We start from the raw sequence: 72,089 nt of genomic DNA, 5'->3' as shown, positions 1-72,089 counted from the left end.
TCAAAATATACTGCTGACAGAGCTTTCTCACTCTATTTAACAGTGTGCATTCTCAGGAAAGAGTTGTGGATTAATTTCTAATTGAGCAGGACAGCGCGCTTTCGTTGAGCAGCAGCACCACCTCAGTTGCTTGGCCAATCTCTCTCGCCCTTAATCACCTTTCTACCTCAAAACACTGTATTTTTTTTCTCTTTTGGTCATTCATTTTGTGGGAGTTCACTCTCGCCCACTGGAGCAAAAAAATCAATACAGTCCAAGCGGAGCTCAGTGGGTGGACAGAAAATGGCTGTTTCTAGCGGTTTCTTTCTCACTGACCACAGAAGATGGAGAAAAGAAGCTGTTCTGCAGCAAAAAAAAAAAAAAATCTACTTTTTATGAATCTTTTCTCAAGATTTCAACCTTTCTGAGACTGAAATCCATCTAATTCCTGCCACAAAGCAACCAACCACATAACGAGAAAGAAGAGAAAGAAAGCTGTCATTAGTGACTGAGGCAGGGTGAAATGCACAACTCTCACATGGTGTGCAGCCAATTACCTGTAAAGTTGATGCTCTTTCTTTTGTAGCAGCCATCGCAAAGGTGTAACAGCAAATGTTCAGAAAATGGAAGGAGCATTGATACAGATGAAGATTAATTGCACCATTAAGTCTCTAAACATCATTTTAACAACTTACTGCCATATTTAGCTGCTAAATGTTCAGTGAAACATGCTCTCATTAAGTGTGACCTCTGTCAGAGTAAAGCCTAGTGGTGAGTGTGCTGTGTTGTAATGAGAGCTAGCTGTGGCCAGAGGATGAGGAGAAGGAAGATCAGGACACTGTGTCTCAGACACAAAGGGCAGAGGATTGATTCCGTCTCACCAAGTGTTTCTACATCAGAAGAGGAAAACACTCCAGGACCATAATGACAGAGAGCTTGGTGTAGTTGTTAGATTTCTTGAAAGAGCTCAAATCCTTCTACAGAACATATTTGGTCAATTATTACAATGCACAAAATGAATCAAATATGGCATTGATGGTTGGATAATGTTGCAAGCAAACATTCATTCATTCTTTGGGTTCTGCTAAAAAGACAACACAAGTATGTTTTTTAATATTTTTTTTGACATTTTGTACATTAAATGTTTACTAAAGGGAGACGAAAGTTACAGGTCAGTGTAAATCACCTGGGATAAGATTCAACACCTCCAAGCCTGGGGCCATGGTTCTTAGCCAAAGAAGATTGTTTGCTTCGGATTTGGGATGGGTTGTTGGCTGGAGTGGAGGAGTTTAAGAAGACCTCAGAGTCTTGTTCATAGACCAGGACGTCAGCAGATGGATCTGCAGTGATGTGGACGCTGTACATGTCTGTTTTGGTAAGGAGAGTTGATCAAAAAGGCGAAGAGGTAAGGGTGGTGATCAAAGACATTAGACTGTGGATACAAAAGCAGAAAATACCCGTTTAAAAAATTAGAGGTGAAATAGCTGCTTAACTAAAAACTAAGACAAACCTTAGTAACACAAAAAGTTCTGTAACACATTTTGACCAGCATTTATACATTTGACAACTCCAGTAAACTAGCTGAAATGCAGTGATTGTGACACACAGTAAAAAATACTAACCCAACTGTATTATTTAAAGAACATGTTCTTATATTTTAAAATCTGCCATCTCTCTCAAAAAGAAACATCATATCTTTCTTATAAAGACGATTTAGCAGCAGATGTTCAGACTAGTCTGACATCTGAGACAAGGATGTGAGGTGAGTCTGCAGCAGCTGAATGCTCTTCATGGTGGTTTCATCCAGCAGTGACAGGCCCATAGTGGCAGAAAGGAGCTTTCTTAAACAGGTGTTTGGGTTCAACCTTAGAGGTAGGATAAGGAGAGCAGTAATTCTGGAGGGGCTCAGAGTAGAGCCGCTGTTCCTTTTCATCAAAGGGAGCCATGTGAGGTTGTTCGGCCATCTGTTTAATGGGATGCCTCCCATGTGAGATGTTTTGGGCATTCCCAACCAGCAGGAGACCTTAGGGCAGATCCAGGACACACTGGAGAGATTATGTCTCTTAATTGGCTTGGAAATGCCTTGGTATCGATCTGGAAGACTTAGAGATGGTGGTGAGGGAGAGGGACCTTGAAACGCTAGAAAAGACTGGACGAACTGATGGATAACTGGCAGACTAAACCATAATAGCAAAAACTGCTAGTTATTAACATTTTATAAATACATTATTGTGGAATTATAGAAGTTAACTCACAAAGTCATGGCATGGTAAAACTATTATATAGTATGTACAAAACTGTGTGCAACATCGAGATCTCAGTTCAGTTAAGCAGTACTAGGCCAAGTAACAACAAAAGCAATATCCTTCGGAAACTCCTAAAGAGTTGTGTTTTTAAAGTATAGTCTACAATTATTGCATTAACAGACTAATAACACAGACAGTAAGGCTAAAAGAACACATGAACTTTTATTTAGCATAATTGTTTTTGTGTTTTCACTGAAAATAACTTACTTAGCATATCTGATCACACATCATGCTCCATTCCTTCCAGTTTCCTTATGAACCACAATAGCTGACATACAATAACCAGTCCTCTTCTGTGACTTCTGTTATTTTCCTTTGACTATCCTTTGGCACCCTGATTATCTCCCCCCTCACAAGACAACTGGGGGTCGTCTTTTTAGTTTGTTTTGACATGAAATGATGCCTTCCTCCTTTCCGCAATAGTTTACAGCAGGTAATAAGAAGTGTTGGAACTGGCTTCAGCAGGTGGTGGAGGATAGATCCAAGGTTGCCTCGGTGCAATGTCAGGGCCCTGATTGCAGCAGACAGACTATCTAGATGTGCCCCCCAACCCAACCTGATCTGTGATTGGTTAGGATTGGCCGGGTGGCTGTAGCAGATGGGGTCATCCTCGTCTGGTTGTCACCACGAGGACAATATCCTCCTGAGAGACTACAGACATCCTCAGTGAGAGAAACAGCAGAGAAATACACCACTCACAGATAGGAAGAGAGATCAGAAAAAAATGCCATTTAGTGAACAAGACTGGGGGGAAAACTATGATTTTATAACTAATATTAATAATCTGCATTTGCAACATAAATATTTTAAACATGTATCACTTCAAATAGAAGAACTTGCAAACACGAGCAAATTTAAAGTACTTTTTTTTTTTTCCATTTTATATAATGTAGGTAAAACCCAAAAAGAATAATGGCTAACATCACCTGCAAAAAAATTACACCGAATATTGTGATTTAGATTACTGTCCAGATGGATGATGTATGCTAAAAATTGAAGACACCAAAATGAATCCTTGAGGAACACCACATCCATCCAGAATTGTCTTCTTTTTTCCCCCCTAAAAGTTCATGTAATGTTTTCAGCAGGAGGTTTAGTGTTAGTTCCCAAAATTTTCTTCCTAAAGGCAGGATAAATTTCTCTAAAGACATTATGAAAATATTCTTAAATTGTTTGCCGAAGCTTGCACTGAGATTGTGTTTCTTTTGTTATCATGTAACATTGTGGGAATGTTTTACCGAATAATGATCCATAATGTATTTTGGCTGGAAAGTGAACCAGGACCGTCTAGTTGTGATGCAACAATGTTAACCACCTTTAGAAATATTTTTCTTTGCAGGAATGTTACACACATTGTATCTTCTGATGCCTCGATGACATCTTGAAAATGGTTTTTCAGTGTTGCTTTGAGAATTCTCTAAACATCCAACTTGAATGCTTATTCATGGTTTTGATCGATCCTAGCCATCCGATGCTGAACTTTAACCTTTTAGGAACATTATTTGAAATGATTAATATAAAACATTATTATTGTAGAAGTTGCAGATATTGTTAGCCAATGGAACCATCTTTGTTAGCATGGTAGCTAACATTTTAGTGTACGCAGGTATACTGCATGTATCTGCATAATTTTCTGACATTTTGTGAGGGTGGCAACGGTGCAGTACTCTGCTTCTGACTGGCTACTACTCATCACCTTTGTTGGTCAGGTTGGTTAGGTTTAGGCAAAAGGAGTGATGACTAATGAAGGTTACCTTAAGAATATCTAAATAAAGAATAGGGTTGATATTCCTAGAATCATAGGAAAAATAAATGAATCAGAAATGCATGTGGCTTACCGGTCCTGTGAATTTACTTCAAACAGTACCATAACAAAACATGTTTTTTTTGAATATTTAATGAATCGAATTAATATGAAAGATGAAACAAACTACCAGCACCTACATCTGTTCCATCTGCCACCTGGAGTGACAAATATGCTGTCTCCTTGACTACAACTCAATGAAGATCACTATTTAACAGAAGGACCTTATAAATTATGTTAATAATATAACACAGGACACTTCTCCATTGCTGGAGAAACTACTTTAAACAAATGTTTACCCACTACTCCAATCTATTGTGTGGTTTAATTTGAAGAACCTATAAGTCTGCATACATGCAAGAGTCTGAGAAAGAGCATTCGGGTTGGAAGTTCTGTTAATGTGGGTCAAGATTCAGAACTGAAACCCAGTAAATCTCTAACAATGGAAGGATTAAAGTTCCTCATAAGAAAAAAAGGAAGGTTTTCTTTATTAAGATATTTGTGTGACAGAAGCAAGAATAGAGGCAGCAAGAAATGCCCTTTCCTATTTTTAATGTAATGTATTTATCATTTTTGTAATTAACATTTCGAGTGTAGTCCATTCATCTTATTCTGCATATTTTGAAATAGTCGAAAGGTGCAGACGATTTTATTCTTACACAAATGTTTTTTTGGGATAATAGCCATGGGTGCAGCTTAAAAAATGAAGTCGTGGCAACACATTTAATTCCCTCTTTCTTTCTCTTTGTCACGACTGCTTTCTCCTAAGCTGAAGTCCAGCTTCTTTCTGTAAAATGTTTTGCTTTTTCTTCCACCTGGAAATGCATTTCTGTGCTTTTCTAGGCCAGAACTGGAAAACTATTTGTTATTAATTGGTGAAGTCAAATGAAGCGGAGTCACCATTATTTATACAGCACATTTAAAGCAACAGCCATTGAGCCAAAGTGGTTTCCAGTAGGGAAATTAAATTACTGTTACAAATTTACCCCATAAATTTTTCAAGGTTAAGACCCTAAAGTGCTATTTATGATGTAAATGTACATGAGTAATTTAAATATTACAATTCAGACCCTACATTGCTAGATATAATAATAAATTAACCTAACAAAACTTCAGTATGGAGGTGAAGAACTGACAAGATTATACCGTCCAACATGTCTGACTATTTTTAAAGATAAGGTTAATTTGCAATTAAAATTATGCGTATAAAACCCTACAAATCCAAACATTTCCTGCAAGCAGCACATTAATGATAGTGTAAAGGAAAGTCTCAGGGAGGGCGGGGATCTGTCCCGACTGGTTGGAGTCAGGGTAAATAAGAGACAAACTGATCAGATATATTGATTTGAATGATCAAAGAAATAATAAATAAATGTCAAATTAACACTTCTTCTGACATTGCAGATCCTTCTTTCTGTAATGTGAATATGTGTAGCCATTAACAGCAGGATACTGTAAAAACTGACAGTGTTAATTTAACAGAAGTGTTTTCCTGAACAGCTCGTGAAGCTCTGTTCAGACATGTGACTTGATATAGGTAGCTGAGAGAAACATTAGTATCTTCATACTGACCCCCTCAGATAGGCCATTTTTACAAGTTTTCGATTTTTGCCAAGTTAAATAATTTCCCCCTTTTTTGCTGTAATCAATTTACTACAATTTGTTTTACATCGCTGCTTTTGAATAAATGTTACCAAGCCATAAAAATGCAACTCACTACATTCTTTGTCAGTCAGTCCAGTAGGTATTTTAGTGTTACGTGTGTGTGTGTGTGTGTGTGTGTGTGTGTGTGTGTGTGTGTGTGTGTGTGTGTGTGTGTGTGTGTGTGTGTGTGTGTGTGTGTGTGTGTGTGTGTGTGTGTGTGTGTGTGTGTGTGTGTGTGTGTGTGTGTGTGTGTGTGTGTGTGTGTGTGTGTAGATTAATTACCTGTTGAAGTTAATTACAGTTACTAGCAACCACAACTGCCAGTTTTTTTTAAACCTCACTTTATACAGTAATTAACTGTTTCAATGAGGACAGGAAATACAGGGACATTTGTTACAGTGAGCAGTCAGCAGCTCTACATGCATAAACCACCTATGACAAGCGCACCTGGAAAGCTTAAGGTTATATGGAAATGACTGCATTATAAGGTCATCTCCATGGGAGAAATATGAGTCTCATGTGTTTTTAGTGCGGAGAATAAATCTTTTAAAGTCGGATCAGGAGTGTAATTATCACCTTTTGCTCTCATTTTCTGAAGACATTCGCATGTCCTGCACAGTGTTTAAACTCCCAGTGCAACATCTCCCCCAGTAAATCCTCTCAAAGTACAGAGTGCTCTTATTTGGAAACGCAGTCTGAAATTTGTGCCAAGTGCAGACAGTGAGTGTATATCATTTCAATAAATCTGAGTGACAAATTCACAGCTCTCTATCACAGCTCTGACAGATACAGAGGAGGGGGCAGAGAGCACCCAGAGGTCTGAGTGCAAGAGCTCTAACTCACCGGCTGTCTGTATTGTAGGTGTGCTGCCAGAACAGACACAGCACATGGATAAAGTGAATGCAGACATGAACACGCTTACCCACACTGGCGTTTACATTTATGCAGACAATGCATGCATATTGTACATAAATGCCTTGTTAAGCACATAAACACATATGCACACCTTTGCTTGTCAGTTTGGAGACATTTGGGACTATTTAGAGTCCTGTGCGTGATCCGAGGAGATGATCTGTGGGCTATTCTTCACCGCTCAGGACATCAGGATGGGAGTTGGGTAGATGGGTAGTATATTGTCTGGAGATTGTGCTGAGAAAGCTTGAAATGTACATATTACTCACTGGAACAGTAATTACATTGCTTTAGCGATGATGGTGATTATTATTATGAAAGATAGAGCAAATGGCACGCTGCCGTTTAACAAGCAACCAGCCTAAAATACCCAGGTATCGACCGGCCAGCTTCACTGACTGTAAGGATCGGCTACAATTAGTGCTACAGTGGTCTCTCCTTCTCTCACAGTGGGTTAATTTTCCTGCAGCCACGGCACAAGCTGGTGAGAAGTGAGGGAAGGAGGAGTATATGTTCTTAATGGAGGGGAAACCATTTTATATTGGGAGGAGACGTGACATTAAACAAAGCATGGATCTGTCGGTGCAATCGAAGTTTATTGTGCTAATAATCGTTGACGAGATAATGATGGAACAGAGGAAAAAATCATCCCAACAATAATAAACACTGGCTGCTCTGTTGTATGCTAAGTATATTTGTGGCATTCACTGATCTATTCATTAGTTTAACATTGCATCTTTGCTTGACAACAAGACCCACCATGCTGTGTTTGTATAAGCTTTGTGATTGAGGTAGATGTATGGCTGCTTTTGTTGCTTGCATTTAGTGTTTCTTTGGAGTCCTTAAAGGTCTCCAAGGTTTGGTTTGTCTAAACATGTTTCTGTAAATGAATGTCTTTCATCAGCTTTCAACAGCTAAATCTTTCTTCTTGTTTTAGTCCCATTCTTGCAGAGGTTTGCCTCTCCAGAGCCAGAGTAATCTTTGAAAGATGCTTGCACATCACCACTGGGCAGAGAATTTAGAGAATTTCTGAATACAAATATTTAGATTTCATATTGATAGTGTCCAAGCCACTACAGAAAATTGGATCTTTCTATAGAAACAGAGCCCCTTTCTATGTTAAGCAGAAAGCGAATAACTTAAGGTGCCTTTCTGTTCATCTTAGTTATGGTGTCGTCATCTACAGAAAGGCTCTTCCTCCACTCTGAAAGGTCTGGATTCAGTTTGCCACTCCTCAGAGTCATTACCTGTGACAGTTATCCCTCTCATCCCTGGTTGTTGTATGGAAAAAACTGTCTTGCCACCCCTAGCAGTAAGGCGAGACAGACAGTGGATTCTGTTTATTTATAAAGCACCGAATGGCGTAAATTACTTTTTGATTAAAGTGGTCCCAAAATCATTATTTAACCAGTTCCAGTGATTTGCTGCTCAAAGCTCGTGTGCTGACACAGAAATGTGTAAAGGTGCATTTAGATTTTTGCTGCACGCACTTGAAACATTTTGCAGCAAACATTGAAACTGTGCAGCTGTACCTGTAGCTAAATCCATGACCCCAGACTGTACGGCTTCTGAATGTGGGCTTTCCCTGAAGTTTGAAAGAAAGAATGAACTGAATTAATATGATAAATATGATATGATAAAGTTGTAACACCCATCTAACTCTCTCAGCTCCACACACCTGACCACTGCAAAAAGTGAGTCTGAACTTCAGATTTTCTGTTTTGGAAACCGTCAGATACAGTTTCTCCTATTCCATCTTTAGGAGGGATGTTTTCTAAGCAACCTCACTATCGAATAAGCACTTTTGACTGGCATATACTATACATTGTAGTATACATGCCACCTCATTCTCTCTTTGGAACACACTGACTGTTTTGAACCCACCTATCACCAAGGTGGTGCACCAGATTGTCAAAGTGAAAAGTGATTGGTATTGTGATTAGCAGACTTACTGTAATATATTTCATGTTCAATTATGATCTCTATGCTGCTCATTGCTGAAAAAGTAATTACATTGCTGCTGCTACTGCCCGACACCACAGGAGGAAGGTTTAATTTGATTGTTTAGCTCAAGCCCCTACTTAACTTCTTCTCGTTATGTGGGATCCCTTTGCTGCTTTGCTGAGTGTTTGTGGTAATAATCAAAGGAACATTAGATTTATGTGAAAAATTTCTATACGCTTGTGTAAGAGCATGAATGCAGAGCAAAGGTTGAGGTGATGGAGACCGTGCAGAGGAAACTCAGGACAGGTGAAAAGTCTTTGTTTCCTATTTGCTTTCTAATACATTATGACATAATATTATATCTCCCATTGCCTAGCAACGCAAACATCTTCAGAGGTAATCACATCAGTCCAACTCATGGACTCCAACAATGATTCACCAATAAGTGGCACGTTACGCCGCAGCTTTAGGGGGAAATGGATACGACGAAAATTAATCCAGGTCCCAGAGGTATTCAGGCCTGTGATAAACGAACGGAAATCAATCAGGGCTTTCTCATTAAAGCGATAATCAAGTACGTCTGCTGAAGTAGCATTGATTGGAAAACAGTTTGAGTGACAGCCATGCTAACCTCGGGGGCAGACTGGGATGAGTCATGGTGAGTGGGACTTTTGAAGCATCCTCCGTGTCACTTGTCATATTCTGCCTCCTCGCTTTGATCCGGAGGGACACTGAGGGTCACATGTCATGACACTGTCGAAATGATCCACAAGGTGATGACGGGATTCACACACTTAGTTACTGGGCTGTATTTTTGCCGTAGGGCAATTGATAGAACACGTACGATCAGTGGAAATGGCGTGACGTTTATTTCCTACATTAGGCAGCTTGTTTTGAAAAGATACTGTATGTTTATGCTCTTCAGTGTGATCAGTGCTCCTTCCCCTCATGCTGACATTTCTCTTTATGTATATTACCACATTGACCCCAGACTTTCTTGCATTTCTGTTCCCACCATCTGCATTGAAGCTTCAGGCCACCGATCTTTCCACCCACGGTTTGCAGAGAAAGTTGCTTCCGCCCACCTATGGAAACACTTTCTCTCAGTAAGTTATTAAACACAGCTCCCCGAAGTCACAGCAATATTGTGTCATCATCTGTGTGCACGGTTTCCGCCTCACTTTCATAAAACTGAAGAGGATGGGAAGGAAAATATTTGTTCACCTTTTGTCTGTTTGGAGGATGGTGTGTGTGTTTTCTGTGCACGTGTGTGTGTTTGTTTAGCGTCAGTGCCCACCGGTCATCCATACTGTCCTGTGGGTGTAAATAAAAAGTAATGTAAATGCCCAGTGGTGAGTCAGTTTAGATGGAAGCGTCACGCTGATGTCAAGCATAGACATAAACTTTTGCGAAAAAGCAGCAAACAAGAAGTCATAAATATCTGTTTGTTTTCTGTTGCTGCCAAACATCTCCCAGCAAAAAGTTGCTTTAAAATGCAGTTGGCAAAAGTTCAAGATGCAAGACAAACAACTTCCTATTTTAAGCAGAAGTACATTAACAAGCCGTGAGCTGTGTCAGTATCTGAGCCTCAGCAGTGAACAATAGCACTTGTCGAAGCGAACCTAAATGTTGTCCTCTCAGCCAAGCGAAGCCAGACTGCAGCCTGCCATTGATTTCTCATCCTAGATAGTGACTAACTACCTAAAGGGCTGATGTTATTGCTGAGTGAGGGTGTAAAGTTTGCACTAAACTGTTGCTGTTTGAATTGAGGAGCTTACAATTTACAGTCTTGGCAGGGTGTTTGTTCAGTAGGAGCTGATTTGACAATGTTTCTGTTGGGTTGTGCAGAGAAATATGTTCACAAGATCTGAAGAAAAAAACGTGGTTAGACGATGCAATAAGGTAAATAAAATTCTGAGTCATTAGCAAGGAACAAATCAGGTACTGACTGCTAATTAATAATTAGCTAATTGGTACAGTAATTACATTGTATGTACTCTTTAGGGATAGAATGATGAGTGATGCTACTTCATGCTTTTGCTGATTTTACACCACAGTGTAATTCCAGTCATTTAGTTTTTCCGGATGAAACTTCATGTTTACAGTGACTAACAATGAGTCTGCTACTTGTAGACCACCTCCATGCCAGCTGGGTGTTATAGAGGTCTATTTGACTGTGTGAAACTGAGATGGGAAGCAAAAGCCACAAAGAACTCATGAAGTTATAGAAAACACAAATACCAAGAAGCTTTATGGTTATCAGTGATGAAAAAGTACACTGGAAACATGTTAACCACTGAAAAGAAACAATGTGAAAATCAGTTGTTTCAGATGCTGATGATAAAGGTGCACTCCGCAGGTTGTAATGATTTCTCCAAATATCACCTTTTGTGTTGAAGCCTGGAGAAATTCATACAAAACTCATACAAAAAAATATTTTAAATGCGTTTAGAGTGTGATGTTATTATTATTGCCATTATTATTAGTAGTAGTATTTAATAAATTTGTGCCAACATTACCTGTGTTATTTCCCATTTTTGTCATAGACAATTTGCTGGGCTATAAAAGCAATTGATATTTGAAGTAGAAGGCATATAGAACCACTGTGCACCTTATTTACTCTCTACCAATTATTAAATTCCATGACATCAATATTATGCCTGTCTAAAATTCTAAGATACAACAATTATTTCAAGTAGTCTGGTCAGAATCTATGTTATGACAGCAACAACTTCAAAAAAGTCTCTATCTTGCTGTTCTTCAATATGGTTTGAAGATCTGTCTGTCTTGATATATAAATGTGTGTGTACATATACAGAAATATTAACGCAGCATGTAATATTTTAAACGTTGCAAGCAATACAGATAAATGAACAATGTACAAGAGAGCATGCAATTGGTGTGCAAATTGTGCTGATGAAAGAAAAAGAAATAAGGTGCTGAAAATGCAGGTATTTACTGAAATGTGAAATGTTAGTACTTATAATAACATGCAAATCCTTTGCGACAAACGGTGGAATTGTTGCTTACTGACATGCCATCATCCAGCATAACAGTAGGCTATCCACACTATCTGACATGATCCTTTGAAGCGACACCTGACCTGGGTGTGGATTAACTCAGTGGTGTCGCCAGTTAAACAGTTCAAAAACCTTTGTTGCATAACTGACTAAATATAACCCCTTTATGAGACTAACAATAGAAATGTATGTTTTTACAATCTTTCCTGTAATTCTGAAAAAAAAACCATCATTGCTAAAATGCTAAAATCAAGAATCTGTGTGTGATGAAAGCGAGAACCTCTATATCAGTGTCTTTGCATCTCCCATCTCCACCAGTAATCCCCTGGTCCCAAAGGCCCATCAGTGGCTCAAAGTAGCTGCCTCTGCAGGTGCCTGTCTGAATATTCTTATTAAAAGGTCTCAGTGCTGAGCTTTCTCCAGGTCCCTGTGCATAGAGAAGGCCCAGCAGGTGCACAGTCAGACACTTATCCTTAGAGGTGGGTAGGGAGTTGGGTAGAGGCTTAGATAGTCAGCAAGCGAGTGGAGCGGTTGTTAAGAAGTTTAGTCAACAGATTGCTGCTCTAGCTTCACTGAGCAAACCAAAGACATACACCAGCTTGCCAGACAATTAGGGGTTGAATAGTGAACAAGGCAGCTATCCAAACATGAGGAAGCTGAGCAGACAGAGAGGCAGGGATAGAAAAAACCGTAGAGGCAGGTGTAGAAGTAGGCTGAGCGATGTGTGCCTGTCTGATTTTCTGTCTGGTGACTTGTCAAGCTGTCCGTCTGCTGATTGTGTGTGTGTGGAGGAGGGGTGGAGACACTCCGAGGTGGCAGCTGCATAACAGCACACAAGGGAAATCACTGTCAGAATGCAGGAGATGTGCGTCAGCCCTGACCCCAGAGATGACCAGTCGGATTAGCAGGACCGCATCATGCCGTTACACGCTGAGGTGCATGTGGGTGTGGACATGCGGGTGGCAGCGCTGTTTATGTGTCTTCTTTGTGTGTGTGTGTGTCCAGAGGATACGAATATCAAAATGTCACCATCCTGACAGAGTGAAAGACTGGTTCCAAATTATCTTTAAGTCTATTGGTGATCACGCACATGTCCAAGAGGTGGCTGTTTGTTTGTCTTGTGAAATTGCACACGCTAAAGATGCCATCACACATACTGAATGCACGCACAAGCAGACAATAGGCTCAGCAGTGTCAGCCATATTCTCCACCTTGCTGTTATAATGATATTTGTTGTCAGTGCAGCAATATTCTCCTCTTTTCAGGAAGCCGTCTCATTATGTGAGGTCTCTACAGTATGCAAACAAAGCGTTTAACCTTCCGTGCTGCCCTCCCCACTACTGTGAAGCAGCATGAGTAGAAATATGTTGTTTTGTATTTCACAAAATATAATATCTGAAAAGCAGCTTTGGAGTATGTATACTTTTACAAGAAGTAATGTTAAAAATGCATAGTAATAGTGATGAATGTGATGAGCATCCTGCAATTTTGTACAAAATTTGTAGTGGACTAAAATCAAACCTGAATCTATATTATTTAAGTCACTTTGTGTGTCTCTATAAGCAGTTCCTTTGAGTGCAAATTGTTAATTCATCCAATAGTAACAAAGCATATATGGTTGATTTGGACTTTTTTTGGGTAGACACAATGGACTTGAATACAATATTGTTGCAGATGCTTACTATACGGTGGGTAAAGAAACTCTTTTAGGTAAACTTCACCAATTTCAATGTTCATCAGAGGACTGAAAATAAAAGATAACATTTACGGATGTGGAGTAATGCCTGTATATAAAGATGGGCAAACCTTCTATAACATCACCCACAGATTTCCTAAAGTTTTTGAGGCTGAGTGTGGTGACTCCAATCGTCGCCATCTTGGCAGTGTGTGACTCTTACTCCTAATCCAAAAATGAGTAAAGAGATGAAGCATCAGTGGAGCTGAGGTGGGCCATGCAAATGTCTCTTGGCCATGGAATGTCTTGAGATGGTGCATACATAAACCTGTTACTCAAAGGGGTTACACTCTTGATTATACATAACTTTAAGCCGGAAAACTTTAAACTGGAGTTCTGTAAAAATTCACCCCTTGTACAGATTTCATAAAAGAAGAAATTAGCTAAAGACCCGAAACATTTTTTTCTGCCGGGTTGGTTTACATGTTTATTTCTGCTGTCAAGTTGGCCATTTTGACACTGGGGTGTGTAGGGATTACTCCACTTTTGGAACCAGCCTCAAATGAAAACTTGTGGAACTGCAGTTTTTGACACTGCTGCATTGGCTTCATTTTTTTTTTTTTGCCTCTTCAGCCCACTTCTCATCTCTAGTTGAGAAAAAAACTCAAGGTTGCATTAGGTGCTGGTGGCATTGCCAAACTGCCATGTATGCTGGATTTTGACAGGGAAGAAGTGAGCATGGAATAAAAGATTTTGACATTTTATGGAAGACAACACTGTCTGTTGCGTTTCCAACAATGTCATGTGTGTTCAACTACATCACCTGTAGTACAATGCAGATATTTATGGGTTCAGTAGAATATCAATGCTACACTCCAATGATCAACGATTGCATCATCTTGTCCTACTGTTTGCGTCAACACATGTGCATCATTTATAGCATTATTTAACATGATTAAAGGTACATTTATTAACAGCCTGTAGTTGAAATAACAACAAAAAAAGCTGCCGGCCCTCCTGTGAACTCTTTCTGAAAAAGTGAAGTACCTGAATTTTCACAGATGTCTGAGACTCTTTGGAAAAGTCACGATTCAGACTAAAAATTTGCTCACGAAATGTCCAGTAATAGGAAATGGGCTGCCTGATAGCATAATATAGTCTATAATGCTGCAATGCTGAGCTCTGTAATACCATAAGCTCTATAATACCCCGATAGCAGAGCTGCCTTTTCAGACATCAGATGACGAGTTGTAAATGCCATCCAGGTTTATGCATTGTAATGAAGGGTTTGTATTTTGGGCAAGAAGGAAATGGCACAAGTGTATTTTAATGAAGAAAAAATAAAAAATGAAGATGTCAAGTTAGCATTAAAGGCAATCATTGAGAACAAATGGTCGCAAAATGTTGTAAAGCATGTACATTCAGCCTGAGTTAGTGTCTCAGTGTGCTGCCAGAGCACTGCGTCTGAATCTCCATAGAGGAGGTGTCAGATGGCCTCTGCAGTAGTTACTATCCAACTCTCCCCTGTTACTGGATACTTGCTGCTGTCACAGCCTGGTCTCTGAGTGTGTATGTACGTGCACATGTAGGGATAAGCGTACATGCGTATTCTCGTGTTTGTATTGATGCATGCTCCATTTCATGTACACAAATATACTTCTGTCTTTGGAATACACTCCTGCAGTATGAATATTGTGTTTGCAAGACTCTGGCCAACGCATCCCCTTGAGTACAATAAACGATCTATGCTTTTTTCATGTGCTAACTGGGAAATCTGTTTGAGTTTATGGACTTCATTTCCCTCTCCCTCTGAAAGCAGCAATACGTCATAGAAGTATATCAACTCTGGCAGACTCTGATGGTGCAACAGACAATAGTCAAGCCTCTTATAGCTCCTCTAGAGAGAAATACCCAAAAAAGGTTAACAAAGTCACCTCTTAGATGGCTCTCACAGTCTACTAATCATGTTAAGATGATTACGTAAAGGGAATTATCTATCAAAGTGGGCTCAGTTAGGTCACAAGAGTAATTTAGGCTTTTTTTTTTGCTCAGGAACTGGTTGGAAATGCTTTTCATGTGTACATCAGAGCCCAGATAATCCGTTCAAAGAAAGACTACAGTGAATGTCACAGAAACCAAATTCTCAAAGGTGGTAAATCCATAAGATCTATAAGATCAATATCTTTAAGTGAAGTCACTAATTACTTTGGAGATTCAAGCCACCCAGATCAATATTTTATATAAAAAATCAATCAAATGATTATGTGTAATGTCATACGAGCTAGCCAGTGACAAACATGCAAAGTTTATAACTCAGCTCTGCAGTTGAGTTATAAACCACCTCCAGCTTTCAGAATCTTTCAGCTCACTGTTTTGCCTTTACAATCTGCTACATTACTACATAAATTCTACATGATTTCCAAGGAGGGACTGAAAGGGAATTTCTAAAAGCTGAAATTTCTCGATGAAGTTCATGATGGATCACTCTCCTGTTGTTGAAACCAGCCTCTTTACAGTTTTACTTTCCGCATTATGTTTTAACTAGAACACTGACATTGAATGTAATTGTTCTTCTAGTAGTGAAATCTATGTAGTATGTAGAATCACCATTTTTGCCAGTATGGGCACCCAGAAAGACCTCATGCATTCTAGGTGTTTTCAGTTTTTGGAAAAAAAAAAATCAGAGAAATGTAACTTTCATTTTCCATCCATCCATCCATTCTCTATACACCGCTTTATCCTCACTAGGTCTTTTTAAAATTTAGATTTATGGCATTATAACCGTCATACTGCACAGAGCTCATTTTTGAGTTCTCTGTATTTCTAACCATGGCTATGCTGTTTCCATGGAAGTGCAGTTTCTGTTTGTGTGAAAATTGAGCCTAAAGTTAGAAAAAAATGTGATAAGAACAAAAAAAACCCACTGAAACTGCTTGGGGTCCAGAGGGTTAAGGATATTCCAGACAATGCAAAATGCAAACTAGAAATGCTTTAATATCTTTTTTTGCAGTGTGTCTTGGCTTTGTAGACAGTAATTTCATTCATAATTTCAGACTCTCAAGTGGAACGGATGACAAGGTTTGAAGAGTCAAAGTATTTATGAAGCTCTGGAAATGTCACAGACGACTCCTAATGACAATGCTTGACCTACTAGTGTTAATGAGTAAATTAATGAATAAGTTTAGCCACAATTGCTGTTCAGTTGTTGTGCATGAACATTTGAGGAAAGGCTCAAATCATGCATCATTTGCACTGGGATTCCCAAACTTTTTGTGTATGTGTGTGTTATTGCGTGTCTCTCGTCTGCGGGTGTTGCCACCTCGTCTCTGCATGGTGAGAGTCAGCGGGCCTTCCCTGCTGCTGCTCTGATGTCACCCCCACTCCCCCACAGAGTGATTGCTGTGGCATCCTCCCTCTCTCATCTTCCTCCTCCTCTTTCCCCTGTGCCTCCTCCACACCATCCCTCCTCTGTCTCTGACACAGTGACAGTTTGAGTTGACATTCCCAGTCTGCCTGAAGGCTGTCAGCAGGACATTGTGATCCTTTTTTTATCACACAGGAGGGCTGATGAATAGGGAGACCACCTACGTGTACAGCCATAGTCAACAACCAAAACAACCAAATTCGGTGCTTCATGATAATTTCATGTGTCGTTAAATGAAAGCAAGGCATCTTTATTCATCACAAATTACTGACTTAAATGTAAGGCTAGTAGCTGCTGTATGATGTGTAGATATTATATGAAAAACACAGGAGACCTGTTTTAATACTATGTAGACATTAATACCTTTCAAACCAAAAAATTTGCCACTTGAATGTGGGGAAATGAAAACACATTGATGCTGCGTTTAAAGCTAAATTGAAAACATCACTTTGAGATTATTAAAAAAAAACATGCAGTATATCCATAACTATCATCAGCTGTGATGAATCTTGTTTTCTCTCTTGCTGCTGACTTCAGACGCATAACTTCCCCTTCTCCCTTCCCCTGGGTTGTTTGCCTGATTGATATAAAATGCATTGCTTTTGAATCTTTAATTCTCATTAAACCGTAGTGTCCAAGGCCTGTATAATGGCTAGGAAATTCAAGATTGCCATCAATTATCTCTGTAGGCCTCTCATTAGAGATTCTGGCCACAGTTTGGGGCTGCTGCTGCTGCTTCTGTCCCCAACAGGACACTGGCAGGTCCGCCTCCACTAATAAGGAGAAAAGTGCAATGTCATAGAGAGGGAGCTCCACACAGTTCCTCTCTTTTTCTCTCATTAGCTCATTTTTATCCCTCTCAGTAGGCGTTAAAGCTGTTACATTACACAAGCGAGGGGACTGCAAGAAGAGAATCATGGTTATAACCTATTAAAAACATGCTGTACCTGATTTGTTTTAAAAAAAAACACATTAGTGTGGCTTTTACTAACAAGTATAAGTTATATATTTCAAATTGGAAACACAGTAAACATCCATCAGGTCTACCATCTTTGCTGTCTGACCTAAGTAAGCAGATTTTTATCCAGGATACTTAAAGGGGAACTTCGTTTTTTTTCAACCTGGGGTCTGTTTTCATATGTAATTTCATACATGTGAGTGATGGAGAAATGAATTTTCGACATAGCTCCAGTATTTAGCCAGGCAGGCAGCTTAGCAGCTCAGCTAGCAGCTCGGCTAGCGAAAAGTATGGGGCAGCTGGCCCTCCCGCGTCAAAGTCCGCCCTAACGTGCTTTTACCCCACACTGACCGGCTCAGATAGTCTCAACGAGTGTCCCACAACATACTTGAGATGAGACGTGAACGAAAACCTCCACATTACCTGGTGATCGCTCTTTGTTGTGGTCTGTATCCAAATCTCAGGACACTAGAACGCAAATCTCGTTCTGAAATCGCACGAGAGCGCCATTGGCGCGAGCTCTTTCGTTCACTTCTCATCTCTAGTATGTTGTGGGACACTCATTGAGACTATCCGAGCCGGTCAGTGTGGGGCAAAAAGCACGTTAGGGCAGACTTTGACGCGGGGGGGCCAGCTGCCCCATACTTTTCGCTAGCCGAGCTGCTAGCTGAGCTGCTAAGCTGCCTGCCTGGCTAAATACTGGAGCTGTGTCGAAAATTCATTTCTCCATCACTCACATGTATGAAATTACATATGGAAACAGACCCCAGGTTGAAAAAAAAACAAAGTTCCCATTTAAGCTTGAGTCCCATCTCATTTTTGTACTATTGTTTTACTGAAGTTTCATTCATTTCATGTTCATTTTTATTTGCTATTTACTATTGGGTTAAGTTTAGGCACAAAAAATGCTTCAGAACCTATGCTGGGTTGGGGAAAAAAAATCTTGGTTTGGGTAAACTTCACTGTAAAAAAATATTTTCATCAGCCTTTAACTGTAATTTTCACTCAGCAACTTACTGTTATTTTACAGATGTTTACTGTTTTCCTAAATAGTTAATCATTAAATTAAGGGGGAAAAGTATTCATTCACATGTTAACCATAAGAAAACTGAAAAAAAACTAAGTAATGTGCACCTCAAAAATCTATATTTTTACAGATTTTATTTGACTGATTATTTGACTACTATTTTAACTTTTAAATCATAAAAACATATCATTAATTTATTTCCAAATTTGAAAGACTGATAAATGGTGCACAAGTTTTTAACTGTAATTTTAAAGTGGATTATAGATAATATTGTAAAATATATAGTACATCATAGAAAATAATAAGAAAAATGTAATTCACATGTTGACTGTACAAAAGAACAAGTGCAGGCCAAATTTGCATGTGTATTCTTAAAAAATATTTTTTCTTTGATATGTGACCTTAATATCACTGTTTGACTTGATTTAAATCAGCAAAAAATATAGAATTATTTTGCAGACATTTGCTGTTTTTACAGTTTTGACCATTTCAGTATTGCTCCTTTGTTAACTTTCTTTATTTAGTTAGTTTGTATCACCCATGCTGGTGATTCCAGAACACTTTTGTTACAGTGTACACTTTTGTATTCCGTTAACCTCCTGCCAGAAAGCGCCACTTTCTGAGAGGTCATAGCATGAATGAATGGTCAACTCATGATCCATTCACTCACAGTCAGTCTGAACCACACAGATCTACCAGATTAAATGGCTGCATCAGCTGAGAGCGATTTCCTCTGCTGACAATCAAGACTCTCAGACGGGTTTCAGAAGTTGCGAGAAGTGATTGGTCAAAACGGGTGGAGAACATTCACCTTGATTTTGCTCCATTGACTGAAGAGGTGATCAAAATGCTGATCAGGGTAACCACCTCTCTGTGTAAAAACGCACACACATATGCTCTCTGTCTAATACACACACACTACATTGTGTTTGCCAAGCCCAATCAACAGGAACCCTGGGGAGCGAGAAGGGGAGAACCAAATTCAATCAGGCTATTGATTTGAGAGTGTGTTTAAAAATGGAGGGGAAGTGTGTGAGTGTGCTCATGTGAGTGTATGCTCACACTCAACACCATGTCAAGACCCACTTTTTTTCTGAAGCCACCATAAGTAGTTCTATTTAAAGGACTAGAAGATGGTAGGGCTGCAGCTGGAGAGCTCTCTGGTCTCCTGCTCTACAGCCGCTCCTACATCCTCTAGCAAAGTCCTCTAGGTTGCTGTGTGAGTTAAACTCAGGCTGACACGCTTAAACCCGAGCTTTGCTGAATATCAGCATTACTGCAAAACATCACGGCGAGGGCTTCATTTACAAAAGTCCACACTCGTGTCATACACACTGAGGGCGACATATGGACAAATATGAACAGACTTTGGTTTTCTAAACCTGCGGGATTGGTATTGTGATATTCTGTGTGTTCTTTTTGGACAATCTGTCTACTGCAATTTGTTTTCAGGGACACAACTCTTGCTTGATCTTGCTGGAGCCTCCAGACTAAAGCCTTTGTTCTGATTAACTCACTTCTATGTCTTTGCCTCTAAGTCAACATAAACCTGACCTGTGCGCATTTATGCAAATCTGAGGCTAACTGTAACTGACATTATACGATTCGCCATCACTGTGACTCCTGTCTCACAAGACATCTCCACTGATGCATAAAAGCGAGCAATAAATATCCTTGTAACTACACAACACCATGTCTGGTTACAGAGGGGAGGATGAAGTGGCAGAAAGTGTGTCACAATAAATGTTATACCCCTCGGCATGACATACCAGTTTATGTATGAAGGAAGGGGAGCAAATGATCTCTTTTTACTAGTGTGCAGGTGGTGTGATAAATCTCCAACCCCGGTGGCCATTTTAAGAGCAGCTTGGCCTCTTTTTACAGACCCTTCAGATTTGGCTCTCTGAGGAGAAACAGGCAGCACCATCCTGCAGGAGATACAATTTGTATATTCTTAGATTTATATTCAAACATTTTCTCCATTTTGGATCCAGGGCCCTGTTAGTAATCACTCAGCTCCACTATGTTTTCTGCATAAATAAACATAATCTGCTGTTCAGTTCTTGCTTTACAGTCTCACATATTCTGTTGCCAGAAAATGAGACTGTTACTATTATCACCAGCAGCAGGACTGATTTGCATGATGGAGTTTTTGGGTCCAGCTTCTCTTGGAAAAGATACATTCTGGGGGATTAGAGAAAAGGGCACAGAAGAAAACACTGACATTTTTTTAGTCAATGCAGATGATATTTTGGAAATACTAATAGTAGTAATAACTTTTCAAAATAAAACTACAAATTGCTTTTACAAAAAAATGTCAAATTAGAAAAACAATGGAAAAAAATCAAATTACAAAAAATCTACTAAAAGTAAAAAAATAATAATTGCATATTGTGATTGGGGTTACCTAACTTGACAAATTTCTGATATTGGGGTTAAGACTCATTGTGGTATTTTTGGTGTGATTTACTAGAGTAATTTACATATTAGGGATTCGAGCTCAACATAAAACTATATAAAATACTACTTTACCCCACTATACTTATTAAGTTTCAAACCCTTCATTGTTAATAATTAATAATAATAATAGTAATAATAATAATAATGTAGCTAAGACTAGACAGCTTTATAAATTACAAAACTTAGCCTAACTAATTTATATATGACTAGACCCTACATCATTCTCAGTTACTGAAATTAGCCTGACTAATTTAGAGGTTAACTTTTGAAGAACTGAGTTAGATGTGAAGATGTGTTCCAAGTACAAAGCTGCTTTTTCATGATTAGTCGAGCTTTAAAAGGGAATTTTTTGAATAGCAGCACTTCGGCATTTTCCTCGTGTCTGTTTGCATTCAGTTGTGTGAATCTGAGACTAACTTTCAGAAAGGATGTTTTTGGGAATTCTCTTTTAGTGAAATTTACTTGTGGTTTGTTAAAGATTTGTTGGACACTACGTAATGGTGCTTTTGTGCTGTTGCTCTGGATAGTTCAGGTAGGTGAGGTTTTGGATTTAAGCTTTTATTTTGTTAATGTGGTATAGGCAAGTATTCTAACTTCAGGTAAAAGTCCGGTTTTTGTGAATTTATTTTCAGTTCATTGAGTAGCTTCCTTGGCCCTCAGTTCCTTCATTTTGTGATTTGTGTTTGTTATTACCGACTTTGAATTTAGAAATAAAAAATTTCAGCTTTTATTATACAGATCCACTTCACTTCTCTTTGTTCTAGGCAGCTAGGATGTAACAGCTATAAATAAAATTCACTCAAGGAGAGCTGTTATGAGAGGAGAAGTTAACTATAGTGGTCTAAAGTGTTTTTGTATGAGGCTGTAAACATGTTTATTGTGATACATTTTAACATGGAAGTCTATGGGGATTGACTCACTTTTGGAAATAGCCTCAAGTGGCCATTTAGGGTACTACAGTTTTGGTTTTTTTTGCACTTCATCCCTGAAGTTAGCATTGTAAGCCTTCCTGCCACTTGCCTAAATTGAAACCCACCAGCTCCAGGGCTGAGTAATTATTAGGTTGTTGCAAATTTTTCTCAGGCTAAAGAAGTTGTTATATTTTGAAGCTGTGATACATTCCATCAGAGTATTATTCAAGACAAGAAAGATGATGCTTATCATTTTGAAAGTTTGATCCACCCTGATTTATGCCAGATACATTTAAATATTTAAAGCCCTTAATGCACTACTCTGTCTTTGTGTAAGGATGTCATTGTGCTGCCACGATGACATAATAAGACCTTTACTGCGTCCACCTTGAGGTGAAGGTCACATCATGGACTCCGATGTAATTGCCTAATTGCTGCCTCTCTCAGATTTCACTGTATCTTCATTTGATACATGCTCAGTAAGCTCCTCACAGTGAAATGTGCAGTGATAAAACTGCACCTTTCAGAGTGGCCTTTTATTGTGGGCAGTCTGAGGCACACCTGTGCACTAATCATGGTGTCTAATCAGCATCTTGATATGGCACACCTGTGAGGTGGGATGGATTATCTCAGCAAAGGAGAAGTGCTCACTATCACAGATTTAGACAGATTTGTGAACAATATTTGAGAGAAATGGTGACATTGTGTATGTGGAAAAAGTTTTAGATCTTTGAGTTCATCTCATAAAAAATGGGAGCAAAAACAAAAGTGTTGTGTTTATATTTTTGTTGAGTGTAAAAGTGTCATCCACAGGCGTCTTAAGCAAGCTGTTTATCTCCAGGTGAAAAAACAGTGTACTTTACGCTCACACATTGATTCAAGGTCTCACAGGCATGGCACCATATGTGTCCTATTCCCTTGTTTACCTCTTTAGACTGGACACAAGGGGAAATCAATACTTCTCTCTGACAAGTTAGTAAACAGCCTCCTGTCCAGTATTTACTGGTGCTGAGGTTCAGCGGCCCACCTCTCGCTACTGTCTCCATCTATAACACCCCAGTTTAGATGTCTGCACCGCCAAGTCACTCCATCACCGGACCTCCTCGCTGACATATTCCCCTTCTCCTCCTGCTGCTATCACCCATCAGGGTGGCAGGGTCTTTAATTGATGTGCACCCAAATGGGTCCTGGAAAAGGCCATTTAGCTTGGGCTGTTGACACTGCTGCTCAGACAAAATGATAAAGCGTCTTGTTGGAGATAAGAGGCGGCAGGGAGGCGAGCACAGACAAGACAGCAGACGTAATGGGGGATCTGGGCCGAGGCCTCCATACTGTATGTATGCTGTAAAGTGTGTACGTGTATATATGTGTGTGCCACCTGTAGCCTATTGAAGCATGACTGGTTGCATTTTCTAACATTTCAAAGACACACATTAATATGTAAACACAGCCGAGGCCTCTTTATGAAGGATGAGTCATTTCCCCAGAAAGAAGCTTAGCAGTCTGATGTTTGGTTTAACAAACAATCACAATCCTCCATGCTGAATATATTGCTTCTTAAAGGATAAAGCTGCTCTCCAAGGTTGTGCCAATCATATTTACTGTTTGTATCCCTTACTATTAGGACTCATTTCCTGTGCTGAAATACTATTAATTTGTGTGACTGGGATGATCAGCTTTTGCTTGCTTTACAATCTTGGCTCAGCTTTTGTCAAAGCTCCTTTGTTTTATTGTTATTTCCAAGTGTGTAGTTGCTTGTTATTGGTGTCAATATCACTCCCTGGTTGCTGTCAATCAACCGACACCCACAGGAATAAATAGAAATCTCTGCCTCGAAAGAATTCCTTCAAATTATGTTGCCCGACTAACTTTATTTTCATGCTCCACTTGGGGCGTTGCTGTTGTCAGAACAGCTAGGTGTCACACTGTGAGCAACTCTGATCAGAGCCCCAAGATGTGCGCCTGTTGTCATATGACAGGGATGCACGGGGACTAGCCTTGATCTGATGGTGGTGTGAAGTTTGTCCACAGAGTATCACTGTCTGAGCGATGATGGTGGCATGATGACTGCGACTTTTTTCCCTCCTATCCTGGTTTCCAAGCTTTAGAATATCGTGATGAAAAATAGCTGAACTGTTTTCAAGTTAATGAAGCTACACGCTCACATCAGCATACATGCAATTGTGATGTTGAACTGCTGATGTTTATCAAGAGGACATACTGCGAAGCAAGTGCAACATAACCAGGCTTTATATGAATTAGCTGGCTCGACAGCAAGTGTTCAACAAAATGACATTTTTATCAGAAGAAAGTGTTACATTGAAATTCGTATGCGGACCATGAATGATTTCACAGCAATCCATCTGAGAGATTTTCAATTAAAGGGTAGAAATATTAACCTCACGCTTCTGGTAGAGGGAAGTATCAACACATAATTTGACAACTGTGCATATGCAACAAAATATATGCCAATCTATTTAGTAGCTATTTCACAGGATAAAGAAAAGCAATAAACCAATGCTACCATTAGAGGAAAAATCGGAGGCTCACCACAGTCATTAGAATACATCCTCTAGGAACTCCGAGTGGCCAAATTTCATTACAGTTTATTTAATATTTGTGGAAATATTTCAGCATGGACCAAGCATTTCTTGGCCATTCTGAGAGCTATGCCACCAGCATCATTAAAACCTTTCTAGTGATTTGGCCGAGCAAGAGTTTTACTGTAAAGAAGTAGCAGAAAATTATGCATTTACCCAAGTATTGTGGAAAATAAGGCAGAGGTAGCAGAGGGCAGATGAAAAGAAAATGGTACAGAATCAAGCAGCAGAAGTGGACTAATGCTAACCAAAGATATGCAGCATCTCTACAGATTTTTGTTTTACAAATAGCATCTTCTCTATTTTCGACTGCTTGGCCACACATGCTGATGACGAGCCAATCAGGCCACTGTGATGTCAGCAGCACTCATGCTGGCCAGGGATAATCACAGTTTGACTCTGTTTGGGAGCACAGCCATATTAGTATGGGTCAGTGCATAACCCTCCACTGTGAGGATGAAAAATGCAGATGAATACAGTGGAGTCTGACACACTGTGGCATTTGTATTTTTAAAATAATAAAGCTCAAGTGAACAACAACTGTTTGCACAATGTATTGCAAGCATAAGTGTAATCTGTAACAGGACAGCAGTAAATAAACAGCATCTAAGATAAAGATGAAATAAGATCAACTTTACTGGTTACTATGTTACAGCAACTGGATACAGATGAGGCATGAGAGAAGCAGGACATGAATTAAGGCTATACATATATATATATATATATATATATATATATATATATATATAAAGGTTTCATAGAGACAATATATCAGGTGACATATAAGACATAGTGAATTTACATATGTACAGGTTTGGCATGGACGATGATGTACTCAGAATTCTGTTATTGCGGTCAAGAAACCCAAGGAGGGGTGATGCACCACTCAATACCACACTGATATGCAAATAGCAGTGAGTACATGTATGAGTTCACCAGGGATCAGAGGTGATTTAATACAATCCTCTCCAAGGTCTTAATGAGGTGCAAAGGTAAGGCTTCAGGCCTGAAATGGTTTGGCTCTCTGGGATGTGCAGTCTTTGGAACTGGAGCCATACAGGAAGCTTTCCACAAGACCAGGACTCTCTCCAGACTCTCCAGGAAACACCTCACAGAGTTGGTTTACACAGTTCTTTAGCAGTCTGGAACTGATATCATCTGGCCTTTTGGGTTCCTCACGTTGATATTTTTTGACTCCCTTCTCACCTGCTTGACTGCTTTGAGAGACTGGGTGGTCAGTGAGGATGAGGGATGGTGATGTAGTTAGGGTGCAGGGTTGGTGAGTGCAGCCAGAATCAAATCTGTTGAAAAACAGCTTAAGGTCATTTGCCCATTTCAGATCGCTCGATTCCAGCCCTCTGCTGTTGTGCCCTGAGATGGTTTTTAGACCTCTCCACACCGCTCTGGCATTGTTTTGCATCATCTCTGTATAGTTTGGAATAAATTGCTGTTTTTAATGTCCTGAGCAACGAAGAAAAGCATTACTGACAATGCATCATCACCTTTTCTTCATGTTTATTTATACCACAATCACCACTGTTTACACTGTCAGTGCTCAGGACACTGTAATTGTTCCAGTAATTAAAATGGAAGCTGTACTGTAGATATGACATTGTCAACTGTGTGTACATATTTATATACTAGTATGTATTTATCAGAGTATCAGAAGCTGAAAGGGCAAATGAGACCAAGACAACAAGATAGGCAGCATGCAAAAGCCTTACTCAGAGAGAGATAACACTCTGTTGGGGGAGTTTTGAGTGTGAGGATGGAGCATCTGCTCCTGCCCACTGGGCCTCCCAGCTAGTGCAAGCAAACACTCACACTCTCACACACATACACTCACACACATACACACACACTTAGAACCCAAACTGCTGCTGAATCTAATGAGGCCGAGGCCTGCTGGGCAGCAGGACGTCTGCTCCAGCTTGTCTCTGGTTCTCTGATTCTTGTCCCAAAGCTCCTCGCACGTCATCCGCTGTTTCACACCATCCACACTGTTTTAGATTTGACAGTGTTTCCTCCCAGCGTTGGTTTTACAGAGTAGCCTCTCATTAATAGATTAGACTGAACTGAAGAACAACAGAACCGAATACAAAGCTTCTCTTTCACTGATGTCAGAACATCTCGGAGTATAATTGTACACTTACATAACAGAAGAAAACTCACCCATTGTACATCCATTAATAATAGGATTTATATGTGGTTCAATTTATGACAGTGACACTTTGAAATTGGTAAAACACTGGAACAACTTTAGCAGAGTTTGAGTTTGACTGGGATCATTTCCCTGATATTATATTAGTGACTCATACTGGAATACAGTCTCCTAATGTAAATCTCTAAAAATGTTTTGTCTCATGTTTCACCAGGTGAAAAGAAAAGCTAGTGACACTATGCATGTTAGGGGAGGCTCTCTACTATGAGGCTTATTTTAATAGGATTAAATATTTTTCATATCTAAGGTAAATAAAATTCTCTAACTTCAAGGTTTACTGAAGTCTTAGTGTAGAAGCTACGCATCTCATAAGGTACGCTGATCATATGCTATATTTAAATGTAATATATAGTCGGATTTAATATAGCACCCAGCTACTGAGGGAGGGAGTCACTGGGGATTCATGGTAACTTCTCTGTGTTCAAACCTCCTGTCATAAGCTCTGAGCTCTAAAGAAATGATGTGTTTTGTCAGTTTTTTAACAGATATTGAGCTGCATTAAAAACCAACCAATCTCCCCTATGGGTCTGTTTAGTAGCTGAATATTCCAGATTACATGGAATATTCAAACTTTCGTCTTTTTTCCAGAATGCTTAAGAACTCTTAACATGTAACAAATTATGGACTTTTGTAAAAATGTTTTGGCTTAACAAGTCAATTTATAGACTTGTTTTGGATCAAGAAACAACTCAAACACTGTTGCTGCCCCAAGAGAAGAAAGAATGTTGTTCATGAGTGGAGGTAAAATTGACCATGAGCTGCTGGATCTCAGTATTGCACCAGACCATAGTGGTGAAGAAGAAGCTGAGCCACAGGGCAGAACTCTAAGTGTACCAGTTGATCTAACCTTTAACCGTCACCTATGGTAATGAGCTCTGGGTAGTGTCTGAAAGAATGAGATTGCAGATACAAGTGGCACTCAACCGTAGAGATAAGACTGAGGAGTTCAGACGTCCGAAAGAAGCTTGGAATACAGTCACTGCTCCTTTGCATTATAAGGAGCCAGTTGAGGTGGTTTAGGTATCTGTTTAGGATACCTCCTAGATGCCAAACTTAAGAGGCTTTCTTGTCACGTCCAACTGGGAAGAAATCCTGAGGTAGACCCAGAACATGCTGGAGGTATTACCTGTCTTATCTGGCCCTGGAACACATTGGGATCCCTCAGGAGGAGCTTGAAAATGCTGCTGGGAATACACATCTGGAATGCCTTTGTTAGCATGCTGCCACTGTGACCAGATCCTGAACAAGCAGACAGAGATGGACGAATGGATAAATGGATGGGAAAAACTAATGGATGGATTTCAATGAAGTATTGCTTAGACATATATGATGTCTAGAGCAGTGAGTGGGTCGTGACCATGTTTCCAGTGGGTCGTGGGCCTTTGCCTGAGCAAAGAAAATGCCAAGAAAAAAATCAATGAAGTGTCATCGATTCACACTCCTTTATGGTAAATGGCAGTAGGTGGTGGGTGAAACCCGCCATTTCACACCATAGAAGAAGACTCACAACGTCTGTTTGCATATGCTAATTGAGCAGGGCTAAACGCAGGTACGACACAGACTATATGAGGTATGGATTTTCATCACAAAAATGTCTCACTTCTTTGTGCTTGAAGCAAGAACAAGCACTTGCACATGCATCTTACCTGGTGGCACATTGTATAGCAAAGCTAAAGAAGCTCCACACCATTGCAGAGGTCCTTTATCTGCAGCCATGGACATGGTGTGGGAGGTGTTGGATCAATCTGCAGCGGATAAACTAAAATCTATATCCCTGTCAAATGACACTATGAGTAGGTGGACTGAAAACATGTCAGATGACATTAAACAACAGACTGGATTTTGCATTAAGGCAAGTGGTCATTTTGTCTTACAAATGGACGAATCTGCAGACATAACAAATAAAGCAGTTTTACTCATTTACATGAGACGTGTGGGATGAGGACTGACAGGAACAATTTCTGCTGAAATCGCCTTTCTTGCTCAGAACAATTGGCCTCTTGCACACCTGTTTAGTAACAGTGTGTGGCTTGCACACGTTGCTTACCTTGCTGATGTGTTTGAACAGTTAAACATCTTAAATGTGTCTGTGCAGGGGAGGGGGCACAACCTTTTGAACAATATGATTAATTCGATGCATTCAAAAAGAGATCTCCTTGTGGGAAAGTCGTGTTTCTAAAAAACGATTTAACATGTTCCCCATTGCCTGTCATGTGGGACAGCAACGAACGCGGCAGGAAAAAATGTTATGAAGAAAACAATCACGACATATCTGAATAAACTTCTGGGTCGGTTTGATGAGTGCTTTCCTGAGAAACAAAAGGATGACAACTGGATACGACTCGAGAGGATGAATCCTACTGATTTTGGTGATCCCTTGGCAACATTTTTGGCTGTTGAAATACCTCAACAAGTCAACAGTCTAATGCAACCACTCAATCGAGACGTCAATCTGACTAAAGGGGCTTTCCAACAGAAAGAGACAATGGCACAGCATTTAACTTAGTTGAACATTGACGTTCGCACCATGTGATGAATACCCATATGGCCAATAGAATCCAAATAGGCATGGCAGGCAGAACAGAGGAAAAGCTGCTGGGTGTGTATTTGTGTTTGAATTTCCTGAATTATACGACTCAAGTTTGTCACAATACAGGGAGAGGAAAGCATTGCATTCGAAACAGGTTTCTATTCAAGTGGGTGTGTTAGGTGTGTGTTAACAGTTGGGTAGCTTGTTGTAGGAAGGCAATATGTTTAATGTGATGACTGCTGGGGTTCTCTTGGTAAACGGCAATTGCTCTACACTTATATAGCACTTTTGCCAATTTGCTGGCACTTCAGGCACTTTTGCAATGCGTATTTTTACTCACACATTTGCACAGCTATAGTAGCAAAGGTGTTTGATGCCATCGGGAGCAACTTTGGGGTCAGTGTCTTGCTCATCAACACTTTGTTGTGTGTGTGTGGGGGGGCAAGGATCGGACCACCAGCCTTGCAATGTACCACCTGAGCCACAGGGGAGTTGTTCTTGCACTAACCTGTATTTCTGTTTGCTCTGCAGGTGGCTGCTGTGGTTGATCAGGAACACCTGTGACACCCAGTGTCTTGCTGGGTTTACTTAAGTTGTGGCTGCAGTCTAATAAGTCTCACAGCCTCTCACCGCAGACACCTCAGAACCTGATTTGGGTTATGTTGCTTTAGTTTCTTCTATATGTTTGTTCTTGCACCTTACAACACCCACACTCATATTATTCACACATGTGCACCACAGACATTACTGACCACAATCCCATATTATGTTTGTTTATTTTGGTTAGATTTAGCTGAAAAAGCATTTTTAAATTATCCCTTGAATGTCTCCCATTTGTTGTGGCCATTTAAGCCAAGCCATTAACAATAAACATAGATTAGGTTTGTTATATGTTCCCCCTCAATAGCTTTACAGACCTATTAAAGCTTCCTAATTGGGGTATTAAGGAAAAAAAAGTATATTCTTCATTTTATTAATGTAGTAACATAGAACTTTTAGAAGTTTTGCTCATGTCACTTTGCATTTTAAACCCCGTAAACCTTTGGATTATGACCAAAACATTCCCATCAACCCGTTGTATTTTGTCGTAATTAGCTAATGTTGCTGACACGCTAAATATATGATACGATGTTAGTGCTACCATTGTGAGCTGGTCAGAATGGCAGGACGCTGACACTACTGTTTAGCTCTAAGCACCGCTGTGCCTCAGTGCAGCTTTAAAGAGCCGCTGGGATGGTTTTGGGATCTTAATCTTGTTATGCTGTAAGAAATCTAGCTGGCTTTTTTTTACTTAGCAGATTGTTTGTTAGATGTTAGCAGATTTATCGAGATTATGGAATACTTTGCTTGGACACAGAAGAGAATTTGTTTTAGGTCAGAAATTAGTAGTGGCAATGGTTACTAAATGGGGAAATCAGAGCACCACTATAGTCAAAAAATATGAACAGAAATCAAAGTTTTCCTCTCTGATGGTCACGCTCTTTCTGCTGACTCTATGATGTGTGACATCTCTTCTAAACTCAACCTCACTCAGCCCCTTTGAGCCTTTGTACCCACAATTCATTCACCCCACCAGTCTTTCCTTCTATGGCTCAAAGTCCCTCCATCAACAGGAAGGATAAGCCCAAACAAATCTGCCTAAAGCCGCTGCCGAGCTGATAGTCTCGTAGGAATGATACCTATTCCCTCTAACTTCAAGTGGCACTAATGGCATATTGACGTGCATGCAGATTAACAGATTCTTGTATTTGTGTTTGCATATGGTGGGCGGTTAATTCTCATTCATACCGGTGTCTGTGTTCAAGTGCAACTTCTTAGCATCCTTTATCATTTCATACCGACAGAAATATACTGAACTTGTTTTTTCCCTCCCATGAAAAACTAGCATATCTGCATATTCTGCAAATTTAGTAAAGGCGATTTGTACTTTTAAAAACATTTTATCAAGTATTTTTTACTTGCACATTGTGCACAAACTCAGGGTTAAAGCAGATGGATTATAATCCATTATATCACTGAAAGCATGATTGTGCAGAGATTATAATTTCAGAATTTATTGTTTCACTCATGTGTTTTTCATCATTACTATGTGAAAGCTTTATATTTAATCTCTTCTTGTCTACTGTAATCATGTTTGCACACATCTCTCCTTTGTCAGAGAGCATTCCAGTCTGTTTTTTTGGAGATGGCTGCTGAGGCTTGGCTATTTTTAAAGTGATAATAAAATCAGAGAAAAAAGGGGGACTTGGAATGTCAATCTGGTGAAGAGCAAGAGGCGAGAAAGTCATCAGAAACATCCCCAAGGAGTCATCTCATCTTTTATTTCAAGCCCTGTAGCTAAACTAATATAGTGAAACGATCTAAGATGGCTCTTTATTTCTCACCTTGTCTTCTGGCTGAATGCGTGCATGTCTGTGTGTGTGAATGCCCATCAGTGTAAGAGGAGGAGCTGAAATGGTACCCTATTTGTTTTTGCATTTTGTCCAAAAATCCCCTTTCTGCAGAGAATTAAGCTTTACTAACATCACACAATGGTACACTGTGGAAAAATTATCAGGGAAGGTTTTGCACTAAACTCTTATATTACTTACGTATGACATCCTGAGTTCCTGATTTTCTGGCTTTTTTTTGCTCCTGTGACATGTTTTCTTGCGTTGGACCAATTTTTCACTGTAGTAGAAAGACCCTCTATGAAAGCAGCACAGCCATGAGACTCAAAAGTGTCTTCTGTGTGGTATAATAGTTTTAATGCCATAAATTAAAAATAGAAAAGGAAAACAAATGCTTCATTTCTTTGCTTAAAAAAATGTATAACATTTAAAAAAAAAAAAAAATACAACTTAGAATTAATGCACATCATTTTTCCAATTATCCACAGGTGATATTTATACTGGAAAAACATCAATCAATCAATCAATCAGTCAATCAATCAATCAATCAATCAATCAATCAATCAATCAATCAATCAATCAGTCAATCAATCAATCAATCAATCAATCAAATTTTATTTATAAAGCACTTTCCAACAGCCAAAAGGAGCACAAGGCGCTTACCACAGTAAAACAAAATAAATAAGTAAAAGCATTTTAAGAAACACACAGTTCTAAAATAAGCTAAGCGTCAAACGCTACACGGAACAAGTGCGTTTTCAGACGACGTTTAGAAACATTTAATTCAGAAATAGACTGTAAGTGCGATGGAAGAGAATTCCAAAGCTTAGGGCCAAGAACGGCAAAAGAGTGGTCACCATACTTTTTATATCTTGCCCTGGGGACAACCAAGGAGGTGTGGCTACACGAGCAAAAGATACTCTACATGCTAGAGACATTTTACCACTTAAATTTTAAATAAATTCCATATTTATCTCTAACTGTTTTGTGTAAGCACTGCCTGCAGTTCAGCAGAGTTCATCTGACAGATCCCTGAATTTCCATCATATGACTGTTGATTACAGCAGAGTTACTAGTGGCTTCATGGCTGTACTGAAAGGGCACGGGATTTATAGTTTTTTACACACTCCGGTTAGATCCAATAATTTATATTTGACTTTTTAAAATGAGAAATAGGGAATAAATGATTCTGCTAAAATATCTCACTTTTAACCTGAGACTTGGTCAATGATTAAATGTTTTAAGAACCACCGGAAAACTGAAAATCTAGTGATCCTTTGTTTTCATGCCTTCGATATAAATGACAGAATTTTGCAGATTTGAAACAAAAAAGAAACCAACAACATGTCTTATGAACCAGCTTTCAGGTTTTGGGGCTTAAAGAGCCAGATCAGTTTAAACTGATCATTTGTTCATTTGTTTTCTTAATGTTTCAGAAAAAGTACAAAATATAGAAATATGGGGAAAGAGACCTTTTAGATAGTGAGAACAGGAGAAATGAGCAGCTACCGCTATTAGAAGCTAACCAAGCAGCATCTGGCATCTCTTTGAAGTGAGTGAAAAGCTGGACATATCTAACTGCAGCTCGGCAGGCCAATGTTCTTGTTGTATTGGGTCAAACGATAATTACATTGTGTGTGTGTGTGTGTGTGTGTGTGTGTGTGTGTGTGTGTGTGTGTGTGTGTGTGTGTGTGTGTGTGTGTGTGTGTGTGTGTGTGTGTGTGTGTGTGTGTGTGTGTGTGTGTGTGTGTGTGTGTGTGTGTGTCGGTTGGAAGGCTTACTGCTGGCGTCATTGCTCTGGTAGAAAATGTCTTGTATTAATTTGATGTTTGACAGAGATAGATTGAATGTCATAAAGTTGGACATTACAAATTCACATTTGCTAAGCTGATCACTACAATATCTGAAAGATAACAAGCAAGCAGTTGAGCAGCAAATCATCAAGCAAAGACATTCTTCTATCATCAGAGAAGTTGTCACTGTACCAGGTGCTGTTTGTGCATCTAATACATGGTTTGCCTTCCAGCAGTGCAGTGAATTCAAATCCACTTCCTTCAGTCGCTGAGTCCAGCTGAGGCCCTGTCTGCCAGCTCTGTCCTAGTTTGCATCTTGAAAGATGTTTTATACCAACATTCCCGAGAGTGGGTTTTCTCTGGTGCCTCAGTTTTCCGTCACACTCGACAGACGTGGACATCAGGTGGAGTAGAGACTTTAAACTGCTCACAGGGAGGAATGGGAAGATAGTGATTATCTCTGTTGCTTTGGTTGTATTCTCTCTTGAGCATATGTTGAGATAAGCACAGGCTTTCACTCCACTGGGTGTGTAAAGGCCAAATTCTTTGTCAAATTGGTTTTAACATTGAATTTACCTGCAGCTGCTTCACTCTGACCCTCAATAACTGTCTGGTAGTACATTTTAGCAGACTGAATTGTGTGTATATCCCCCCCCCCCCCCCTTTTAAACTAAAGTCAGTTTACAGGTTATAATAATCTTTGAAAGCTGTCCACTCTGTCTAGATTTGCTGGTGAAAGAGCCAGAGACTAGAAATAAGCAGAAATATTGTAAAATACACCCTATAACTGAGGGGAAAAACAGAGTTGGATGTAATTCCCTGTCTGTGTAGACTCTCAAACTCTCAGGTCTTGGTAATCCAAAGAGCTTCAAAGGAAGGCAACTGAATGTCTCCTTTTGGATCTTAACAGAGGAGGGAATCTATGACATCATTTATCAGATACATACAATGCAGTCTTGAGATCTCCCTACAGAAAGTCTGACCAACATTAATACTTTAAGTCATCTCTCACACGGCAGTTTCTCTACAATTCACATCTTGAAAGTATCTGTCTTTGATCCTTAATGGACCATTATACTCTATATGTGATTGTTGGGTCACCGTATATAGTATGTCTGAGACTCTCCATCAGTCAGTTAGAATTGAAGAACCCTCTTGAATGAAGAGTGAGGCCCCTTCAGTAACCAAAAAGAGAAGCTTAGAAGTTTTCTGTGGAAGCTTGTAGGATGCACTTTGGGTTCATCACAACACGTAACTCCTTTTACACCAATAGGAAGTCAAAGTCTGCTTGCTTGAGGTCTTAGGGAGTACTATTGGTATATGGAAAAAAGTTATATGAACTTCTTTGGAGCTCCAGAATGAGGGGCACAATATCTGATAAACTGCCTCAAGTAATGCACTAATATCATATACTTGAAACACTTACGTTTGGGTCCACCAACACTCCAGAAAGGATACTTTCATCAGTGGGACTAAGGAGTTAACACTTGGCTGGGTAACTCTAAAACAAAGGGAAGCCACACACGCCACGACAACACCGACAAACAGCAGCAGAAAGGATGTGGACAAGAGGTCACAGAGAGTCAAAGAAGTTTCATGTGTGTGCTTTGGTTAAGGGTCCGGTCTCTTGTTCGCCTGTCTCAATGAGTCAGCCATGGGTCTCTCCCTGAGTTCAACCCTTTTCCTCTGCCCTCCTCCACTCCTGTCACTGTGCATCAGCTTTGCATTAATGCTAACAGTCCTCACTCCAGTCACCCACTCAGGAGACTAAAAAAATTAAACGAAAGACATAGTGAAGAATGAAGAATGCAAGAAAGAAAGCCAAAAATCCCAAAAGCTGCCCGGTAACAGCTGATAAGACTAGATAAGATTTGATGAGATAATAGCAATAACTGTGGGAGAGTAAATCCATCTTTTCCTGTGTAAAATACAGCAAAATAGAGGTGGGGAAAAGGATTAAAGAACAAACATTGTCTGTGTAAAATCCCCTATCTCTCAAGAAGCAGGTATACTGGTGGAAAAGAGAAAATGTAATTATCTTTTATGCTACACCAAAATCTCACTGGCACATGGCAGTTTGAGCAGATCACAAAAGTCATTAGAGAACTTGGAAGATAGAAGCAGTTTTCACAAAAGCCCCAGTGCTGAACTGCTGCCTTGAAGCTTTCCTTCTCTTGCAGAGTACACTGAGAAAGCAGGCAGTACCAGCCTCTGATTGTGTAATTACCTGCTGCCTTTAGTAAATCAGATGCTAATTACACACAGATTGCGACTGCAAATACAATGAATGCTCTCTGGCATGAGTCCTCCCACATCCATCAATCAGTGCACACGTCCCTCAATTTGCATGATCGAGTCAGCAAAGGGCCATAACACAAGTTAGTGCATCGCCTCATTGGCTCAGTATGGTTTGTTGGTTGGATGGTTTTATTGGATGACAGATGAAATTGTTATTAATAGTTATTCTTCCACCTCAAAGCTCTGCTCAGGAAACTGTGCTTTATACACTTAATGTAAGACATGGAGGATTATAGGCAGTCTTTTCAGATGGCTCAAGGGTACATCTTATGCAACTTCATACTACGGTCACTGAGAATTCTACTTTCTGACTGCCTGGAAGATGTGGATTCATTTTTAGCAACCAGATAGTAAAAATCGACAATAATACCGACAGCAGCAAAGACCAGAGATAAACCTTGACGGAAAATGAACAATAGCTAAAGGCATGAGGAGGGCTTCTCTCAGGCTTCTTTTTCATTTGTACGTATTATATTTTGCCGGCTTTCCATGACGATTGCTTGGCTGTCGTACCATTCAACACCATTTCTGTGGTGGTCTCATTATTAAAAATGTGTGTTTTACTGGCTCTAGCACTACTTGCCTGATTAATATATAGAAGCCATCTTCTTCTCTAGTAGCACCCACATAAATGAGACAAGTGTCCTCACAAAGAACTGCGAGCAGTTTGTTTGATAATGCGACATTCGTTCCAGCCAAGATATGTGCAGAGAGCTAATGACAGATCGGTTATCTCTGTTAGCCATTAGCCTTAGTGTGTGGAATCATTAGAGAATGTAATTAACTCCTATTGTGGTAGCGATGGGTCGTTAGCAAACGAGTCTAAGATGTATGTAGCATCAACTTGATTATCCTGCTTATGGTGGCGACCTGCAGTGAGAGCGGAGTTAAACATGTTTCGCTGTGAGACGACATTGAAGCTGTGTTTGGCTCTGATCATCAAGGAGTTATGTTTTTATGATCACCCACAGAATGCAGATGAAGCTCATTGTTTCCTCAGATGCAGACGCAGCACAAAGTCATTTATCACGTTACAAAAGTGTTCGCACCGAGAGAACGTAGTGATTTTGTGAGTCACAGATATGGAAAACAATGTCTCTTTGGCTCTTACACTCACATGCACCTTTTCAAATCAGCGTATCTTAAGGAAGCTCCTCATGTCTTACAGCCTGAGAGCACAGACAGCGTCGTTGGTAATGTGCTTTACATTTTACATCTGGAGGCTCATTGGGATACCACCCATTTACATAAATAAACAAGGTTCTTTCATACAAGTGAAATTTGAGAGTTCAGTGTGTTACAGTAAATCATAGGGGGATCTATTTGTTTGTTTCCGTTGTCTCGAGATGATAAATCATTGATAGCCCCGTTGAAATCCTCTTTGCTGCAAGACTGTAATAAAACCCCCAACATCCTGGCAGATGAGCCGAGGTCGAGCATTTGTACGACGAGCCACTCCTTGTCAGACAGCTCCCTGATGTCACATCAGACCGGGAGAGTTGGTCAGAAGGGAAGTCAGGCAGCTGTCGCAAAACGTATTCCACTTTTTGTGGTGTGATTCATCTAAAATTCTGCCACTCTTAGTCAGTGATAGAAAAAACTGAAGAAGTGGCAAATGCAATAATTTGTGTTAGGATTTCTTTGAGAGTAAAGAATCTCACAGGTAAAGGCGCTAAATGGACTTCTTCATTAAACTCAGCCTCAAATTTATTTCTGTAAGGGGACAAAGTCATGGTGGCAGTTTTCATATGAAAGATATCGATGTTGGCTCTTCCTAACATTGTGAAACAGAATTCACCAAGCGTTGGATTGTTCACCCACTGATAAGGAACATGAGCTGGCTTTAGGGTTACTTTTACCCTACTGATGATGTGTTGTTGCAATAGTAATCCTGCTCAGTGCTGGCAATCAGCTCTTTTATCATTATGTTGCTTTAACTGACTGTATTTGCTGTAGTTGTGAGCATGATATTGGCATTTCTCATGTCCAGTTTTACCACAAATGTCTAGTTTTAACAGTCACAGACTTGGAAATTTATCTTTTTGCTTGGAAAGCTTTGACATTGTTGGGTTTGATGCAGATTAAAAACACTTTTGAGTCTGTTTAATGTGTTTTTCAAACTCAAATTCGTTTTTAAAAAATATTACTTAATGTTGTAAGCTGTGTTTAATCAGTGCAGAGCGGTCTGGAGATTTTTAGCCTGCAGGATGTTGATGTGGTTTTCCATTGGTAGGCAAGGCCATATCTTAATGTTGTTTTGTAGTTGTTGTTTTTTTTTGTCAAAATACTTCATGGAAAAGTTTACATTATTTACGACGGCTTCTTTTGACTGTGTGTTTTTTCACAGGACATAGACTTTAGGATTTCGTTAATGTGTGTCTGCATATATTGTTCTGAGGCAGAGGAAAAAAGCTTTGAGATAAGAACTGTCGCGATCATCCCTGCCTTCTTGTTCAGGCCGTTTTTTTAAACATACATAGTTTTCTGATTACAGATTGGTACTTTGTAGTCAGCCAGTTGCTTTTCCCCAGAAAAAAAAAACACTTAAGTCTTGGTCTCCTGTTACTCCTGAGTGCTCCCACTCAGCTTCAGCTGCAGGGGTCCCTGTTCAGGTACAGTTTAAAGCTGATATGATCTGCCATCAGAGAACTCATTTAAACTAGTGTCATTTAAACTGCACAAAGATAAAAAAAAACAATTCTGCTTATCTGAACGTTTTAATGTCTGAATTTGATAATGGACTTTCAGGCACATCTTTCTATTCTGGTCGTGCAGCATGATTGGGTGCTAACAGGTTTATTCACTGTAACTATTGCCAGGAGATTCACTGCGTACTTTTTATACATTTTCACATTGAGGTGCTTCTGTCTGTTTTTGAGCACTCACTAGCACATTTATTTCCATTTTCTCTACATGTTATAGCAGTTAGTGACATATGATGCAATAATGTCCTTCTGTCATCATAAATTAAGACCAGGACATTTTTGGTCATAAAGCCTTGGCTTCCCTCGCCTGTTGACAGCTCCCATAAAAGTCTTCATCTGCCCCAGATGGACAGTAAAGTGCACCAGGCCAACAGCTCCCCAGTCAAACTGTCACTACATCTGACTTCAGCTGCATGGATTTGCATGTGGAATGTGTGTGCTGCAGTAGTTTATCTTGCGTTGAAAGGTTTTCCCCTCTTGATCGACTGGTCAGTCGGGTAGATTACATGTCTGATCTGCGTGTTGATAGATTACAGCTACCATACAGCCTGAGTTGGTTATCTCCGGTTCTGGTTCTTCCGGCGTCTCGTTTGCTCCAATAGTCGACAGATTTGGTGTGGTGTTTATAGATTTACCCTTGCAGCGGCTGGGTATGCAGATGGGGAGGATTGACCTGCTGTGACCTTGGAAGAGTGCCCTGGCGGAGGACGACGGCGACCTCGGGATGGGCAGGACGTGCTGCAATGCAGCAGAGCAGATCAGGGTGCTGCATGCTCTCACCCACACACACACAAACACATAAACTGCAGCGTTAGATCATGAAACAGCATAACAGACACAGATGCACCCAAATCAATACAAAAATTCACACGTATATAGACACACATTTTGTCTTCCCGCTTAAGCAGGCAGGGGTGTTTCCTAATCAACCTGCCACTGCCTGACTGAAACACACACACACACACCACCCACATGACTGTGCATAATGAACAGCACACACACACGCACATGCTCACACTGTTACTTCCACGTTCCTTCATAAATTCACACATGTACACTGAGGCAGGATGCTTGTGGATGTACACACAAACACGTCAACAGCAGAGTGGAAATAAAAGATGGAAAGCCTATAAACAGTTTGAATATAAAGCACATCCTGACAGACTAATGGTACCAATAAAGCAAATACTGAAACATTTGTATTAAAGTACATCTATAGCACACATGATTAAGTAAACTAAAAAATAGTACACTCCTCAGTGTTTATCCCCTCACTGCACTCATTGCATTACAGATAAAGCAATCATTCAATTCCATCCGCCACTATAGGTCCCCCATAGGAGGACAATATGCAACAGCAGCTTTAAGACGTGATTTAAATACCAGCACAGCACAGACCCTCATTAAAGAGATTTTCTGTAGCAAATCAGTAAACCCTAATGACTCTGAGCAAACAGATCAAACCAGATCAGCATCAGTTTATTTTCTTTTGCACTTTGAGCATACCAGTAAACACAGCAGGCAACCAATTCAGTTTTGTATTTATGACCTTGAACTGACTTTCACATGTTTCCTGGATGCATAGCCATGGCTGACCTTAACCGACCTTGACTTAAATGCCTTCATCTGACACTAATATCAAGAATTAGGCTGCTAACACTTTTTCTTATTGCCAATAAATCCAATGAAATCACTGAAGAGGTCCCAGTAAGAAGTACTCTGTCTGATATATTTTATTCTTCTGTGCCGTAGTGCTCCATTGTTACCAAAGCTACCAAAAGTACAGCAGTGAGCGAAACTTTTGCAGTGGCTGCTTCTTTCCTTTACTGCAATGAACTTTGTGATTGTACTTTATTTGTGTCAGTCCAACATAATGCTGTCCTGTTCCCATCTTTACTCTAAATGTGTATTAATCCAACACTGAGAGCAGTCCTCAATAAATGGATTATTTCCTTATACAGTACCCTGCTATTTTGGAAAATTTTACAATTTTTTAAATAAAAAAATATGAAGAACCTCTGTAATAGTGAACAATTTTTAAGTGCAAACCCGTGTTTTGAGACTGAGTGTCATAGACAGAGAGGATCAAAAGTATTGAGAGGAATTTGTGGACAATAAAAAAAAAATATATATATATATATATATATATATATGTGTGTGTGTGTGTGTGTGTGTGTGTGTTTAAATGTGTATATATAGTATTCTTTGTCAAAACTGTAAACATGGACACACGCACAGCAGTGTTGAAAATCCCTATTAGTGCAGCAGATGTTGCAGGATGCGAGGAAACTCAGTGGGTGCCGAGGAAGGAAGAACTGCCTGTAAGAGTTCCACTGATTTAACAGGAAATTCTTTCCAGCTTGACGCTATTGTGGCCCATCTGTCGGGATGAGATCAAGCTACAAATGAGGAGGGTAACACGGTGGTCTGCATGTGTTTGTTCTAGTGGCTGATTGTTTGAATTTCTTGTTATCATACACTTGGAAAAAAGGCTTTCCTTTTACCACTATTTTCCAACGACTTGCTTTTGTAACTGCTTCTGCATGTGACTTATAGATTAGTTCTTGACCTTATAAGTGGCTTCAGAACACGTCCAATGTGACCTGGAACTGCAGCACTGAAAGTCATCGCTCAGTGACCTTCGAGTGATTTCAGCATGCTAAAATAAAACGTGAACAAACAATGCACTTTTAGATAAAGAAGTCTGTTTATTATTTGATATATATCATATGCATTTTCATATAATAGTTCTAATACCAGTAAGTCAAAAATAATAATCATATTATATTTGTATATATAGATATATATAAAACTAATCCAATAATCTACTTTTTACTTGGACTTTACTTCCTTGTAAAAAACAACATGGAGAAATGTATAGTCTTCTCCCCAGCTTCAATATAGGCGCTTTAAGGGAGCAAAGAAGATAATACAAAAAGGAAAAGTTACACCTGAACATTGCATCTCATAGAACTAGAACATCTGTCAGCAGCTAGTAATGTTGACCATCTTGGTTTAAGACACAGGTTGTTGTATTTTTTTAGATTTATTTCTTTGCTAGAACATCTTTGACAAATAGGTTTTGTTTTCAGTTGAAATGGCTGTAAAAGTTGTGGATTTTTTGTACGAGGAAGGTAGAGGAGATGATCATGTAATCATCTGGATTTTGGAGACAGAAAGTTAGATTACACCAGTCTCATTAAACACTTTGAAGATGACAGATCTGAAGATGAAGGAAAGAGGAGAAAATCACGGAGAGAAATGGGAGAAAGAGGGAAGAGCATGGGAAAATAATTCGGGTTTCAAATAGCAGGGGAAATAGAAAGTTTTATGTGCTTCTCCACCAGTGATCTCCACTTGTAAACAGAGGCTAGCAGCACAGACAATGTGATGTCCTCTTCGTTTCTTCTCACCAATCCCCAGCATCCCTCCCTTTCTCTCCAGGAGGTAGCCATGTCACGGTTGGCAGGGAGACACATCTACTCGGATCCAGAGTTTTATCAACCAGCGCCCCCCAAAATAACTTCCCCCTGTCCGCTTAAACTCTCGATATGTAAAAACGAAAACATGGAGGCAGGCTGTTTTAAGGACTGTGGACATGGATGAGGCCGTGGACTACAGACCGTCCGGAGCCGTGGAAGGTGGCGTCCATTGGTCCTTGTGTCTGTCAAGGCCAGAGACGCAGGAGGACGTTCCCAATGCGGCCCCTCGTCCCTTGGAAAGGCGTGGGCGGCACTGCTGGGGTCAAGAGGAAGCATCAAAGCTGTACAAGAAAAGAGAAGAACAGAAGTTTTTTGTTCCAGATTTGATTTTGGATGGCGTTATTGTCCCTTGATTGATCTGAAGAACAGGAAAAACTATTGTATGTCTGTATATTGGGGTTGAAGCATTTTTTTTAGCATTTTTGTAGGTTGTTGCAGGTGTTTTGTTGGTGTTTTTTTTTGCAGAATTCTCAGTGGACTCTAGATTAACATATTGTATCAATCTATAATCATCAGATAACATAAATGACAGACATAATATTACTCAATGCAAGATCTTTTTTATTAACAACTGTGTAATAAGTCAGGTAAATCTATGTGCAATACATAAGGTGCAATATAATATCCAACGTACAGTGCACTTTAACAGTGCTCTCGGTTCAAACTCTTACAGTTTATATGTACACTGGCATATTAAATGTAACTTAATTTCATATAGGTGACTTATTTAATGTCATTTAATTCTAACCTTACATTATCTTTTTATTTTAGATTACCATGTGTATTTGGTTCATATAAAGTGGCTTAATTTAATTCAATGTAATTTCAATTATTTTAATTTAATGTTACATTATTTTATTTTTATCTTGTGTTCTCAGTTTTCCATTTTTATTCTTTTTTTTTTTTTTTATGTAGCATTATAGCCAAGTGCAGTTGAATTCATTCTGAATGCGTATTTGCTTTGGTGTATATTTCTGTCTGTCAGTCTGTCTGTGCATTAAAACTGAGAAGGCCAACATACTGCTAATATATTTTGAATGGGAGTGTGAAAGTCACTCAATGTGTAGTGATGCAAACAGTTATCTTCCACCCTGGTTCTCTAATAAATCTTAATCACCGCAGACATTTACCTTGTTATGGAAGGAAATGCACAGATGCCACTAATAACATTAATGATGGCTCTGTTCTACTCGTCTAAGTGTCCTAGTAAACCACGATGGCGTGACAGCGAGCCAGAACTCACACTCCGCTGAGGACCCTGAAACTGAAGCTGCGAAATGGAATTCAGACATTATTAATTTCATTCCCACTTTCCCTGTTGTGACCTGTCATCATCTCTTCAGTAAAAAGGCTGATTCACTTGTATTATCTTGCTGGATGAGTCCAAGTCATCTGCCTCTAACAACAACACAAGTCCTAATTTTAACCTTGAAGGTACACTGTTAAAAACATTCTGGAAAAATGGTGAAAATGTGGCAGAAAGACTGTGGAAAATTTTTTGCTGAAACTGTTAAAAATTATAATCTTCAAATATTGGTATACATACATAAATAGTTCTACTTTACAGTGATTGCAAATATCTGTAAAATATCGATACTACTTGTTCATTTAAATACAGTAAAATGTTGTGCAATTTCACAGTTAAATAGCTAAAATTTTTGATGTGGACATTGTTTAAAGTCTTGCTGTTGTTGTTTTTTTAGTTAACAAGTAAAGTGACTTCATTTCTGTAAATTTAGTCATCATTATCTGTAATTTAACAAAACTGGGGAAATTTGTAACAATAAATGGTGACGAAAGTGCAGTTAAAAATTGTCTGATTTTTTTTACTTTTTACAGTGTAGCATGTTGAAGGGTTAAGTAGCTGACAATGAAAGGATTCTGGTGCTGAATCTCTGCATCATAACTACTAACTATTTTCCTTTAAATATAGCAAAGCAGAAGATAATCTTAGCTTGTTACTGAATTATAAATCCTCAATGATTTATTAACCACTATAACAGTAATTAGCTGCGGCCTGTCATGTCGTCTCATAAATAGATAGGTAGATGAATAAATACAAAGAAGTCTACAGAGAGAAACGAATGCAGAGCGAGAGTTTGAGTGAGTAAGATGTTCAACTCTGCAGCCTTTGTGTTGCTTATCGGTGACAGATCCTTTTGTTCTTGCCTGCGTCTGTCTCCACAGCAGCACCGAGCCGAGGGACGACCACAGGACCTGACTCCAGTCTGCAATGTTAGCACATCCTTGTTGCTTTTCTCTGAGCTCGCAAATCATCTACTGACACAAGGTACACTTTCTTCTTTTCTTCACCTGAGTCATTGATATTTTTGTAGGAGGTAAGTGGGAGTGGGCCGAGGCACGAAGAGAGTGATGGATAGAAAATTGTAATGTGAAACATTCTCAGCTGTGCATGTTAGAAAGAGTCACCGTGTGCAGGATAATGTTCAGCATTTGTGCTACATTTGATTATATATGGTCGTGTGTGCGTGCCGTTTGTAGGAGTGGCTGCGGGGGGCCCGACTGTCCTCCGGGGGGAGGTATGTCTTGTCTTGCAGTCATTAAATATTAACACAGCCATCTCGGCCTCCTGCTGGGGCCTGATTGAAGATGTAGGATGGCATAAGGGGACAGCATAGGGTCACCTCTAACTCTGTAGTCCCACTGTAAACCCACTGTGATTACACCTGGGCCAGACCAAGCATGCAAACACATTACTCATCTGCAGGCTTTACACCGGACAAACTCACCCCTACACAACAGAATACATTTCATTGATCACCTACTGATTATCAACTGTGTAAATATTCCTGTATTTCACACACTCCTGTCAGAGAGTTCTCATTATTTAATGTAAATCCTTCTAATGTGAATCACTCCAACCCAACCAAATGTAAATAGGTCTTGAGACTGCAGCTGAAGGAAACGTGCTGTATGGTAAAATAGAATAATGGGAGCTAATTACGGGATTATAGGCCCTTGTGGAAAGAACAGACAATGACCTTCATTGGCTGCTTGTCTTCTTGTATCAAAGACTCTAATTAACACAGAAGAGGTTTATGAAAAAGAAACTAGGCGGAAAGGGTTTCTTACCTGTCCCATAGCTTGACATTTCTACAGTTGTTGGTGCAGCAGCCGGCTGATATCAAAGCTGTGACAAAGAGAGAGGAGGAGAGTCTGAATGTGTTGCTGTGACATGAGAAGAGCGCCTCATTAATCTAATGATACAGAGTCGACGTCTGTCTGTTTAAACTGCCACTGCAGAGAAAAATGGCTCATAAATAAAACGTGTTAATGGGTACCAACTTCATATCAGTTGAAATATATTGTATGTGTGATATGGAATCGGGAATAAATACAGCATATACCAGTCACCAATACACAAATTCTCCTCTTTTTTGTTGAGATTTGGATGTTTTAAATTGTGTATGTTAAAAGCCCGGAGGTGACGGCCACATCTAGCCAGGCTCTGTCCAAAGCTCAGAACATTTCTTGATACGCAACACCACAAAAAAAGCCCCAAAAGTTGAAATATCTTATTTTAGTGAAATTGTCAAGATTAATCTCGTCAAGCACACACTGTGCACCTCACAAGTGAGGTGAAATCGGCCAGTCAGGTTTGTCAGTTTTCAGCTTGAGCTGAAAAATAGATTGAATACCTCACCAATCTAAATCAAGAGCAGTCACCTTGAAACAAGTTTAATAACAAGATTATTTCTCTCTGGCTGCACAAAATAAGATTTAATCACCCTGAAATAAGATATTATGACTTTCCCGAGTTTCCTTTGTTTTTTGGAGTGAGGAGAATAACAAAGAGCTTTTTTGAAGCATTTACGACTTGAATTTCTGAGAATTCATTGCTTGTATTAAAGCCGGATTGTTTCATGCCAGTGGTTAGACTGTGGTAATTTCCAGAAAACATACCATCACTTTTGCATAGCCCATTGATTTTTGGGCTTAAAACTTGCTACAGTGCCTAACAAGTGTATTCATCCACCTTGGAAATTTCCCAACATTTTTTAATATTAATATATGGTCAGTTTATTTTTTGACAAAAATTTACAAAAAAAAGACTCTTCAATGTCAACATGAAAACAGATTCCTACAAAGCAATGCCAGATAATTTAAAATATAAAACTGTATAACAACTGCATAACATTCATCCCCTTTAAAGTGGCTTGTCTAACTCAACAAAGCTGCAACCAGTTGGTGGTAGAGGTCACACAATATGTGATTGTAGTATAAAGACGCCTGTATCTGGAAGGTAATGCCACTGGTTATAACTACAACATGAAGGCAAAAGAACACTGTTTTCACGCTGATATGAAAGAATAGATCATGAATTTTTTCAAATAAGCCTAATTATATTAACCATGGTTCCATGCTGAAAAGTAATAAAAGCGGCAACCTCCAAGAGGGGTGAATGCCCTACATAGGAACTGCGTTTTCAGGCTGTATTCCAGTGCTACAAGTCAAAGCAATGCACCTTCACATGGCATCTAAATCAGAATCTCGAGGCCCGCAAGTACACCTGCTGGTGGACAGATTTATATAAAAGAGGAGACACAGACGGCAGACACTCAGATGTAGGATTTATTTTACTTTCAGAGGTGACAGACTAAACAACTTGGTCCACTTAAAGTTCAGTTATGTTGTCTCACAGTCACACTGAAATCACAGTATCGCTCTTGACTTTACTGCCATTAAACACAACACAGGCTCTTGACTCCCTCTTGACATCCTTGTCCAAAGCCTCCTGCTTTGCTTTATTTCTGCCTCTCACGAAAAATGCTGCTGTCAAACCAAATTGTGTAGCTCTAAAGCTGCTGTAAAGCACACAATACTGTATTTACTGTCATACTCCATCGACTCTGTGAGCAGCTCTGGTCACAACTTGGTTCGGTTAAGCTGTGGAAAAATGCCTTCGCCTTAAGCAGCACAAGCTTTAAAAGAAAAAAAAAATGTTATCCCTCTTTACCTTCTTTGCCCTTCAAAATTCTTTCATCCTTGCTCCCTTGCTTGATATCTCTATCTCTCTCCCCGAGTCAACGGTTTCCTCCTCCCCATGAGTCCATAATCATGTTTTCAGCACATTTCCTCTCCTTGCCGTGCTAACATCTCACATTAAAGATTCATAACGCTCTTGTGACCGCCAAGTTCTGCAAAAGATTCCAGTAGCCACCTTCACTGTGTTCCCTGTCCCTGCCCTCACAGTGTTTATGTTCACGGGGGGATGTGGGAATGAGGCAAGACGGAACAAAGATATGAAAACTCCTTTAAGGAGTCGGGGGGATGCAGCGGCCCGCTGGAGGGTATTTTCATTTGGAGGTCAGGGTGTGTGGAATGGGATTGATTTCACGGCTAAGCCTCACGGACAAGCTGGGGTGAAAACACACACAATCGTATGCACCTCCCCTCTTCCAAACACATGAGCTCAAACAAACAGCCAGGAAGTGTGCAGGAAGTGTAGCTGATGGCTATTTAGATGGAACATCTGAAAGCAGCGTTTACTCTCAACATGTTCTGGTGGATCAATATGGAAGCGGTCTTGCAATAATATCCAAGCAGATTCTGCATCTGGGTTTGTATTGATGCTAAAATTACAGTCAGCATGCATCTGTCCTGATAATGAAAGACATTATCCTCAAAGATGGCGTCTGAATTTATGTGTATTTTGGTTAAATCATTAAAAACTAATGTACAATGCGATTTATTCCATACAGTCACACACAGCTGTTGTCCCTGCTGTTCCTGTGTCATGTCTGGGATGTCCGGAATATTTTTTTTAAAAATAGCTACTTGATGCTTTCATTCGATAGAAAATTAAGTTTGTGGCAAAGAGGTTCGCACTGGAAATGACTTTGCTAATGTGTGTTACTACAAAGGAGAATACTACAGAGTCTTCCTTAGTGTCATGTTTACTGTCAACCATGGTTGGTGGAATACCATTTAGAAATCACGAGTTTCAATTTGGTCATTGTCATCTTGTTTTTTTTAACCTGGATATGATGAATGATTGGGTAAATCTGACTTTTCACAATCATAAGATAGCCCCGCCCAAAAATATACTATGCTTTACTGTCTGTTTTACTCTGGTCTGACTCGCTGGCTGAACTGTAGGATGTGGGTATCAGCCTTCTGTTGCCCATTTCAGGTGCTTTTGTCCTTCCCTACCACTATCCATATGTTACCATTTTCAAATCCCTCTCACTATAAGAAACAACAACCACTTGGCGGCAAATGACAACACTGAAAATCTGAAGTTTTGCAGAGGATTTGGGTCATGCAGTAAGGAAGCCTTTTAGGTTTTTTGGGGGTGAAATTTTCATTTTAATGATGCATGCAAGTAGCCTAGCCGCGCTAGACCCATGTTCTGAATTCTGAAGGCACAAGGGTCTAGGGCCGCTCGACAGGGAGGGAGGCGGGCTAAAAGGTTGTCTTTCAAATCACTCTGCAGCAATTGGGTAGGTATACAACCAATCAGCACAACGAATAGGCTGACAGAGTTCCTAGAGCGCCGGCGGATTGTGGCTAAGTCCCATTAGCTTCCCAACCAGCGGAGCCAACTGGTATATTAAGGATTTGCCATATCCCGTCGGCATAAGTCCAAATATGTCTTTCTTCTCAATGAAACACTTCAGTGCCGTCCTTTGTTTATCTTTCAAGTTGAATTTTAGCTTCAAATCTTTAAGGGCTGTGGCCAAAGCCGAGTCGAAAGATAACTGCTGGTTGTTTCTGTCAGAATCATCGTGCCTCTGTCGTCACTTCGCTACGCCCGCCTTCTGACTCTACACTTCATGGTGATTCGTCCGGCCAGTTTTAGGAGAATCCAGCCTCGAGCCTTATGGAGGGTAACTAGACCCACCCTGGCAGAGAATTAAATTCGCTGCCGTGGGTTGTCTAGCGCGGCTAGGCTAGCATGCAAGCATCTCACCAAAGGAATTTTACTCACTATTTTGAGGTAACACAAAAAGCTTCACTAAAGTTGATTGTGATTGGTTTAAAGAAGTACAAACAAGTTTTTTTCCCCTGAAGAAAATGTTAGTCAGGTGTAGCCACTTTATGTTTTATATAACATAATTTTCATCATTCTAAATTGAAAGTGACTTGAAACTAGCATTTGAGACCATCAGCTTATTAGGAAAATGTTACTGGGATAGGAAATCAAGGTAGGATGAATTCAATTTTCAATGTCCATTTTTTATATATAGGATATACCATCATCACTTTCTAGCAATATTCAAAAACTGTAGAAAAAAACACACATTCAAGCTGACAGTTCTCGTGGTCTCTATGTAGTAGCACTTTAGTAATCTGTCACATGGTTACATTTTGGTGTAGATCCATTCCTGCATAGCTGCAGTAGGTTTATTATGTGCAGCCTTCATAGCTAATGCATGCAAACACAAACGGAGGACTCTAACCCTAACAGCATTCAAGTGTAGATAAGCAAATAAAACTATTAGTGGTAATCTGGAAGCAAACTTTTTAGTCATTGACCTCCATATTAATGATGCCAGAGTTGTGTGATGCCCACTATCGTCAGAAGTGGTTGAAACTAACTAATGAACCTACCCAAACACAGACCTAACAACAAGACAAAAGATCACAGCAGCCTAACAACCATAATAATATTTTATAGTAATTTTGTGTCGGCTAGAGGCAGAATACATCAGTCAAACTAATCTCTATGCATAAACTGTAGTGCTGAGTAAACACACATTATGTAGGAGCAGCAGATTCTCAGGTGGCATCTCTCTGTGTGTAATGAGCAGCAGACACCTACATTGCTGCTGTCATGCACAGATTTGTATTTTGGACGTTTTTACTCATTACTGTCTTTTATTGTAAACTCACTTAATGAGATGGGTGTGCACTTTTCTTGGAGCACAGCGAGTTCATTCTGGGTTTCATTTTGAACAGACCCCCATTCGGGCACTTTGAGAACCACTTATCTGAAAGACTACACTGTGAGTTTTTATTTTAAAATTATTACAGTGGACAGATTTCACTTCAGTTGCACTTCACTGCGTTTCTCCCTTCGCTATTTCTTTTATCAGCACAGCTGTGTTTTTGCTGGGCTGACAAATTCTTGTCAACATTTCATGTACCCATCTTGTTTAAATAAACGGTCTTGGGTAAAAAAAGAGCAAGAGTTAGCCTACATGCTTACACCAGCACTATAGAATATACTGTATAGAAAGTACTGTATATTATGCAGGTCAGCTGATGCTTTCACTGAGTAAAGAAGTGGCATAAAAACATACAGTCTCTGCTGATGTTTGTGTATCTGCCATTCTAATTGGCTTTACTTTCTTCTGTATCATGGAGTCATGAGTATATTTTCATAGTAAACACGTTAGCATAGCATTGTCATCACATTGCTGTATAAAAGTGAATGGTGCCCTCTTCATCTCAAGCTCCTTGTCTGAGGCATCCAGATCAGTTTTGCTTGATATTTTTGTCTGACTGCTTTCAGTCTGGCTAACAGTATGGACTCTGCCGCTTTATAGTACATGTCTGTCACACCATGAAGACAGCTAGGTGCAGTTAGAAATTATGTACAGTATACAACAGAAGTGAGTACCCTGCTGGGCAATATCACTTAAATGTCACAGGTCTCATAAATTGCATTATTTACAAGTATAGCACTTCCTGTTATAAACAATCAAAAACAAATACTATGGAAAGACACCACTGGAAATACAGGTCTCAAAGGAAAAACTCATTGCAATAAAAATGAAAACATCTGTGTTCACTGTTACAGAAGATTAAAAAAAATCTCTGATCATTGAAATAAATCTGAGTACAGTTTTGTTTTTTTAATTAAAACATGGTTTAAATTGACAAGTGAACAGTTTTGGCCCTAAGTGCTGTATCTATCTGCATGTCTACATCATGGCTCCACATTGAAAATAATTGCCGAATGAAGTGAAAAATGTGATTGTGAGACTTCAAAAAGGTGAAAATGGATAAAGGAAGATCAGCAAGTCAGAATCTGTCAAAACACAGTTGCAGCAGTAATCAGGAAATGTACAACAAGCCATAGTACCACTAATCTGCGCTGCGGTGGTCGTTCTTCGAAACTGATGGCACCGTCAGTGTGCTGAATTGCACAGTATATCTCTGAAAAACTATAGAACAAGTGGTGCAGACCTGGCTTATCAGCAGGAATCAAAGTTTTTGTGACAGGTGGGAGGACATTGCATAATGCCAACCTCTTATCAATGACGTCCAAGATAAAAAACACATACCTGCTCTTTTTCAAAATACAGCAAATTCACATGAAAAGAAAGATGAATATTGACAGTGTATTCTTTGGTCAGATAAGACCATGATACATTAACGGTAGTCTGTTTTAGATGGGGTCCGCTATATGTGGCGTGAACCTGACCTGGGCTACCACAGTGAATGTGTTGTCCTGACAGTGAAGCACAAAGGTGGGAATGTAATGATATGCCAGATGACATTTATAGATGGCACCATGAATCTCTGTGGATATTCTAAAATACTGGCTGAAACTCTAGTTCTTCAGAAACACAGCAGAAGGGAAATATTTCAGCATGATAACAATCCAAAGCATGCTGCCAAAATGACACATGCATTTCTAAAGAAGTGACAACTATGATGAATTATATTGCATGGCTTATATATCCAATAGAACACCACTGGACTGTATTTCAAACAGAACGGTAGAGCAACACAGCTGCTCCAGCAAAGAGCACCTAAAGAAATGTAAACAGAAATCTGGACAGTACTGGTAACCTCTATTCTGGGACATTGAGTCTGTCATCAAGAATAAAAGTGGGCATAAGAGAAATTAAAAAAAAACCTGCAACAGTAATGAAAGATCTACTATAGGACACTGTATTTTTAATATAGTAAATCTAAACTGTTAATAAGAATCCCACTGTTCAACTTGGAAGTAATGCCATTACTGTAAGGTCCTATCATTTTTAATCATTTGACATTCAAAATATATTGCACACTCACTTACTTCTCTTGTATACTGTAAGTAAAAAGACACTGCATTAAAGATGTGAGAAAACAGCTGGATGGAAGCAAAATCAAACTAACTCCATTCTGGGTCATAAACTGTGACCTCTTAAGCACTAAAACAAATGGCTTAAATGGATTTGCTGTCTCAAGGTCAGCACTCACACACACACACACACACACACACACACACACACACACACACACACACACACACACACACACACACACACACACACACACACACACACACACACACACACACACACACAAATCACAAGATTACAAGCTGCTGTCTTGTGTTGTTGCGGTTCAGTTAACAGACACCAGCCATGTGCCAAAATCCAGAGAATCCACTCAAAGAGAGCTTAATCAATGTCTAATGAAACTTGTTCTTTCTGAATTCTAACCAGCATCTGTGACCTCTTCAAGGAGAGTTATAAAGTGAGAAAACATACATCACACTTGGACAGTGTTTGCTGATTTCGTTATGGGAGGGGTGCTAAAACCAAAATTGGATTTAATGGGATGTGAGATATCTATAGAGGAATGGGGGTTTGCTGTGGGTCAGAGCAAGAGGATATAGATAATGTGATTACTCCAGAATAATGTGAGGGCTAAGCTCCCTTAAATTCCACCTCTGTACACTAGAAAGGCTCTAAATTTCCCCACAAAGAGATCTGCGAGATTGGCTTGGGAGAGGCAGATCCCACACTGAATAAATCACTGTTACCGATGGGGAACCCTTTTCCCTCTTCAGTCAGACACCAATTATTAACTCTATATGTTTTGTAATTTTACAGTACATACAGGAGATTAGAACCCATTTTGAACACTTTGCTAACAAAATAGGATCTTTTTTTTTGCTTTTTCTTGATAAAAATTGCTGCAATAATTAAAAAAAGTGATTGGAGAAGACTGCTCAGAGCCATAACAATAAAGTAGCGCTGCAAAAAATTTTGAATGACTGTATCTGTGTAATTTCTCAAAACCCGTAATCGAGTTGTTATTGATGTCTGAATCAAGCCGGTAAACACAAACCTGCTCTCCTTGGAGCTGCTCATCTCCCAATCCTCTTTGATCTGTCAGATCCCCCCCCCCAACTCGCCCTCCTTCTCTCAATTTACTGAATCAATGCTAGGTAATTTCACATGGCCATTCTCTCAGATCTTCTAAAAATCTGCCGTATAAATTATTCAGGCCGGCTGGGCAGAGAAGCCTGTGGAGATGTATGGTAGATCAGTGACCTTCCGTTTAGCTGGCAGTCAGTCAGACAACCAGAGAGTCAGTCAGTCAGTCAGTGAGCGAGGCGGCCTGGCAGCAGAGCTACTTGTCTTAAAGTCCCTCAGGCAGCATCAGTCAGTGCTGCTATGTGCAACTCCGGAGCACGGGGATAAATTCAGAATACATAATACGGAGATTATGCGTGGCCATTCACCAAGTGGAAATAAAATGAAGGATATTTATGTAGTCAAGTCAGTGTTTGGTCAGACTTCAAGTTAATAACACCTCACTTCATCTGTTCCCTCATGTCTGCAGCTCTCGAGTGGAGCACCAACATGCTGATTGGCTGCACTGGCTCTTGGTACTGGGTACATTATATATCAGTGGCCTGTCTTTTTCTTTAGATCAGTAATATTACACTACTTTATATGTGTAATACTGGTGCAGTATTTCCCTCAGGATGTATATATGCATTAGATTAGAGCGCTAAGGCATGCTTAAAGGTCCCATATTATATTATTTAAGAACAAGTTAATTTAAGTCTCACTTGCCCACAAAGTGTTTATTTAAAGTTTGAGCTCAATATACTGCACAGAATGCTAATTCCACCATTCCTATAATAACCCTAGTTATAGCTCAGTTCCAAATGAGCTGCTTCAGTACCTGTAACTATAAAATCCAACCAGGCTGCTGCCCAAACACTTTTCAGGAAGCGAGCTGCAGGCACACTGATTGTTTTCTATTAGGTGAGCAGCAGAGAGGAGCCTAGAGAAGGAGGAGGAGCTAGTTGGGGGAGGTACTTCTCCTGCTCTGACATCACAACCGGCTTCAAATCTGAGTGGCTCATTCAAAGACACACTTTCAGATCTATGGAGAAATTAAAGAAATGAGGGAATGGTCTTTTCTCACATTTTGTGGGACTGTAGACACGATAGGGCAGGGGTTGGCAAACACATGTGGCTCTTTTATCCCTCTGTTGCGGCTCGCTGTGGTTTTGGAAAAATACATAGTGAGTATTTAACTCAAATTTATTTCATTTTAATTCGTTGGTTTCAAACATGTAATTCTAAATTTGAAGATTTTGTTGATCTTGTAACATCAAAATAAAATGTGTAATTTTTTGTCTGTCAAAACATGCATCATAACTGCCAACCGACATGTGAGTATTCATTTGGAGTCCTGTCGATCTTTGGATTAGCATACACGTGAGCAGGTCTTCTCCAACATGAACTGCATTAAAACCAATGCACAGCGTCTGCACGTTGAGATTCAGGAGCAAAAAGCAAATTAACCAAGTAAGATAAATATTATTGGTGGGATGCAATTAAAAAATTAATGCAATTAATAACAGGCTTTGTGATTAATTAATCATGATTAATGTAATTTTTGTCAAATAGTAATATTTCACACAACAAGCAAAGATTCTCAATTCAGATAAATTTTGGTTGATGACTGAATCAATGAATAGACATATACGTGAACTAAAACAACAAAAATGCTTGTTTCATTTATATTTATCTGTACATTTTTCATCTGTCTACTACATTTACATTACTGCCAACTCAAAGTGTAATTGTAACAATCATATTCAACATTTTAAGACTTTTTGTAACCTCTGTCTTAAAGTGGTCTATTGTGGGCTGGCTACACTGTTTGCCGGTACCAGGACTGTCAAAGCTAACGTTAGCTCTGGTGCTAACAGCAACATGTTTTCCATTGAGGTCACATCGTCGGCTTGAAGTGCTGCGGTGATCAGAAAACTCTTTGTTGCACAATTTGCACACAACCATGCTTTTGTCCAAGCTGCCATCGGGAAGATTTTTAAAAGAAAACTTTTCACCCAACAAGCCCAATGTGGTCTCATCTTCCTTCAGTGTTCATCAAACTTTCTTGACATCACTCCATGTGTCCTGTGGATCTTCTTCGCAGCTTGCAAACAGACTTTAGGTGCATTACGGCCACTCACCAGGCTGGAGTGTTCATCAGTGTTACCGTGGTGCCAGGAATTAGGGAACTTAGAAATTAAGTGCATTTTTTTTTCTTTAATTAATTGAAATTAACGAATTAAAGCCCTAGTAACTATTTTAATTGCCTATTATTTTGCATATATTCCTAGGTTTAGGGTTAATGTCATTTTGTTTTCTCTGTAGCGCTTTACTGATTTCATCAATGCAACGCACTATAGTTTTCTGATGCATAGCACAAAAGTAAAAAGAAAAAAAAACAATTTATGCAGTGTTATCTTCATTTTAAATGTCAAAGGGGTTTTCTGGCTCCCTGTGTTTTATTTTCTGTGGGAAATGCGTCCAAATGGCTCTTTGAGTGTTTAAGGTGGCGGATCCCTGCTCTATAGAGGCAAGTAAATATGTTTAAAAAAGCATTCCCGCTCCCCCCGGTAGTTCTTCTTTATTGCTTTTCAACATTTAATAACAATAATCAAAATATAAGGGAAAACTGCTTTCTACAAAGTAACAGCAATTACTTTAAAATACAAAAAACTAAATAAGTAACTGCATAAATAATCACCCCTTTCCTATCAGTAATTAGTAGATGCACCTTTGAACACAATAACAGCGCTGAGCCTGGGTGTATAGGTCAGTCACCCTGAACATCTGAACGCTGCAATTTTACCCCATTCTTCCAGGCAAAACTTTCAGGTTGCACTGGGATCATGAGTGAACAGCTCTTCTCAAGTCTAGCCACAAATTCTCAAAGGATTGAGGCCTGGGCTCTGATTCAGCCACATTGCCTTGTTGTCTTTCAACCATCTTTGTGAAGATTTTGCTGTAATGCTACCGGTCATCATGTTCGTGAAAAACAAATTTCTTCCAAGTCACAGTTTTCTTCCAGTCTGCACCAGGACTTGCTGCTGAGAAGCATCCCCACATCATAATGCTACCACCACCATGCTTCATGGTGGGGATGATGGGTTGGTGATGACATGCAGCGTTTTTTATCTGCTAAACATAGTTTCTCACATGCCTCCAGGCAAATTCTAATCAAGATTTAATATGAGCTTTTTTGAAAAATGGCATTTTCTTTGGCCCTCTTACATAAAGCTTTGATTAGTGAAGAAAAAAAAACATGCTCAGGTTAACTGATGATTCTAGTGTGAATGTAAGAGTGCTTGTTTGTCTCTGTGTGTAGCCCTGCAATACACTGGCGACCTGTCTTTGCCCCCAGTCAGCTGGGATAGGCTTCAGCCACCCCTGCAACCCCAACAAGGAATCAGCGGTGCACAGATAATGGATGGATGGATCTGTTGCCATCATGGGGTAGTTAAGGCCTGGAGAATTAACTTATTAGTGATTGGACCTTCCAGATACAGGTGCCTTTATACTACAATCACTTGAGACACATTCACTGCACTCAGATAATCTCCATTTCACTAATGGCGTGACTTCTAGCTCCTAGAAATCAGTTTTTACTTTGACATGAAATAATCATTTTTCTTGTAGACAAAACTAATTAATTTGACCATGATCCACAGTTAAAATCCATCAAAGGGGAAGACTTCCAACAGGGTGTGACTATTTTTTATAGGCACTGAAGCTTAACCACTTTTCTTTATTCTTTTCTAATGCATGTATTTTAGGCTGACAAAATGGGTCTATCTTCACAGAAATTTTACATAGTGATGCTTTAGCGGCATTTATATCATTTAAGTTGCCAGTTGTTGTCACATTGTATTACGCAGAGTGTAAAAATACACGAACAAGACAACAAAAACTGTCACACTGCTATAATTAATGGTAAGTGTCTGAATAAAGCGTAAGAACTGTGATGAAGTGGCGGGATGGCAGCAGGTAGAAACAGCAAATAACTTAAAGCCTCAGTGTCTGCTGTGCAGCTCACTGTGCAGCTGAAGTAGACCGTGGAGAGATGAAAGCATGAAACTCACTGGAGTAGAGTGGAATAATTGGCGCCCTGTAGGCTGATCAAGCCTACGAGGGCTGTGTGTGTGTGTTAGTGTGCATGCAGTTCTTTTAGCATTATGATGTCAGGGGTCAAGTTGTGCGAACATCCACATCAAGGATAATGCACACGCATGCGACAACATGCAAACACGTGCACAGATGTCACATTTTAAATCCTGCCATTCTTTTGTCTCGTTGTAATCACTCACATGCTCATTTAGCAACGATAGATGGGCACTAAAACTTTCAAGATTCACTTTTAAACCGAAGAGGTCAAAAGACTCAGAGAACAAAACTAAATACTGTCAGGAAGATTTATGGACACAAGTGCTGCGACAACATTAGCCTTTAGCTCTTCTTTTGTTGCATTTGAAGCTCCACCCCCCCCCCCCCCCCCCACACACACACACACACACAAACACTTTCTACAAGGGCCTGTCTTGTCAGTGGCATTGCTGAAGCATGCACTCTGCTATGATTCTCAAAGGTACATTAAATATTTAGGGAGACACTTGAAAGATAAACTGCTGTTGTCCTATTTTAACATGTCACCACCCATCATTCCTCAGTGCTGATGAATAATATAACAGAGCGGGCATACAGTGGCGTGTGGAGGATTGTGATGTGAGCACGCAGTTCCAGTGGGTGGGGACGCGGTATAAAATGCTGGTAATTTCAGCAGCTGTGGACGATGCTAAACTTCCAAGTATCCCAGAAGCCTTTGCGATACCGTCTGACACCAAGGGTCTCGATTTAATGACTTCTGTCTGCTCGACTCCCACCAGCCTTTTGGACCTTGATGACCCATGTCCTGGGGCTGAAACTTGTTTACACTTTTTCAGACACTTTTGTTTCTCCCATCCCTGATGAAAACAACAGTAATCCCTTTGTAGTTTTTTTTTTCACATTAAAAGCCCCTTGGATTTAGCTAGAAATAATGTGATGTATTGCATTAGAGATTTGAAAAAATATGTATTCAGCTCCATTCAGAGCAATGCATTGAAATATAAAACACAGGCAAAATTTCATTGCATGAAGTCTAATTTAAGAGAAACAAGATTTTGTACACTGTATCACAAGAATATTGAGAAATATCAATATAAAGCATTTTTTTTCATATCACCAATTCATCATTTTCAGAAACCATTAAAAAAGACTACTCCAGGACAGAAAATGACCATCTTCTTCTCCCGCAGATCAAAGCAACTCAAGAGTCCTAAAGAATGTTTTACCTGCAGCTAAAGCTCTCACAAAGCCGAATAAAAGAGGTAATTAAATGTACCTTTTGACTGTAACAGTAAAGGAAATGAGCCAGTCAGTCTGGAGTAGTGGGGGGTAATGAAATTGATTTCAATATCTCCAAGAGGAAATCTAGCAGACCAAGAGACATCACTGAAAGGGAACTAGTAAGAGATAATGACATAAATGTAATGACAGTGGTGCCAATCTTTTTTGTGTTGTAGGATCGGTCCATCCATTCGCGATAATGGGAGCTGCACACATGCTTCACTGCCATTCTCATCAGGGGAAACCATTACATCAAATGCATAATATGAACAGGAGATACATTTATGCCCCAGGAAATGGATAAGTACATCCGTTTGGCATGTTATATTCCCGATATGTTATCTCAATTTGAGCCGTAAAAGTCACCGATAGCAGCAGCAAAGCAGCTCATTCACTGCTTTGACCAGTGAATGATACAACGCACAACCGACAGGCACCATAGACAAGCTAGCTAGCTCAAGAAAAAAACACATTATTTGTCTGAAAGATTAGAAGTTGCACATAAAATGCATGTTACTAAGCCAAATGCAGTCAGGGACTTTACTAATACAGCTTTGCTTGGTGGCTTGCAATGGCAACTGTTCAGCAATTTAACATTTTAGATACAGAATTTGTACCATTTACTCACTTCTTTACCTGCCATAGTGGTGGCTATGGAGTCGAAAGGTTGTTATTGACATGGCCGACAGAAAAACTTTGAATGCTCGCAATATTATGGTGCCTGGTGCTAAATAGAAAAGCCTGCCCGATACTGAATTTTTGGGGTCAATATCGATTTTAGAAAATAACAAAAATAGATATATCAGTCAACACTGAAAAGGGAAGGTTATGGAGATAATTTTAATTATCTTTAAAACGATACATTTCCCAAACTAGTCAGCAACTTTACTATGAAGACTCCGCACCACCATCTGCTCAGCTGCTCTGCTACATGTGCTGCAGGGAGTGCTGATATTATTGTGAGCAATGGAATCTGAGATCCTCGGCTTGACAAACTATATGTTAACCCTTTCTAAATTACCCCTAGCATCTTTTTCTGTATTATATCCCATTACAGAAAGGTTTCATAATGGCACATACAAAATGATACTGTTTTATCTGTGACAAGCCAATATTGGTCAATAACAGTGACTGCGAAAGGAACAGCATTACTGCTGGAGAAGTTCCTCAACAGCTCAAAATGTGGTTGGTGTGGTGTCATATTAAAATGATTTCATTGGTCTTAATATGGCAGAATGAGACGTGCAGTTTTTACCTTTATGTTAATCTTCACCCCGATTAGACTTGTGCTGAGTTGTAATGAAAATGTAAATGTATACTGTCATTGTGACTTTTAAAAACTGACTTAGGGGTTGTGTTTGATATGAAATCAATTTTTTTTAAATGGGAAATGTTGGGCTATATTCCCAACTTGATGCCTCTGCTACACTCATGCTGCTCTTATACAGTTTTTGCATTTAACATTATTGAGAAATGTATGTCAGCTTCAGATGGAGAAAGGTACGACAACCTGATCATATTTGCTAATTTCTACGATTATTCTGTCAATGTTCCTTAGCAAAGTCTCTCACATTGAACATGCATTGAATCAAATGACTCATAAAGCTCAAATCATCACATTATTTCCTCCAACTCAAAAACAAAGACTCTCCCATAGTTGAATGATGTTCATTTTGTCGTTTATTATAGTAGGATAACGTTGCTTTTTATACCGACAAATCAGTAAAGAAAGGATGCTTTTACCTTGCTGACATGCAGATGCAGTTGAAACATGTCAGCAAGGTAAAACCATCCTTTCTTTACTGATTTGTCGGTATAAAAAGCAACGTTATCCTAAAGACTCTCCCAATCTGGCAACCCTGCAGCTCACACCGTGCATACTTTACACAATGTGCTCAGCCACATCGGTCCTGCTCCGCTTTCCTCCTTCACTTCCACCTTTCCACTTTCACCTGATAGCCTCTGACTGCCAGCTCTCAGCATGGCACACATCTACAGCTGAAGTAAACATAACACAGCTAAATGTGGTTACTGCTGGTGACTTTGGGACTGACAGAGAGTCCCTCAGGCCCAGCCCTGCCCTCGTACATGGCAGCCACTCAACTTCCAGTTAATTACCTGGCCTAGCAAGCTAATTTCCTCTCAGCTCAGTGGGCTGTTCCCCACTGGCATGGCGTAAGAGGACAAAGATTGTTCTCCATTCCACTGGGTTTGCGTGTCTACCGGATGACTGGGGCTACTGCGGAACATTCGTCACAAACCTCTGGGGTTTGGGCTGGAGCGACGCGAGTACACGCCAAGCAGCTTGCTTCATAACTCAAACAGCTACTTAGGAGCTGCTGGTGGAGGGAAATGTTTAGGAGCATCCTGGAACTGCTCAACATGCTCACAAATTCAGATTGAATTATCTTTCTTGATCCCAATAACATACAATTTAAACATCAGTGTCAAAATGCTGGGCAAGTTCAGAATATTGTAAACGTTTATCTTATTTAGCCGCAGTACATAATCATTTTCCTTGCTGCTCCCTAATTTATAATTTAGCTTGCCAAAAATGATTTTCATTCTCTTGTTAGACACATTTCACACTCCATTTCCCATTGACATTCCTGCTGTGATGAGTATTTGGCTGAATATAACGGCGTAGAACCAAACCAAAAAGAATCGTCAGCTTTGTTTGAGTGTTACACCACGAAGAGGCACTATATGGCCGATGCTCCATGAAAGAGGAGAGAGAGCTTTAAAAGAGACAAAGCTGACACTGGCTTGATTAAAAATGACAATGATATGCACCAGAGGTAGATAAACAAAATGCCTAATCATGCACTCCTTCCTTAATGACTGCTCTGATGGTCTATAGGCGAGGGCGTTTGGGATAATTGGTCTCAGGTGTGATTACAAATTCAAATGCCATGAAAACATTTAAAATAAACTTTTTTCCCTGTTGCAGGGTTACAGTAAAGACATCTACCTTGAGAATTTCATGTCTCCAATGTCCTCAGCTCTAAGTAGATGTGGATTTTTGTAACCTCTGCTTTAAAATGATAAAGCACATCTATAAAAGTCACCCACTCAATGCAAAAGTGAAAATAATTATTTGCAGGAAAATGCATAGACTTTAAATAGAGTCTTAGGCAACAAAACACAGGGAAATGCCACAAGTTCTAGAAGTAATGAAAGGTAAAGCTGGGATGGTAGCATTAAAGATGAGACTGTCTGGTAATAATACTAATCCATTTGAGTTACACCAGCCTAATGCTCCCCTAAATCCTTTCACGTCAAGCAGCTGTGACAAACATTTGAGTTTCCTCATGCCGCTTAGACTGCACGACTTCACAATTTGTCAAGGGATGCTTTCCATCCATCGCCTTGGCAGACAAATGAAGAAGGAGAGGACAGAGTGGAGTCAGAGGAAGAAAGGAAGATGTGTTATGAAGAGGAAGACAGAAAGAGGAAGAGAAGGAAGGGAAGAAAACAGCCAGTAATCCACTCAAATACTTCCTCAACCCTCTTTCCTCAGCTCAGCTTGGCAAACAGTACATCCTCCAGCCTCCTCCAGAAAGACGGCTTTGTAATCAGAGTTTTCTCTCTCTGTCCGACAGCTGGTTGCTCACACTGGCAGCCAATTAGGATGGAAGGAGGGAGGAAGACAGAGAGAGAAAGAGAGGGATAGCTTGGCTTTCTCAATGACAGTGGAGAGGGAGAACATTATCCGAGGCCACAGCTTCAGTGATGATTTCCTGTTGCACTGACAGGCAGCAGCACTTCTAAACAACAGCCAGAGGAGCTGGATGGTCTGAACTAATGCCATAATTATAAAGATTAACAGATGCAAAGAGACAGCGGGATGATCTTTGCTAATTTAATCAGATATTTTACGCTTGAGAAATGGAAAATCGGGCTCCCAGTGTTTATCAGTTCTTTTTGTATCAAAAGAAAATAGAGGTAGGTATGAATATGCAGCAAATCTGCCATACACAGACAAAACAAGCTTGTTTAATTGACTATGCCTGAATCTCACACCAGATTGGTAATTGTCAAATCAAACTTTAGTATCGAGGCAGAGCAGGTATGTGAAGCATTGGAGCAGTGTTTATGAGGTTGAAGCCTGAGAGATACTCTGCATTTAAGCAGTTTGGAGGGCCTTCATCTCTTACAGAAAAACTGAAACAATTAAATCTACTCATGTAGATACTTTCTTATCTACCTATATCTACAAAGATGATAGCATGTCCAGATAAATATCTTACTGTTGAAACATAGGCTGCATTCCAAATTGTGTATTTTTTCCTATACAAAGTGCAATCTATTTTGTGCAGTATGCATACAACTGGGACAGGCTACATAATCATAAACTTTAACTGTGACAGTCTGTAGTGCGAAATGGGCTGTCATCTGTTTGTGTACTATCAGTGGCTCAAACTGGTTTATAATTGTGTGCAACACTGAGTTGTATGTGATGTAACTGCACAACGAATTGTAGGTCAGAACGGCCAGAAAAACACGCTGGTTTGCTAATTCAAAATCCTGCGGGATGTGGTAGGACATCTGGGCATTTTTGGCACACAATATTTGACATACTATGTATTGGGACATACACAATCTCTTTATTTAGCATATTATGTAGTATGGAAGTATGGATGTGTGAACTCATCATAGATTCTTCTAGGCTCTTTGCTTGGTTTTGTGAAGTCATTTTGGAAAAGCCAAGTTCAGCACCTCCACTCTAATATTTGTTGTGATGTGGTGCTACACTCATCCGCAACACCACTGAAATCACTGAAAGGTGAAGTGAATGAAATTGATCATATCATAATGACACAATATTCTGCAAGGAAACTTTAAATGCTGCCGTTGATCTTACAGTTACTACTTACTTACATACTGACACACACTACCAACCGAAACAATTCTACAATTCTACAATTTCATTTAGCAGACGCTTTGGTCCAAAGCGGCGTACAACACAAGCAAGAATTCAGACATAAGGAAAAACCTTTAGTAAGTGCAAAAGTGCTTCAAGTGCGATTGGTCAAAGGTGTTGCCATCAAGTTGCAGAAGTGCCAACCCCCCCCCCCCCCCCCCCCCCCCCCCCTTTTTAAATAAGTGCTAAATAAGTGCTGGATTTTGGACCACCTGACTTATTCAACCCCTAAGGTGGAGTCGGATTAAGTGCCTAGGTGTTCTCTGAACAATTGAGTCTTCAATTGTCTCTTAAAAGTGGAAAGGGACTCAGCAGAACGCACAGAATTTGGTAGTTTGTTCCACCATTTGGGAACAACAGAGGAGAAGAGTCTGGCTAGAGATTTCGAGCCGTGCTGGGCTGGAAGCACCAGGCGTCTCTCACATGCAGAGTGAAGTGGGCGTGAAGGGGAGTAGACCTGGATCAGGGAATCCAGGTAGGCTCGGGCCGTTCTTGTAAATGAAACAAGCAGATGCACTGATGACAGTGGCACAGCCCCAGTCGCCTCCCCCAGTAGAACATGCCACAAAAACTGCTCAGGAACAGCTCAATGGAACATGAGAAAGACCTCTACTCATCAACCTGGCCTCCAACCTCCCCAGATCCAAGTCTGATCGTACTGGAACGATCTCAGTCTACAGAGACTGAACCCCACAAACCGTAGGACCCAAAGGATCCGTTGCCAATGTCCCGGAGCCAGACTGATTTTAAAACACACGGAGGATTTACATAGTATTAGGCAGACAATTTTAATAGTGCATCTGATTCATGTATATTTGAAATTTAGCTGCCTTTTCCTTGAAAGTTAAACTCCAACAATCCCTGTGAAATATTGCTATTAAAGCTCTTACATGTTACATCTACTCCCTGTTTCTCTACACTGAACAAAGCATCTGTCAGATATTAAACTTTGGCAGATTTGGGGTATCTTGGTTTTTAGGTTTGGGAAAATGATGGGATGAATGAGCTTCATGAGTCATTTCACATAATGTATATTCAGTGTGAGAGAGTTTGCTGAGGAACATTAACAGACTACATTTTCCTTGGAGCTAAGTAGCACTACCTTGGAACACAAAGGTAGAAACAATGCTGCACCTTTATCTTGATCAGTCATTAGCAGTCTGGTGAGGATGCTCAAGTTGGGCATGGAGGATGCAGTGGTATCCTCAGTGGTTTAACATCGTATTTTGTACATAGCTGTTATTTCAAAATAACAGTTCTCAACTAAGAGAGTTGAGTAAGTACAATGATTTAGCTATTGAGCTGCAGAGGATGAAATGTGCAACCCATATTTTTATCTCAGGTGGTAAAATCAATGATCATTGGCTAGAAATGTATGCTTTTACCCACCTCTGTGTGAAATCATTCTAAACTGCATTTTAAATTCTGTGTATGTGTGTGTGTGTGGTATTCACTGACATTACAAGGGCAAAGGTTCTCCCACACAGTGTCGAGTCTTTCTTTTCCCCTGCAGCCCTTTTCTACCCTTCTGATCATCTGAGCAGCTTAAGCTAATGTGCAGAACTTGTGATTGCTAAAGCAGAAAACATGATTAAGTCTCTCCCTTTTTTTGAAAAAGGCCCTGGGTAAAAGATCCTATAGGCTTAGCGAACAGTCTCCCCTCCAGTCTGGGTCAGGAGACTACAGTGTTCACAGTTGATTATTTCCACTAAGACATACACTTTGATCTGAGTCCTGAACTTAAGGTGTCATTGTTTATATAGACAGCTCAATATCAGGCTATTAGAAATGTAAAAAAAAAAAAAAAAAAGATTTTTGCTTCTCAGGCACTTCTAAAGAAGTATCATTTCATCTGTAATTTATAAACTGATTACGCCCCCCAAATTCTTCAAATGCCATTTTAGATACACCACTTAGCTACTTCCTGAATCATGTATTGTTATGATGAGAGGATAAGCTTTGGCATGCTTCTTTTCTTCCAGAGAAAGTCTCTTCCAGAAAGCCTAAGTTCCCTGTAATGTTTTACAAAGGTAACCTAAGCCATTACTCCTTTCTCCCGACTGGACAAATGACAGAAAATGTGTGATAAGCCTCCCAAAAGAAGCAAGCAGCGGTAGCAGATTGCATGAAAAAGCTGCAGAGGTCAGAGTATTGTTTTGTTTCCTTTCTGGATTTTGTCAGGAATTTAAATGGCCTGAGCTTTAGCACTGTTCAGTGGCACGTTAATATGAGACGTTCATTTGTCTGAAAATAAGCCTACGCTGCTACAGTGACCCTGGATGGGACACTTCCACCCAAATCACACACTCACATACATGCATAAGCATGAATGCAAGTACGTATAAAATGAAATAATACTGTGCAAAGGGCTTAGAGGATAATCCAAGTGAGTGGAGTGTACAACATCGTCACAGGAATTAAATTCTCTCTTCGTCCAAAAAAGGACATGACAGCAAGGTTGGGTCAGAGAATGACATGTCCACAAATCTGCACTCTTTACGTCTCCTACCTCAAAAAAGGCTTCATCTATATCTATTTATATTACTTATCCATCCATCCATCCTCTATACACCGCTTTATCCTCATTAGGGTCGCGGGGGGTGCTGGAGCCTATCCCAGCTGACTCGGGCGAAGGCAGGGGACACCCTGGACAGGTCGCCAGTCTGTCTATATTACTTATCATTTTACTTTCATCATTGCTTGCACTTTAGCTAGTTTTAATGGCAAGTTAGCACCCTTTAATATGTCAGAATTGGACAGGATTTAACACAGACATGCCAGTGCTAAATTCAGAAGCAATTAGGCAAGAATCTGCACCATAAAAGCAAAATCTGGTATCTCTGTATCTTGATCTAAATATTGTCTATTGACTCTTGAAGTTAGTCCCCTTGTCAGGTCAGTGGAGGCACGGAGGCCCTGTGGGGACATGTTCATGGTAGAGATACAGCCATTCTGACAGATAACAAGCTATGATATACCAATATGACACCACAGAAGCACACACACACTCACGCTGCTGTCACACACAGGCTTAATGAAGTCTTTATGGCCCTGGTTAAAGGCTATTTGGTGCATGCATTTCACTCCGAGCTAAGTTCACAACAGTTATGCCACAGTTGGCAAACCACCAAGCCCGAGGGCCAGTGAGTGCCCTGTGCACTCACAACATTTGCCAGTTAAGGATTTGTGAGGCATTAATGTGGCGTGGCTTTTGCAGACATCATATGGGTTTCAGGTTACATCAAGATTGAAATCTCTCAGAGAAGTACGGGGCTGCACAGAGAGCTAAAATAGAAACAACGATGATCCAAATCAAAGGTTGTGTGTGTCTTTTATAATAATCCGGTGAAATCCATAGAGATTGCAAAATGGCGAAAGAGTGCATGCTCACTACGAGACTGTAATATCTGAGGCTGCAGTGGCCGCACTGTGGTTCTTAAAGGCCTTCTCCAGCCATTTAGGGTTTTATTTTCAGAAAGTTGGGAGGGGGATCTCTTCAGGGAGACTTTGATAGCATTGCAGTAGGGTGTACACATGACCAGTGGCACAAATAGTGGAGTAAAAAAATGAAAAACGAATGACAAGAAGAATGCTGGGTTGCTTTCTCACCTGCGCAAATCCGATCTCTTTACTTTTCCTACCTCACTAAGAGCTTCCTCTTTATATATTTCTATTTCTTATCTTTTTATTTTCCCCATTGCTTGCAGTTTAAATAGTTATTCTGGCATTTTAGTTCATTCTAATACATCAACATCAGACAGAAGGTAGTTTTTGTTAAATTCAGAGGCTATTAAGTCGATATCTGCACCATAAAAGCAGGGTACCGATGTAAAATCTTTCATTTTGAAAATTTATAGAAAATGGACAATTAAGAATACCCAAATATAATATTTTATATATGTGAGAGGAAGCAGACAGGTGAGAAAATTCCATTTCAGTCCCAAAGTATTATATTTTTCATATTTGATTTCGACTTTTTGCATCTGAACCTTTGATAAGTTGGCCTGTGACAAGTAAACTCAGCTTCATGTGAAAGAAGGAATATCCCTTTAAAGTCATATCATATTAACAGAGATGGTACACTCTCTATTTCACTCTGTAATTTGTCCTCTTTGCTTTGTATTTGTTTATTTACAGTGGAACGTATCAATGTGACTGATAAATGGGCATAAATGACTCATCATTTTGTAACAATAATAGCTGATACCCTTCCTGTAAGTATTGGGCTGTTGCTACTCTGTGTAATCTGGTTTTATTTCCCTTGTAATTTCAGCCTCATAATGCAAAGTCAGGTAGATATTTCACCTTGAGGAATTTGTCCTTTAGCATCTTAGAGCTCTGTGCCACTCAGCACTTTTTCCCCCCGACTCCAGAAATCATTATCGGCCACTGTGGGGTATTTAAACAGCAGCCAAGTTGCTACTTTGATTTTCCCTCCTCCTCCTCTCTGACATCCTTAACTCCCACTGATCTCACAGGGATGGACATGACAAGAGCAAATATTTGGGGCGGTAATTCACTGTTTAATAAGTTCAAGCGTCCTTGTGCTGCAGCGGTGCTGGATCATTAGAGCTGCATCTGTTCAACTTATACACAGAATGTGTAAAATAAATATCTCTCAACTCCATATTTTCTCACTCAGCACTGAGCCAACCCACATCCCTCTTGAGATGCTAAAAAAAATCAATAAGCCTGTAAATTTTGGAGGAGTCAGAATGGGGCAGAGTATCTCTATTTTCTCAATCAAATCAGTGCTTTCCTAACACATATCGCCCAGTAAATCGCCTTTCAAAAAAAATGGGAGATTTTACAGAAATAGAAACAGCTCTACCTCATTGATTCCAAACATTAAATTGGCAAAAGTTTGAGATGATTTATGTGAACTTTAAGGGAAGGGTTTGCTATCTTTGCATGGGAAAAATGCTGTCAACTGTATTTCAAGGTTGTGTGCATGGAATAATTTGAAAATTTTAGTTCTTTTTGGCTTTCTTTGTAGGTGGATGATGGTAGACAGGAGATCAAAACACAAACACTCACATAGAAACACTGACTACCTACCATTCATGCCATTATAGATGCTCCGGTGATGTGGTGACAGCTCATCTCCAGCTGGCCTCCTTTGCCCCTCTCTCACGGGGCTGCCAAACTTCACATGGTCGGGGCTCACACTGTACTGGTGCCTATGAGTTTCAGGGCTTCCTCCTTGGACCACGCAGCTCTTTTCGTGGTGCTCACCTGCCCCTAGATGTACCTGCCGGTGCTCGGGGCTCCCACATCCTATAGCGCTAATGCTGCTCCGGTGGTGCCGCTGAAAGAGCTCCCCACTGCCTCCCTGACCCAGGAAGTGCTGCCTCTGGCCCAGGAGGAGGTCCGAGCTGTGGTGCTTGGGGTGCTGCTCTGGACTACGTCGGCCCACATTCCTCCCATATTTTTCTGGGCTAAGACCCCGCATGACTCGACTGTGGTCAGGCACAGATATGGAGCCGCAGCGGGGCCGGCAGAGCTGGGGGAGGGTGTACGGATACTCCAGGCTGGTGCTCCGGTGGCGTCCAGCTGGGTGCTCAGGACTGGACACCTCCCTATCTCCTCCACTTCCTCCTCCTATTCCGCTGATGCTGCTACACCTGGGTTTGTGCACGAGCTCTGGACTGCCTTTCTCCCCGCCGCTGCCTGCCCCGCCCACTCCCGCAGCCAGGTGAGGCTGCTTCAGGTGGGGATGATCGGAGCTGTCAGCACTCCCTGCGCTGGAGGTGCTGCTCCCGTCCCCTACGTCTCTCATCAGCAGCCCCTGACCCGGCACCAGCAGCAGACTATTCTGGCTGTCTATGGAGTTGCGGCACCCTCCCATCCCTACGCCCCCTCCGCCTCCACTCCCCCCGCCGCCACTTCCTCCCCCCACCACCCCCTTCTCCTCGTCCAACAGCAGGCAGAGCTCCTTCAGTTCCAGGTTCTCCCGGATCACCTCCTCTTGCCGAAGCTCCAGCTCCTTGAGTTTCTGGAGGTAGAGGGTCACCTCTTTGCGCATGATGCTGGCGCTGTAACGCCCCAGGCGCTGCCACTCTCTGGACACACGCTTCCCCTTCTGACGGTCGTCGTCCAGGAAGCAGCACAAGTCCCGCAGCTCACGATTGTCCTCCTGCAGCTTCTGGTTAATGTCCTGAGAGCAAAAAACAAGCAGAAAAGAACAGTTAAACTGGGCGCTATGCCCATGCACTAGGAGGAATCATAAATTAAGACAATGTTGAAGGAATACAAATTTGTCTTTGAAATGTTGTGAAACAGAATAGTTTTCTTCTGTTCATTAAACCCCAGGTAAATTGCTGCAGCCATTGTTCAATTTGAATCCACTTCACTGCTCTTTTAGATATCAAACGGTGTACGCAATCCTAATGAAATGAAATCCTAATCCTCTCAGTCTCTTCCATAACAGCACAGACTCACTGTGTACCATTCAATGTGAAATACATAATGTAGATTACAATCCTTTGCAGGGAAAAAAGATGCCACACACAAAAAGGCAAGGGCTGGAAATGAACTCACACACCCCATTTTACGCCAAAGCAGCATTTACTTAAACATCCCTTCTTCACCTCCAAAAGATCTCCTTCTTTTCTCCTTTATCCTTCTGCAACAATATAACTCTCCCCTATCCTCCTTCTTCCCTTCACACCCTCCAGCTCCTTCCTGTGTAATTAGGCCATGTGGATGGGTGGAGAGGTGACGAGGTCTCCAAGAAAAGCAAATGATCCCAGTGTGTTTCATCTGAGGCTTCTTAGGGCCTGGTCTCAGCTTTAACTGTAAACAGTGTGTGGACATTATGCCTCAATTCCCTCATCAGAAAGTCAAGGCAGCTGGTAAAGGTTACCAAAAGGGAGAAAGCCTGCACATACTTTTCAAAGCAAATGCCACAGTCTGCTGAAGGGTAACTGTATTGCACATGCTGGTCGATTCATGTGGAGGAATTTTCAAGGAATGCAAGGTGTGTGCTCACAGAGATAGATCTGGAGGCCAGATTTGAGCGCTGGCACATGAACAGAGCTGTAAATTTGCAGAGGGACGTTCAGGATTTCTTCGGGATCAATTCCTACCTCAGGAAGCCTACTTTTATTTTCTTCGTAGTCGAGTGGAAAATGGCACTTCTCACTGATGTTGCTCACAATCACAAGTTAACACGCCCTCAAAGGCTTATAATTTCCCACCTCACCCAGAAGTTGAGCTTATTCCCTCAGATTCAGCATGCGCATACACACATTCATCCATACCACATTCTCACAAAGGCCTACACAGTGAACTTCACTGACGCCATCTAGTAGCTTATTCTCACACCATGTCTGCAGATGCGCTCTCCTAACAGCAGCACATCCTGCCATGCGCGTTCTCAGGTGCGCTCCAAACCTATGATCTCATCGTTCAACCAATGCGCGCCCCCTCACCTTCAGCCCCCTGATCTCGTTCAAGTGCAGCTGGAGGCTGCGATTGACCTCCCGGATGAGATTCCCGTGGTCCAGAATCACGCTCATCTTGTCGGCTTCGGACCGCCTCAGCCGGCGCACCAGCTCCTCCTTGGTCCACTTGAGCAGCTCCTCGTCGGTCAGCCCGGAGATGTCCTCAGCCGGACTTTCGGTCTTCGTTATCGACAGCTGGAGCTGGGGCTGGGGCGGCGGAGTCGCCTTCTCCATTGGTACGGCTCCTCCGGCACCGACAAAGAGCAGAAAATACTAAGAGGCTCGCCGGCAACCTCTGCTCGCATCCGCTCCCCGGTCGACGTAAGGTGGAAAAACAGTTACCGATTGGAAACCAGATGCATAGTTTGGCCTTTTTTGTTGTCTGTTGGTCCCGACTCTGCCACTCTCTGCTAGAGCAACAGCTGACGATGCCGGCTGAGAGTGATACAAGAGGAGGAGGAAGAGGAGGAGATGCTCTACTATCACTGCAACATCCTCACTGCCGAAATGGACTCGCCGACATCCAGCGGGACTTGTCGTGTCGGTTCCGTATCCAAAATTCAGTCCGGACCGGTTAAAGTGAGGGAAGCTTCGGCCGACACACACCTGCCGCTGGTTGGCTCCGCACACAGAGAGAGGAGAGAGTCCGCTGTGCACAGCAGAAACACGGGAGAGGAAGCAGCTCTCCCCCCTCTATCCTCTCTCTCTCTCCCTCTCCCTCCCTCCAGGGATTTGAGTCTCACCAAAAATACAGCTTGGTTGCAGCGCCACCTAATGTTCAAATGCAATCCAAGCAAGTTGTCTGTCATGCCGAGTTCATGACCTCTCGGAACGAACCTACCCTTTTATAGTAACACGCTCCAGCTGCCTTAAAGTTGCAACACATTGTAGTATCAACTGTAATTTATTGATTTGACTTCATCAGATTTCATTGTTAGTCACTGATATTTCAGTTATCAATATTTAAACGGCTAAACTCCACTAGGCCAAACATTCCTCATGATTTTTCTTAGGCAGATGCCAAACTTTCGAGTATGGAAGCGGACAGCAAACGCATCGTGGTCCCAGGCAGTTTCTCTCAGCACATGGACAGCTGCTCATGTGGGGCATTGGTGAGACCTTTACCTGTAAAACTGTGATCTGTAAAACATAGAGCTGTTTAGATAGGTCAAAAAACAATATTTAACTATTACAGCAGACATTATTATTATTG

The 72,089-nt window shown here is 40.4% G+C and overlaps 1 protein-coding gene across 1 annotated transcript; it reads right to left on the bottom strand.

Moving 5' to 3' along the window:
- Nucleotides 1-41,286: 41,286 nt before the first annotated feature.
- Nucleotides 41,287-71,601, bottom strand: ccdc85al (coiled-coil domain containing 85A, like). Its single transcript, XM_022205600.2, has 4 exons — nucleotides 70,865-71,601; nucleotides 68,490-69,588; nucleotides 45,177-45,234; nucleotides 41,287-42,364 (listed from the first exon to the last, which is right to left on the bottom strand). Exons 1-4 carry the CDS (start codon nucleotides 71,108-71,110, stop codon nucleotides 42,346-42,348), a joined length of 1,422 nt encoding a protein of 473 aa, XP_022061292.2. The 5' UTR covers nucleotides 71,111-71,601; the 3' UTR covers nucleotides 41,287-42,345.
- Between the last annotated feature and the right edge of the window lie 488 nt (nucleotides 71,602-72,089).

The sequence above is a fragment of the Acanthochromis polyacanthus genome, chromosome 3, assembly GCF_021347895.1.
Source record: "Acanthochromis polyacanthus isolate Apoly-LR-REF ecotype Palm Island chromosome 3, KAUST_Apoly_ChrSc, whole genome shotgun sequence".
NCBI classification, from domain to species: Eukaryota; Metazoa; Chordata; class Actinopteri; family Pomacentridae; genus Acanthochromis; species Acanthochromis polyacanthus.
This window is presented reverse-complemented; position numbering and strand designations above follow the sequence as displayed.

Bases quoted from the DNA above. Each gene is read 5' to 3' on its own strand.
- ccdc85al (XM_022205600.2), bottom strand. From the start codon at position 71,110: ATGGAGAAGGCGACTCCGCCGCCCCAGCCCCAGCTCCAGCTGTCGATA. The intron at 69,589-70,864 runs GTGAGGGGGCGC...TTTTGCTCTCAG, and splicing joins ACGAGATCAGGGGGCTGAAG to GACATTAACCAGAAGCTGCA. The intron at 45,235-68,489 runs GTAGGTAGTCAG...TCTTTGTCACAG, and splicing joins CATCTATAATGGCATGAATG to CTTTGATATCAGCCGGCTGC.